This window comes from Dromiciops gliroides, chromosome 3 (assembly GCF_019393635.1).
Source record: "Dromiciops gliroides isolate mDroGli1 chromosome 3, mDroGli1.pri, whole genome shotgun sequence".
Taxonomy (NCBI): Eukaryota; Metazoa; Chordata; class Mammalia; order Microbiotheria; family Microbiotheriidae; genus Dromiciops; species Dromiciops gliroides.
This window is the reverse complement of record NC_057863.1, coordinates 98,848,316-98,920,404: the sequence shown is the minus strand read 5'-3', so window position 1 is coordinate 98,920,404 and position 72,089 is coordinate 98,848,316.

Here is a 72,089-nt window from a genome sequence, read left to right as displayed (position 1 = left end):
AAAAAGGAACCTTTAAAATCATCCTCATCAGACTGCATAGTTCTTTTAAAAGCTTTTTCTCTATCTCAGCTGTTGCTCCTTACTTCTTTCAGGTAGTTCTAACTTACTTAAAGTGTTCCTTTTCATTTGTTGGATCTTGTTAATGTCAAAGACCTCTACTATATGTCTGCCTTTGAACTCCTACAGAACTTCTCTTTGTGTAGTAGCTTGCTGATTGTTATACTAACTTTCCTATTGATCTTTTAAAAACCCTCCTTTTTCTGCTAGTCACTACCTCTGTTTACCCACTCAACTTCTAACTCCCACTCAGATCAAAACTCCTTTTTATTAGGACACATACTGTCTCTGCCGGGCCCTCATGCTGACTCTCGGCAGCTGGCCTCTCAAAGCTTTAGATCACTGATCATCCTAAAAAGGAGAAATTAATCTGAAGTCCCTCTGTCCCACTTCTGGTGGTTTCCCATATATTATTCCTTTACTTTTTTCCCCCTTTTAATTCAAAGTCAGTGGATGACACTAGTTGTTATCATTCAAAATCTTTGATAGAATATGTTTTTAACAGGTTGAAAAAAATAAGCATCATAATCCTTGTGTAGTAGAATGTAAGAGATAGAAAGGGCCTTAGACTTTTTCCACTCCAATATCCTCAGATTTTCAGATGTGAACCCTGGATTTTAGAGGGGTAAATAGGTTTATACTCGGTCACATAGCTAAATAATGGCAGACTGGCAACTAGAAATGAGCTCTTTCAAATACAAGACCAGTTTTAATTTTACTACAGAATTCTCAATGAAGGGCATTCATATGCTCATTCATAATATTTTTTTCAAAATTATAGATGTCCTTTGTTATTTGTAAAGTGTATGATAAAATCATTTTTATTTTAAAAGCAAAACAGAAAAAAGAAAGTAGGAATGTAAAGAAGAATTAACATGTTTAGCAGTAGACTCTGATCAAATGATTAATGTTCTTTTCTGAAACTAGTCTGCACAATGCATTTCAACCCAAGAGAATCACTTAGTCCCATCACTGAATCATCCTTTTCTATGCTACCCCTGACCAGTAGAGACATCTCTGCTTGATGATTTTTAGTAATTGGAAAGTGACAAGCTCATGAAGCAGTTCATTTATTATTCTCCAGCCTTAAAACTGTTGGGAATTTCTCCTCTAAATTGAACTACTATATACATTTATGTAACTTCCAAACTGGTCCTAATTCTTTCCTTTTGAGCTATTAAGAACATGTCTAGAATGATTTGACAAAGTCTGTTTTACTATTTTACTATTTACACACACACACACACACACACACACACACACACACACACACACACTAGCTTTTCCCTGAAAATCAAGCAGAGAATGATAATGGGAAAATATTCTGGATTCCATTTGCCACACATGCCAACACTTTTGCTTGTAACCTCTTTTATTACAATTTTCTTCAGTGGATGATTGCTCTTGATTTCAAGCTAATAGGGCAAATGAACTGATGGGTTGTTGCATAATTCTGACAGCAACTATATATAATGGGGCTTTGGTTATTTAGATTTAAATAGTTGTCTTCTTTTTGACTGTCTTCTTCATAAACTGTTAGGACATTTGGACGAAAATGTAATCTTTTTGAAGGCAGGGCTTGTTTCATTTATATTTTTTATCTCCCCAGCACCTACAACAGCATAGTCCAATACATAGAGGGTTCTTCATATCTGATTTTTGAATTGAATTGTTGAATTGACCGAAAATTGTCAAACTTTTTTGGTAGTTTTTAAAAACTCACTGGTCAATTTAGGCCAAAGCCAGTTCTGCACAATAAAGAAGATTGTGGTTGTGAAACTAGCACAACAATCTCACTTTTCTGAGATTGAAACTTCATGGGAGCACTTGCTGCATGCAGGAGAGTGGGTGATGCTTATTTCCTTTATCTTAAGGAACTATTTGCTATACATTTGAAATCTAAAAGTTTGCTTTTTTGCAGATAGACAAACAATTACAAAGCATGACAAATGGCATTTGTAAGTCACAGTGGCAGTTTCAATTTGAAATTGTTTTCTGGCATGAATCATGAGCTTACAAATGGAAGAAAGGAGACAAACAAGTTCGCTTTTTTTTTCCTTTTTGAAGAATAGAGCTGTTGAATGATGAAGAAGAATTATGGCTGAGGTGAACTGAGTTATGTGACTAAACAAAAGGCCAAATATCACTGAGCAGGTAAACTACTGCAAGGGAATGGCAGGCTCCATCACAACAGAAACATTTAAAGTATCAGAACAGAATCAAAATGAAAACCAAGGTGAAGAAGTGTGGTTTCACCCATTGCAATTTCCTCATATGGCAAATCTCAAAGATATAATTACAAAAGAAAAGCTGCCTCATTTTATAGGCTTCTGCATGAAATGATCTGTTCTATATTCAGACTTTTAACCAATATACTCATACTAACATATAACCATTTATTGCCTGTGTCAAGGAAAAAGATCAGGACGGCAAATAGGCCATACTCATCATAATCATTGGTGTTCATTTTTAGTATTCATATGTAAAAGTACAGGATTCTACAAAACATGAAAATGGAGAGACAGGGGAGAGGGAGAGAGACAGAGAAAGAGAGAGACAAAGAGAGGCAGAGAGAGACAGAGATGAGACACAGAGAGAGAGACTCGGAGCAACAGAGGGAGAGAAAGAGACAAAGAGATAGAGAGACAGAAACATAAACAAAGAGACAGAGAAATTGAGGCAGAGATAAACAGAGATAGAGAAGGAAGAACTTCAATGACTTTTTTTGGGGGCAGGCAATGGGGGTTAAGTGACATGTCCAGGGTCACACAGCTAGTGAGTGTCAAGTGTCTGAGGCCAGATTACAACTCAGGTACTCTTGAATCCAGAGTTGGTGCTTTAACCACTGTGCCCTTTAGCTGTCCCCTACAATGACTTTTTAATGAAAAAATTTTAAAAGGTGATTTGTTTCTATGATTTTTTTCAGCAATTAATATTTTTGTGCTACCCTAATAAATATCCTTTTTCCTAAATATGTATAGAATGATCAATTAAAAGACAAAGAACAAGAGTTATTTATGTTGTAAATAAACAATAATGAACAAATCTGCTGCAATGTGGGTAGTTTGGATTTCTGTTTTCTTTCTTTTTTAAAAAATAAAATTGTAATTATTATGATTTGGATTCACTACCAAGTAGAAATGATATCAATTGTCTTTTCTTGAAATACATTTGGGATGGGGCAGCTAAGTGGTACAGTGGATAGAGCACTGGACCTGGATTCAGAAGGACCTGAGTTCAAATACGGTCTCAGACACTTGACACTTACTAGCTGTGTGACCCTGGGCAAGTCACTTATCCTTCACTGCCCCACAAACAAAAAAACAAAAACAGGAAAAAAAATACAGCACAACATTGTTAATGTTATTATGTTTTTTTCTAACTCAACATGCATCTTACAGAAATCCTCAAGTATAGTTTAGTGACTTTCATTTCTATTTGAGTTTGATACCACTGGACTGAGGCTCTAAACTATTTCTTTTATCTAGTCGGTCCAAAAGTTGTTTAATTAAAGTTCAAGCTTTCATTAACATGACTTGTTACATTTTGGTAACTTTTTCAATGTTGACAAATCCCACCTGATGTAAGAGATTCATGATCCCAATTCCTTTCCTCTTTGTCCAGCAGCCCTTCAATCTGCTTCTATTGCTAATCTTCAGACTAAACAATTGCTCCTGAACAGATGATATAACAAAATGTGAGCCATTGGAAAGTCATTTGAGATAAGAATTAGAGATTATGGATCCTATTCATAAATCTGGCTTTATTTGTGACTTTAGACCTTACACAATGTATAATAAAATGAGAACTGGATGTAGAGAGAGAAAAACTGAATTTAGGCTTCTTCTGGCTTGAAAGCCTTCTCTCTCTATTATAATACATAGCTCATTATCTTCACACTCTGTTAGGATAAATAAATAAAGTTGTAAAAACATAGGTATACTCACATAGCACAAGAGCGAATGTCTAGTTGCATTCTAGAGTAGTCTGATTAAGCTGACTTTCATCTAGTTCATACATGTGTTGTGAGGACAAAATAATATAGGAGTCCTAAAATTTTGGAAGAACTTGAACAGTTAGATGGCACATTAGCTACAGAGCTGGCGCTGGAGTCAGGAAAACCTGAGTTCAAATCTGGCCTCACTTATTAGCTGTGTGACTATTGGCAAATCACTTAACATTCATCTCAGTTTCATCAACTATAAAATAAGGCTAATAACAGCACTTACTCCATCCCTCAGTTATTGTGAGGATCAAATGAGATGGTATTTATGAAACATTTGTACATATAGTACTGGCATATAGTAGGTGCTATATTATTATTAAAGGTCTTGTTATAAAAAAGCCTGAATTTCTATACTTCATTGTCTCACTCTCTCAAACGTACACTGTATATCTAGTGATGGAAAATGATTAAACCTTAGATTATGTTCTGTTTTAACAGACCATGGACAAATGAAACCCCCAGCTAAAACCCCAGATTTAAAAAAATTATTAAGTATTTTTTTTCTTTCTTAACTTTCAAATGAAAACTCAACCAAGTTAAAAAAATACCTCTGACAATATCCACAAAAGCATCACCCATACATTTTCTACTCATGATTCTCCCTATCAGCAATTCAAATAAATTTGACAGAAAACCCATAAAACTCTTCCTGGAGTTTTAAGTTACCATAGAATAGATATTAATTTAATCACAAATGTCATCTAACTGATTTGTATGTGCTCTTGACTGACTCAAATAATCTTTGATTCAGTTTGATTCCTGGATTAAATTCTCTTTTTTCTCAGCAAATTTGAGACTGTCCTTATCCCTTACTATTTTTTTAAATACGGGTATATGAAGGAACTGTAACATATACAGAATAAAAAATGTCTAACAATGATACCACCATATATTTTAGTCTAATCTCAAATGGCTCTTCACTCAACATCCCCTATGTACTTTGCCAACTTTTTTCGTGACTTTTTCATGCAATTCTCTCCTCCCTAAATGTTCAATTTTTGTGTGGTATGAACAGTATGTACAAGAGGTTCCTGCCATATGGGATGGGTATTTTTTTCCATTTAGTAGCATTGAAACCATCATTGAGATTTTATTCATTTGCGAGTCTAAGGGCTTAGCCCATTGACAAAAATTCCTGTTCATTTAAAACAAAAAGCTCCAAGGAATTCCAGCCATTCTCTAATAGCTGACTGGCAGACCATCATAGGAAATACAGAGAGAGTAAACTAGATTGATTGGAACCAACTCATGGTACTTTTACTGCATATCCTTATTTGATATCTTTCTCTTGCTATAGGTAAGTAAATGTCCTTCTGTTACCTATTGAATGAACCATAAGAATCTGATTTTATTCTTATATTATACCTAAACTTTCAGGAGACTGACCTAAGTTAGTTAAAGTCCATAATACCAAAGTTAGTTAAAGTCCATAATACCAGTCTATCACTAAAATGCTGCAAACACCAGAAAACATTCTCCCTAAATCTAAACTGAAGTTTATTTCTTAAACTATGAACTATATTACACATATTCTGTTTTATTTAATTTGTAAAGTTTTTCTTTCTTTGAGTGTCTTCTTTTGTAGTAGACGATAACTTCTATGAAATCTGTTATGAAAAGTGCTATGAATTCTTATTTTGTCTTTGGAATTTCCAAAATGCCTAATATGAAACACAGAAAGGGATTAGGAAATATTTGTTGCAATGAATTGAAGAAATGAATGTCAAATTTCAACTTATATATTTTGTTGTTTACTCATTAAAATAACTTAATTTGAAAGCAAACACAAAACAAAGCAGTAAAATGAACATTATAAGAAATAAAATTATGTATATAATTTTATTTATTTCATAGATATACATACTGTGAGATTTAAAATTGGATACTAGAGCATTAACCTCCCCTTTTAACTGTTTCCCTTATTTTATCTCCCAGATCAGTAAGTTAAAGAAACCTCTGGTCTCTAGTTAGAGCTTTTATTGTTTGGTAATTACAAGGTGATGTTGATTAGAGGAATAGGAAAGTAGAAATACAAAAGAAATAGTCTTAAGTCTAAGCTTAGTCTATATTCCATATAAAACTCACCAAAAGCCAGAGGCCACCTTTGGGCGGGAGAGCCGAGTCAAGCACATGCTGCTAACGGAGCGCCAGATGAGTCCAACTCCTCTCAGCATCTGTCTGTGCCGCACAGCCAGCAAACCAGGAGAGCCAAAAAGATATCCCACTTCTGTTCTCTCCTTCCCTTTTAAGCTCGCACCCTGGAAGTGGAGTGCTTAGCAGCTGGGCTGCTGTGTGTAGCCCATGCCATTGGTCTCCTCCCCAAAAGGGTGGTCCTTTAAAAACTGGCGACTTTCTGTATTCACTAACCGACTGTTAAAAACTTTTTACCACAATACACATAAACATATATGTGTATATGTATATATTTGTGTGTGTGTGTATATATATATATATATATACACACACACACACACACACACACACACACACACACACACACACACAAATAAACTTATATATGTGTGTGTTTATATGAAACCTCTCTCTCCATGGCAACTATTTCTTTATGTCATGGGGATTGGGATAATAGGCAAATTGAAAGCGGTTTCTTGGTAGAGATTATGTCTACACAAATGGTTCTTTTTATGATTTTGCCTGAATTTGATTAAATAATAAAAGAGGCAGATAACTAGAAAATGTATACTCTCAAATAAATTCACCAAATTATTTGATTGAAAGGTACATATATTTAGTAGAATTGTCCATGTGACAAATTAAGAAATTAATAAAATAAGCATTATGTATTATGTGACATGGAGGATCATGCCTGGAAGAGCAAGTGGATACTTGGTCACCAGGGCTGAATGAGTGATGAATAATGCATAATCTTCCCAATATATTGATACTTATATGATGTCAATAACACTGGAGAACCCCATCCTCCCAGCACATTGAATAGACTCCCATTGTGTTCAGAAAAAAATGAGTTCTGATGAGATTAAAGGGATTATATTGGATTTGTGAGACAAAATATCAACAGCAGGCTTCTACACCAATTCCATGGCATATTGAAAAGAAAGGTCTAAGGGAAAAATCTGTTCTCAAATATTCAAATGAATCTGTATTCTAATAATTTAGGAAGCATCTTCTAATGATCCTAATAGAAACTTGTTCACATTTGCCTGTCTTGTGAGACTCTTGTCCATGTCCTCCTAAGAGTTCACCAAAAGATATCTAGCCAACATGATAAAAGCCTTCCTCCAAATATCAGAAGGGTACCTTAAAAGCATTTTGCTTTAATGTCAGCCCTTTCTCTTACTGAAAAAAACAGTTATTAAAATAAACCTGCGTAAATGCCAATTTTACTCCTGTTTTTCTTCAGTATTGCTCATTGGTTATATGAGACCACATCATGTTCACATCTACAAGGTGTGTCTCTGGTGCCATATTCATGAAACTTATCTTTCATTTTTCAGAGGCAGGTCTTCTTCATATTTTCCTTGCTATTTGGTAACACTGGGAAAGGGTATTATTGAAAAGAATGATCTTTGAGAAATGGGCTGTCTCACTTTAGGGAAAATGAAAAGCTCTTTTATTGGCCCCTCCACTCCCAATGTTTATACAACAGAAATGAGTGCATTTTTTTCATCAGAAGAGCTTTCTTTCTTTTTTTTAATTCCCTGGTGGATTTCAAATATTTCTGAGGAGAAAGGAAAATAATCTCAGCTTGTTGATGCACAGATCATTAAGGAGAAAGATTTTTTTTTATCAAGGGTAATGCTATGTATTTAAAGTAATGATTGAAAGAGATTTCTTTCCGGTGATTATAAATTGTTTCACATACTTATTTGCATATTGTCTTATCTATTACACTGTGAGATCTTTGAGAGCAAAGATTATGACTTGCCTTTTTTTATACCTTGATTTTAGGCTCCAAAGATAGAAGTTCAGTTTAATACAATATATGTGTAAGAGTGTATTGGAGTAATTAATCATTAAAGCACATATAATTATGGATATTAGCAACAGAAAAAGTGAGAAGTAGGAGGAAAAACTTGAAAAGCTTAAATCCATAAAAAATAATGTTTGTGATTAAGGATAGAGGAAAGATTTTTTCAAAAAGTGTCTCTATGGATTTTCAAAGTGTAGGCTGGGAGTTATGCCAATGAAGTAAAGGGGATTGTACCAAATATTGGCATTCTAATTAATGTAGCAGAATTTGGAAGGGAAAACATATTAAGAGGAGCTCATAAGTAGATAAAATTAGATGAAAATTTTAAGTGGTCTGTTAATATTTTGCTTAGACAAAATGAACTAAAATACAGGAATACAAATGAAATCTAAGTAGGAAGATGGAATAAAATGTATTTTGCAGGTGACTAAAAACAAACAAACGTCTTGCTTTTCTATATAAGTTGAAGCCAACTTAAAATTTCAACAAATAAAAAAAAATAGGAAACCTAGATCAATCTTAAAGACATCACATAGTCCCATTTATATGGAAACTAAATATTTTAAGGAAAATTTAACTGAAATGTAAAAGCAATAATATCTCAAAACAAACAAAAACAAATCTAATAAACAAAACAAAACAAAAGTTTAAATATTATAGTATTAAATTTTAAGAGGCAGTTAGGTGGCCCAGTGGATAAAGTGCCAGCCCTCGATTCAGGAGGACCTGAATTCAAATCTGGCCTCAAACACTTGAAACTTACTATCTGTGTGACCCTGGGCAAGTCATTTAACCCTCATTGCCCTGCAAAGGAAAAATAAAATTAACTCTTCTTTGTCAGATTGGATAAGCTTTAAAGAAAAATAAAAAAAATATAGAGATAAAAAGTTGAAAAAACTGACCTAAGCACATGAAAATAATTAAGTTAATATAAAATGTTTTGCATTATTTTAATACATATATGATCTTTAAAATAAGCTATTCATTTTCTAATCCATAACAATTTCATAAGTACATTAAAAAAGAAATCTTAATTCCAAAGTAGATCACAAAACAATAAACATAGCAATTAATAAATAAAATACAATTGAATAAACATTACCAGAGACAAACTGGTGTGTGACTCTAAAAATCATAGAGATAATTAAAAATAAAACTTATGCCCAATATTTGGAAATTGCCAGAAAATATACTAAAATATCTGTTCCCATGTCTAATGTAGTCCTCTGAATAGAAAGAGAAAATTCATGAGATTTTGTAGAGGAGAAAGACAAAAAGATAATTTAGAAAGAAAAAGTGAAGAAAAGAAAAAAAAAGAATGAAAGGAAGAAAATTAATGAAATTCCAAATAATTATAAAATATTTTTTAAAATTAAAGATAAAATAAATAAAAGATATTAACAACTAAAGCAAAGTTGTTAGAATGGACAATAAAAATTGTGTCTATTGTAGAGGTTCAGAATTTTAGTTTTTGCTGCTGGCTTGGTTGAGGCTAATGGGAGTTTTGAACTCCAATGGGATAAAGCCAATTTATTGTCCATGCCAAGTCTGGTACCAAAATTTTGACCTCCTCCCCTTCCCATACACACAGAGTTTGGGATTACATAAAATAAAATAAAATGACTAATAAAATCCATAACCCATTAGTAAATTTAATTTAACTGAAGAAAGATAAAATCTAAATTACAAAACCAAAAAACTGAAGAGCATAAGAAAATTTCAATTTTTACAAGTAGAGGAAATCTTTAAAAATATTAACAAAACCAAAAACCCGATGATTAAAAAAAATTTGACTGATCCCAAAACTAAAACCTACAAACCTGATATTTTAAATAGCATGTGAAAATAGCTACAAAAATATCAAATACCAAAACATTTACAAAGTAGAAATTACATAACCTCAAATTTATTCTCAGAATGAGAATTAAACATGCTGTAAGAAAATTGCTATATTTTAATTAAAATAGATAAGGGATTAAATAGAATCCTAAGTGAAAACATTCAATCATTATATGGAAATATATTTCCTATGCTATTTAAACTATTTTGAAAATTATAGAGAGATAGGATTCTATATTATTCTTTTTATGAGATAAATTTAATAAGTTACTGATTCCAAGGAAGTACAAGGTTGATAAGGAAAATATATAGAAACTAATATCACTAATGGATATTGATACAAAATATGTAAAATAATATGATAGTAATTAAGTTAAAATAATTTATCATTTGTACAAAATATTTATAGCATCTCTTCTTGTGATGGCTAAGAATTGGAAATCAAAGCAATACCCATCAATTAAGGCATGGCTAAACAAGTTGTGACATGTGATTGTAATGGAATGATACTGTGCTATAAGAAATGACAAGCACATACATATATAATCTATATCAGATTACTTGCTGTCTTTGGAAGGTGGGGAAGGAGGGGAGGGAAGAAAAATTTGAAACAAGAAATCTTATAAAACCAAATGTAGAAAACTATCTCTACACATAACTGGAAAATAATAAAATATTTATATAGAAAAAAGAAATGACAAACAAGATGATTTCTGAAAGGCCTGGAAATAATTTTATGAATTGATCTATAATGAAGTGAGCAGAAGCAGGAGAATATTGTGCACAATGAAAGCAATATTGTTCAATGAAGAACTTTGAATGACTTAACTATTCTCAGCCATTCAATGATGCAAGAAAATTCCAAAAGGCTAATGATGAAGCACATAATCTACCTCCAAAGAAAGAACTGATATTGGTTGAAAAAAAAACTGAAGCATACTATTTTTCACTTTCTTTATATTTTTCAATTTTTTTCTTTTATTCAAGTCTTATACAAAGTGACAAATATGGAAAGTTTTACATAACTGCACAGATATAGCCTTTATCTGATTGCTTACCAGCTCAGGTAAGAGGGAGGAGAGTGTGAGATAGAATTTGGTACTCAAAATTTTGAATAAAAATGTTTATATATAATTTTATAATTTTGTTATATGTATGACTATAACGAAAGAATTATTTGACAAGATAATAATTTGATTAATAAATGACATTATTAATTTTAAACAAGATTGTATCATTACATATAAGAAATAGCTATATAATGCAACATAATTATGTCAAAACAATAAACAGTAACAAAACATAATTTCTCCAATATTATGATTAAAATAATTTTCTGAAGATAAAGTTCATATTGTTTTTAATGAGTAAGATTTATATATTTTCCTAATAAGAACAGGGGTAAAGTAAGGATGTCCATTTTAACCACAATTTTTTTAGAATACTATAATGTTTTAGCAATAAAAAACAACAAGAACCTAAAAGAAGAAAAATTTGCTAAGAAGCTAAAATATTTGTTTGAAAATTATGTAAATTGTTTACATAGAAAAGAAAATTAGCTATTAAAATTAATCAATATAAATAGGTTAACAGATATATCAGAAAACAATACATATATAAAATTATTAATATTTCTGTGCATGGTTTTAATAGAAATTAGGATAAATTTATAGAAAGAATAATACTCTTAAAATATCAAATTTTGTTAAATTTGTGGGAGTTAATTTACAAAGGTACACAAGAGATAACTATAAGTACAAGCCATTTTTAATAGAAATATACTAAGTTCTAGGGGGCAGCTAGGTGGCACAGTGGATAGAGCACCAGTCCTGGATTCAGGAGTACCTGAGTTCAAATCCAGCTTCAGACACTTAACACTTACTAGCTGTGTGACCCTGGGCAAGTCAATTAACCCCAATTGCTTCACTTAAAAAAAAAAGAAATATAGTAAGTTCTAAATAATTAAAGTGGTGTTTGATATTCATGTTTTAGGTTAATGTAGTAAAGTAGATTATACTCCTTAAAGATATCTATAGTTTTAAAGCAACATGAAGCAAAATACCAGTGGGATACATTATTGCAACTGAAGTAATGATAATATTCATAATGAAAAGCAAAGGGTGAATGGCATCAAGTGATAAATTAAGAAAAGTAGGAAGAAGGGGATTGACATAGATTTCAAATTATATAACAGAGTAATGACTATCAAGGTGAATGATTTTACAATAAAAAAATAGAAAAGGAAATCAGTAGAATAGACCACACAAGGGAGATTTAGATAAAAAATTCTGCAACAGATGTTTTGCTTGATGAACCTAAGAATGCTGATTACAGGAAAAAAACTCAAAATACTACTGGAAACTTGCAATTTGACAAAAACAAAGATGATATTAACCCAAACTCTATTTCCAGTCACTAGCATAAACCCCAAGTATAATAATGATTAAAATATTTAAAAAGTTATAACACAAATATTAAAGGAGAAATGGTATTAAATAATGCACAAGTATTAAAAAGGAAGAGGAAAATGTCAGTCAGGTAGGATATAGAGAAAATAACAAAAATACAAAGTAATTTAGATTTTATTTTTAAAAGCATTTATAAATTATAATACATCCAGATTAAAGCATGAGAGAGGGAAGAAAATAATTTTAGTAACTGTCTTTATAGGGGCTACATAAAATAGGAAAATTGGAGACTTTCCTTGGTGTCAAAATGATATGTTTTCAAGGATTGCTTCTTACTATTGGCATAACTGTAGATATGCCTATTAAGGTCTCAGATCCCTCAGCAAGCCTTATGAATATACAAGACATATATTAAGATAAATTACAGATAAATTATAATTTTGCAGTAGTAGGGTTTCCACTCTGAAGTTTGTCCACACTATGAAATTTAAAGTTCCTTCCCTTACCCTGCCCCCCCCAAATCTGACAAATATCTGGCATTCAAAATACATAGTATCTCAAAAGACCTACTGTGGTTTTAAGCTATTAAATCTTAAAATTGCACTAAACCTGTATATAGTGTAATGATTGGAATGATGCCACCTACTGGAGACTTGCTGTGGGAAAGCTCCACCATGAGGAAAATGCCTCAGAGGTATTGTGGCTTTTCCTTGGCATCAGCAAATGATGTTTGCTCATGGGTGCTGTCTATCAAGGCTACCAGCCAATCAACCTGAGGAGCCTCCTATGGTCTGGGAGGAGACATCAAGGAGGAAAGGGAGCCTGTGCGGAGAGCTCTGGGGCTTTTTGGGTTCCTGACTGGATGGTGGTGGCGGCAGAGGACTTCACAGGAAATTTGAGGAAAGATAGGAATGCCAGGCTGTTGGAATTCTGTTCTCAATCTTTTTCTTTCTATTTTCCAATAAACCCTTAAAAACATAAACTCGTTTTATCAGTGATTTTAGTCAGTTTCCCCCAAAACTGGGGGAACAGATTAGAATCCACATTTAGAATCTTAAATTACACAATAGGAAATTAACATAAATTTATACAAAGACAGATTTTCCACTCAATTATTTTTGAAGATTGTATTGACAATTATTATGATGCTCTTTATGATAATACCAATAACTGCCACATAGTGCTTTAAGCTATCCAAATTACTTGACATACAGTAGTTAACTTGAGCCTCACTACAATCAGATTCTATATATGAATATTTAGCTCTAAAAAGGAAAAGTACAAACTATTATCAAAATTTTATCCCCATTTGTAAAACTACTAAAATCCATTAATGAATGATACCAATCTGAGGTACCACCACTTACTTAACAAATTGGACAAGATGGGGAAAATAGTAAAATTTCAATGTTGTTAGAACTGTAGGGGGAAATTCATAATTATCTGCTTAAATATGGTGATTTGATTCATCTACTTTGTATATTAATAGGCAATTTTAAAATTAGAGTTGCAAAAAGATGCTCATCTATTTTGATACAGTATTCTCACATTTAGGTCCATACTATAAAGATATCTATGAAAGGGAAGCAAGGACCCACTTATAAAAAAAGTATTCATAACAGCACTTTTTTAAATAGATTAAAAAAAAACTAGAAATAAGTTATGTGCCTAGTGCTTCACAAATGGCTACATAAATTGCAGTGCCTGAATATACTGGAGTATTATTGTGTCATAAGGAATATTGAATATGAATAATAAAAAGAAATATGTGGAGACACAAAATGATGCTGAGAGAAAAAATAATCAGCATGACAACAAAAATACAATATACAAGCTCACTTCAACTTTGCAAAGGAAGATATTTAGTGCCAAAACCTCAGACAAATACAAGTGTTAAGCTTTGTGCCATTATTAAATTTAATGGATGCATATGATTATCATTTATTTTATTAATCAGCAAGCAGCAGAAGAATACCAATGTATATGTAATCATTTGTGAATATTTTGTTGTATTTTACTTATTTGCTTAAGTTTTAGGTTATTTTATGTTTGGTTTTATTTACTATTGTGTTTCCTTGGAGTTTTTTTGTCAGTTTTATTACAGAGAAAAGGATAAATAAGTTGAATATTAGGGTAGAAATGACAAGACTTGACAAATGATTGGTCATGGGTTTGTGGGAGATGGAATATTAAATAATATTATAGATCTTTATAAATATTAATTATATATTTTTTATAATTCAAGATTTATAAACCTGGGAACCTGGGAGAGTGATGATAGTCTCAATAAAAATATAGAATTTGGACAATACTGTTTTAGGGGTGAAAAATCATGTGTTCCTATTTATGAGTTTGAGATGGTTATGTCATATCCAGGTGGAAATAATTAGCAACCAGGCTTTCAGTGAATGATTGGAGTCAGGGAAGAGACAACAGAATTTAAAATTTGGAAATCATCTACAGAGATAATAAGTAAATCAATGGAAATAAAACAGCATGAGGTAGAGGCTAGACTATATTTCTAATTCCATGTCTGGTCCTCTAATTATTACAACATGCTGACTCTTTTATTCAGTTGTATAAATAAATACAATATTTATATTCTGTGTAGGCAAAAAAAAGGAAGTGCTCTTTATACCTTGAGAGTACAGAGGGATTCAGAATTCTGTGCCAGGATTATTTGCTATTGGGCTTCTAATTAGTTAAGAAAAAGCTTTTAAAAGAAGATAAAATGTTATTTGTTAGTTTCTTCATTAAAAGTCGAGGAAAACACAAGTGTGTTAGGCCAAGACTAGTTAGCCTTGCATATAAATTGTTTTTGATCTTCTGAAATCTTTTGCATATATATATTTATTACATATCACTCAAAATCTGTTTCTTGGGTTTACTCTTCCTGGACATGCTAAATTCTATTATGACGATAAGCACAGGGAACCCTTCTAGCAACACCTTGCCAAAATGGAAAATTGACAACATAACATGTGAAATCATATAAGCCCCCTGGTGGTAAGGGAGCATATTCAGCAGGAAAAAAATTAGTAATTGCATAGAGTCACAGGATTAGTTAGAAGAGAGTAAAGGAACTTCATTTTTTAAAAAAAGATATTTTATTTTTCATAATAAAAGTATTTTATTATTTTCCAGTTACATGTAAGGATAGTTTTCAACATTTGTTTTCATAGGATTTTTAGTTCCCAATTTTTCTCCCACCCTCCCTTCCCTCCCCCCTCCCCAAGATGGAAAGCAATCTGTTATGGGTAATATATGTACAATCATATTAAACATATTTCTGCATTAGTCATATTGTGAAAGAAGAATCAGAACACAAGGGGAAAACCTCCAAAGAGAAAAAAAAAAGCCAAACAGTAGAAACAATATGGTTCAATCTGCATTCAGAATCCACAGTTTTGTTTTGTTTTGTTTCGTTTCTGGATATGTAGAACATTTTCTATCATCAGTTCTTTGAAATTGTTTTGGATCATTAGACTGCTGAGAAGAGCCAAGTATATTACAATTGGTCATCACATAATGTTGCCATTACTGTGTACAATGTTCCCCTGGTTCTGCTCATCTCACTCTGAGTCAGTTCATGTAAGACCTTCAAGGTTAGGAAAGGAACTTCAAAGGTCTTCTAGAGGGGGCACTAAGTGACTAAGTGATTTAGGCAAGGTGGCATATACAGCAAGGTAATCCTCTGACCCTAGAGAGAGTTCACATTCAACTGCTTCTTAGGTCATTTAAATGAACACGTTTTTATTAAGACAATAATAATGATAACAATTATTCTTAGTAGTAGTATTTAAAACTGTGTTTCCCATAAGAACACATAAAAAATAAGCTCACCTATTTTTAACTATCTGAAAAAACCACTTATTTTGGGTGCTTGCCCAATCTTTTTTAAGTTGAATAAGTTGATCAAATAAAATATTACATTCCAATTGGTTTAGTCTACCAGAGCATTTTAACAATGTGATAATTAAAAATTAATATGAAAATGTGTGGAGGGACAGCTAGGTGGTGCAGTGGATAAAGCACTGGCCTTGAATTCAGGAGGACCTGAGTTCAAATCCAGCCTCAGACACTTGACACATACTAGCTGTGTGACCCTGGGCAAGTCACTTAACCCTAATTGCCCCCCTATTTCCCCCAAAAACAAAAAGACCATGTGTGGAATATATAGATAATTTTTCTGAAATTTAAGATACTTGTACAAGAACACAGTAAAATTGTTATTATTGTGGTTGCTGAGATAATACTGTAGGCCATGCCCAATTTTCATTTGACAGGTATTGCTCTAACTTCCTCTATATATAAAATGTTCTGATTGAATATACTCTATTTCTCCTCTGGGGCCTGTTCTAACTTTGTCTGGGCTTGGAGGTCAGATGAGCCACTCATCCCACTGTTCTTCTGACATAGGCAGCAGGTTGACATGAACACTTCAAACTCATCCCTTGTTTACCAGAGAACACTTTTGTCAGCAAACAAAAGCAGATTTCCTATAATGAAAGATAAGACATAACAACACTACTGAGCTCTTTTCTATTTTCTTCTTTTTGTGATTATTTATTTTAATGAATATTGCATTAAAGCAGTGGTCAAGACTTGTTAGCATGCTGGACTAAACCAACAGATTTGGTTTGAGGAATCACCATTATTTTTCTTCTAATAACATCCCTGTGAATGCAGTGAACAATCTTTACTGGTTATAAACAAAACATGCTGCTTCCAACCTGTATTCAACCACACTAATGTTTATTAAGTTAATATTAACTCTACATTATCCCATAATTTTTCTTAATGACAGAAAAGTGGGACAAGTTTCTCAATATTGGCACAAGAATACCTGAAACAGGAATGGCTGTTGTGCTAAGGTTTGAACCACTGATTTGCTTTAGGATGGGAGGTAACCAGTGTGAAGAGTGCTGTCTAGTGGTAGGCTTTATTGCGCAGGTGGAGAATGATTAAAATGAAAGAGGAGGAGCAGCTAGGCAGCACAGTGGATAGAGCACCGGCCCTGGAGTCTGGAGGACCTGAGTTCAAATATGGCCTCAGACACTTAACACTTACTAGCTGTGTGACCCTGGGCAAGTCACTTAACCCCAATTGCCTCACCCAAAAACGAAAAAGAAATTTTAAAAGCCTAGACATAAAATGAAAGAGGAAAAAAGAGTGGTGACAGGATGTTTGGCAATGAAATTTCCAAAATTCTTTCTCATACTATTCATTCCATATCGCTCCATCTCTTGGGTATCAAGCAATTTATTTATTATAAAAGGTGTTGCCATAACAACACTAATTAATTACAATGGAATTTCATAAACTGTAGCTTGGAGCCAATGCATGGCTCTTTGTCTGCACTTTGTTGTTAAAAAATGAGAAACAGAGAGACTCGCAGAGAGATAGAGAGAAGCTTCTAATGGAGTATGCTGAGATGCAAGGCACCAACATATAAGGCAGCTGTTGGAGAATAATGGCTGAGTCAGCCTGTATTCAGGTTATGTGTTATATGCACATTCATATTTTCATTGCAGACATATGGCATGGCCATCATGGCTAATGAAGCTTAGAGTTTACACACATAGTGGACATACTGTGAATTCAAAGGGAAATTTTGATAAAGGAATAAATTAGTGTAACCTGGGATACCATGAGCAAAGAACTACAGGAACCAGAAAAAAAAGAAAAAAGTTATTATTATCAGGACATTTATATTGCTTAGAATCTGGAATTCCAAAGAAAACAGAATAATAATCATCATCTGATAAAGAAGAATAACCTAATGTAAGCAATAAATGGTAGGGAATATATTAGGAGAATACTCAAAACAATAAATGAAGTTAGAATGTCCAGATGTCTTTGTTTTACCTGAATGTTCCAAAAATGTCCAAATGTCACTTCATTTTCTTTCCTACCTCCTCTCTCGCTGTCTCTGTCTGTCTCTCTGTCTCTCTCTGTGTCTCTCCAAATCTTCTAATATTCTGTGTTTTTCTTTCTTTTTGTATTGTGGTTACTTTGTCAAAACATACCTGAACTTCAGATTTAGTTCTTTGTGTGCAATGCATATTATGTGAGGTAAAAATTTGCATAGATTCTTATCATGAGATCCCAAAAATTGTGGATTGCTAAGAGAACAAAGAGAACATCATGTTAACCTCCTTAAGGAAAAGGCCCTCTACAGAATAGTTGACAAATAATCATCCATCCTTAACTTAAAGACTTCATGTAAAGGGAAATTCATTATTAGAGTGAGCTTGGTTCAATGAAAAGAGAGACAGCTCTGGAGTCAGAGGACCTACATTTAAATACTATAGCTGCTCTTTACTGCTTGTGTAACTTTGGACATACTTAAAACTATCTTTGACTCATCTGTAAAATGAAAACTTTGAACTAGATGTTCTCCACAGTCTCTTTCCACTCTAAATGTATGGCATCTAAGATATCTAATTATTAGGATTCCCCTGCCCCTGTCATGACACATAAATTTGTTTCTTTGTAACTTTTAATCCAAATTCTCATCCTTTATTGATATGGTGCATTCGACTCATAATCAGAAAAGCTGGTTTCAATTCTATCTCACATCCATAATAGTGATTTTTAAAAAATAATAAACATTTTTATTTATAGTTTCGAGTTCCAAGCTTTATCCCTCATTCCCTCCCTGAGGCAGTAAGCAATAAGATATGGGTTATACATATGCAGTTATGTAAAACATTACCATATTAGTGATTGAACATCACCAAGTCATTTTTTCTTCCTTGTTTCCTTCCTTCCCTCTTCTTGCTTTCTCTTTCACAAGACCTGTTATTTCATTACCATATGTAATTCCTAGTGACATTATATGGCACTTAAAGTTTTGTAAAACATTTTACATAGATAATTTCATTAAATTACACAATATCTCGGTATGTTGGGTGATCCCAATTTTATAGATGAGTTACCTGAGGCAAAGTTTAAATATGCCACCCATTTCTTGACAGGAAACTAATGGACCACAGTTATAAAATGAGACACATTTTCAGATATGGCCAATATATTTTAAAAATTTACTTGGTTATATTATTTGTAATTTTGAAGGTTTTTATTGGAAGGGAGGGTGAGTTAGTGTATAGTGCTAGAGATGATAATAATAATTAATAAAAGAAGGAAATAATTCTCAATAAAACATTCAAAACACACACAGAATGGGAATACAACAACAGAATTCAGAAAAAGACAAGGGTAATTTTATCATTACTGTGTTCAATATAATATAAATTTAAAAATACTTAACCACTTCACAGTTTCATGTAAAATCCCCTTTTTGTTCCTCTTTTTACTAACATTCATTTTTGTTTATAATCAAGTTCATAATAAACACATTTTAGAGTTTAAAAGACTCCTACATGTCTGCCTTCTCACCCCTCCCCACCCCATCTTCTTTCCTCCAGGTTGAGTAACTAGTTCCTTCAGCAAATCTTTATACAAAAGAACTTGATATACTTCACCAATTCTCCCCCCCCCGCCCTAGATATTCTCTAATTGGTTACTATCCTTAAAATATGTTCTAAAGAATAGACCATAATATTCCAAATGTAGTCTGAACAACGAAATGGACGATGAGGCTATCACCTCTTTGTTTCACTGCACTGACTCTCAATGCAGACTTTAATTGTACTTGTCTCCTTGGCTGCCACATTACATATTTTTGATACATATTGTGGTATCACTCCAGTAAAAACACTTTTTCAAATGAATCGCCATCTAGCCATATGTCTTCCAATATAACTTGTAATGTTGATTTTTTTGTAAACACAAATATAAAATTGCATTTTTCCTCATAGATTGTTTTATTACTATTGGCCCAATGTTCTATCCTTTCAATAGCTTTTCTGAACCTCAATTTGACATTTTATGGGTTAGATACTTCCTGTAGCTGTCATCTGCATTGATTTTCCATTTTCTGGTTATATAGAATAAGAAAGTGAGCTCCAAAGAAGTTAAATGACTTGTCCAGCATCGTGTAGCTATTAAGTACCAGGTGCAGGAGCGAACTCAGAAGATCACTTGACTGTAAGATCAATATTCATTTTGTTTCATGAAAAAATAGCGAAACGCAAAGTATGGCATGCTCCCCCCCAAAACTGAGAGGGAAAAGATTCATAAGTGATTCCTTTAAGCTGAAGAGAGATCATAAAGCCAATTATGGATATTATTTCAGAAATCTATTCATGAGTAGTTTGACAGTGATAACTGATGAGACCCCCTACAGATTAGTGATATGGAAGCCAAGAGAATAAGGCTTTATCTCTCCTTTTCTTGACATAGGCATACTATTAGATCTAGCTTCAAGTTTCAGTAAAATGAGCTGTCATTTATGCCTTTCTGAATTTGTGCTGATTCTACCCCATCTCCTAACCTGTCCTTCATTCGCCAATTACAGATCAAGAACTAGTGCCTGTCCTTGCTGTTCCTTTTCTCTCCCTGAGAGTAATGATTTGTCTTTTCTAGAGAGTGGAAATCAAATAAGAAGCTCTGTTCTAGAGTATACAAGTCCATTGTTCATTCAGTTCAAGAGACTCCTATGATCTGAATTCCACCCAAATTGCATGTTTCTAAATCAAGCCTCCACTGACCTAGATCCTAAAGTGTAAGCTGGGGTTCTTGTCATAACTCTATGTAAAGAGAAATTTGAATTCCTAGTCCTGATAAATATAACATTTTTTCATCACAGGATACAAACAGAATAATGCAAAAAAGTGAAAGGGGAAAAATCCAACAACATCCAGACATCTGAAAGATAAAGTGGACATTTTCCATTTAGCAATATTGAACCTGATTCCCCATTCCTATATGTGTTGCCAGCTGTGCACAGGGCTGTTTGGCCCTATGAGATTCTCCCTGCAGACATGACAGCAGCTGCAAAGCCACCTGCAAGGGGAAATGAGGTTGAAGAACTAGAGAATTACATAAGCCCCAGGCTAAGTTTTTCTTTATCCAGTTTCAGCATGAGTGCTAGAATTGGGAAGGAAAATCATCACCTGACACACGTCAGATTAGATACTCCCCTCATTTTGCATATATTCAAATGCCAGAGGAAGAACATTGGGTAATAAGGTTGTGTTGCATTTAACATTGGTGGGTGAAAGGACCATATGGTCTCCAGTTACTGGGTTTAAATCTAAATTGAGAAGAGAATAAAGAATATTTTGGGGATAAGGAATGTGATGGCCGTTACCAGAAAGCACCGTGTCTAACATTGTTGATATCATCATCAATTTATGTTAGTCATTCTGTGGCATTTCAGCGAAAAGTTCCCAAGCAAATCTCTTTCTTCTCTTAAGCATAGCTTGAAGAAGTGCTAGTCACTTATATCCTCAATGTAAAGTAGGAAGGTTAATTCAGGAATATGGGAAGTCAGAGAACATAATGAGGTCCCAGAAAGAAGGTGCTATGATCAATTCTACAATCAGTTCTTCCTTGAAGAGAAGGAATGAATAAGAGTATTTGGGGGACAAGATAGAGATGTAGATAGAACAATACAGTAAAAAAGCATTCAAGGTCAGTTAAAAGAGGAATAGGCAGGACATTAGACAAATGGAATGAATCAGTAGCAGGTACTTTTCATGCTATGAGCCTGATTATGCAGTCATTGTCAGAGCCAACTTCCAACTGATTTCAACTGGGGTTTTGGCCAGAGCAAGGAGCCTTTAGGTTAACCTTTCTATGTAGAAGTGAGATTTGTTCTTAAAAACACAGGCACAGAAACACACATATATACACACATGAATATGCACACACACTTTTTAAATCCAGGAAAATATTGCAATAACTAACTGAAGTGTTAGAATACAGCCTTTAATTGTAATTTGCAGAGAGGAGTACATGTTTTAATTTTCAATGTGCTGTCAGTGACTTCTACCAGTTAACCAGAAAGCTCAGCCTAGCAGTACTTTTTATCTATCCATCTTCAATGTGAAACTGGAAACTGGTTTGTTTAAATGATCAGTCTTTTAATTTCCTACTTTTCATCTCCCGTCTGGGAAACCTGTTTATTTTCAGGCAGCTGCATATGTTGGCATGATTGATGAGATCTGCTATAGTCAAGCAAGCAGCCCTGGGTGACCAGTTTACCCTTCCCCGCTAGGGTTCCAGCTGCCAATTGCCCCCATTCTGTGACAGCTTCTCCTTCTCCTCACCTTGTCATCAAGCCAAGATTGTACACTGTCGGAGTACAGGTAAGCATCTGCCTCTGTAATCGCTGCCAACAGCTCTCCATTATCAACTGCCAGGGGTGCTTCAAAGAAATATGCACTTCTTCCTGATGCAGAGACCGAGGGTTTTATGTTTGAAACAAACCCTACCTTTGCTGGCTAGGGGAACTCACCTGTCAGGTCTCTTTTTCAGTGTTGCATCCCAGTTCGCCAAGAGACATAATGCAGGTCACTGCATTATTCTTGCTGTCTAGCATTCCACACTGGACTAAGTAAAGGTTTTTAATTTAGTTTTCAAAAAGAGTTATCTTTTTGACTATTAGAATATTTTGAGTAACTATGACATGTTTTTGTCCTAAGCTAGTCCCAGTTTAAAATACATATAAAGGTGAATCATACTCTAATAACAATTCTTTTATATCTGTGGTGATGGCACACTTTTGTTTGAAAACAGTGAAATGTACTTGCCTTTGTGCTAAGAATCATGGTGAGATATAATGCTTGGGAATCTATGATGCTGTTGATGATTATTCTTTACTGAATACCTATAATTTGCTGGATACTGTAAAATACATATGTGTATATGTGTATGTGCTTATATACATATATGCATACACACACATACACACACACACATATATATACATACATATACATACATATACACACACACAGAGGGAGAGAGAGAGAAAGAGAGAGAGAGAGAGAGAGAGAGAGAGAGAGAGAGAGAGAGAGAGAGAAAGAGAAATAAGACTCTTCTCTAGGAGCTGATATAAAGAGAGAATCACAATTTGATTCATATTCATTTGTGTCTATATTCTATATGAGGCATAAGTACCAGAAAAATTTATGGCTCTGCCTTAATGATAAATGTAGTCAAATGTAGTATTGACTAGAGGACATATAGGAAGTTGAATGCTGAATCACTTTCTAATATAGGTCATTAAACTCTGTCTAATGTTAACCAATAAAAACCTACAACTAAATGTAACTACAGATTGATTGGTCCATTCCCTTTGACCATCTAAATAATTCATGACATAAGCTGTTAGTTTGGGAGGATGAGCTTCCTCAGTAAAAAAAAAATGCATGGAATGAATGGATTGAGCATTCTATTATCTGGTTTACATGCTGAGGTATCCTCTAATTCAATTTGGATTAAAATTTGCCTGGGTAGCCAGGGTATGCAATGAAAGATTGAGATGAGGAATGCTCACATACTCTGCTCAGCAAGTGGGTGATTGCAAACTGCACCATCTCTAAACTTCAGGAAACATGCTGTTATACAAACTGCATTTGTGCAGGTGGTTCAAAATACCCCCATGCCCAAAGGAGCCTTTTTCCCCCTCACTTATTCAATGCAATATTCAATGAATATCTCTTCAGATTAAAGCAGTGATATATCTGAAAAAAGGTAGAATTTGGCCTCATCAACAGTTTTAACTAAACATTAGGTGATATTTTTAGCTTTTTTTCTTCAATGCATCAAAAATACTGACATGTTTGGGGGTGCCTGATCTCATTAATATTGAAGTAGAAAATCAACAAAATTGGGGGAAATTACAATATGAGATATGCCTAATATTGTTAACAGACACATTTTTTAAAATTTGATATTAGTTTGCATATACCTGAAATGCAGGCTGAGGTACAACTGAGGAAGCAGATTTTCTGAGATGAACTGCATCACTGGTAGAGAATTTGGTAAGCAGCTCACAGCATGTTGGGACCAGTAACTGGGGATATGAACAAATGTATGTTACCCACAATTGAAAAGTTAGAAGGGTAGTGATAAGATTAAATCTAGTGAAAGTATTTATCAAGGCAGAGGCAATGAATTAGCAAATGTTCAAGATGGGAAGTACAGTGGGTTCATATTAATAAAAAAGATGTAGATTGCTTTTGCTCACATAGGTTAAAAATTCTGAACATTTTACAGATATGCATATTCAAAAAGAATAGAAAGTTGTACATAGTAAATTTGCAGTTTCATGTGAAATCATCTCTTAAACTATATTTTGGAAGTGCTTGTTTTAGTACATAAAATTACAATTAAAAAATCTTAACAAGAGCAGAACCATTCACATAACAAAGCATCCACTTGGCAGATTCAAAAGACAAAAGAAGGAATACAGAGTTTTGTTTGTCTTTTAAGAAGCTGGTTATTTTCTAGCATTTCCTTTGAGTCCAAGTCAAGTAGCTATCTGAGGGAGAAAAAAATGTGATAGTGATTCGACAAAGGGTAGATCTGATCCTTCATGGCTAATATTCTGGTACACAACTTGATCTCATATAATAATACTATTACAAATAAAATCAGTGTTTAATGTTCATGCCACTAACCAAAATCATCCCAGTTAAGTCATAATGGAAATAATTTACCCTAAATGCTTTCCTGTATTTTCTGAAATATCAAGTACCTGAAATAAAGACTAAACGTCCCAAAACAAAATTAATAGATTGCCCCCAACATCAAAGGAGATTTCTACACATTTTTTTTTGTTTTATATAGCTTGAAAAACATTTTTGAAATTTTAAATACTAAAAAAAACAAATGTAAGGCAAATGGTCCTGCTCAGTATGAATGGCATTGTTATTCTTTCAAACATTGTAAAACCACAATTAAATAAACGCAAACAGCCAAAATATTAATAATAACAACAAAAATCTCATGCATGAAGAATGGTTTGAGAAGAATGCATCTGTTGACCTTGTTATGCCATGCTTACTGAGCACAATTAAAGAAGATAAAATTTGGGGCAGCTAGGTGACGCAGTGGATAGAGCACCGGCCCTGGAGTCAGGAGAACCTGAGTTCAAATCTGGCCTCAGACACTTAACACTTACTAACTGTGTGACTCTGGGCAAGTCACTTAACCCCAACTGCCTCACTAAAAAGAAGAAGAAGAAGAAGAAGAAGAAGAAGAAGAAGAAGAAGAAGAAGAAGAAGAAGAAGAAGAAGAAGAAGAAGAAGAAGAAGAAGAAGAAGAAGAAGAAGAAGAAGAAGAAGAAGAAGATAAAATTTGATGATGAGTTATACAACTCAGTGTTGGAGGATGGGTATTTTTTCTAAATATATATCAAGTTTTCATTTCCAAACCAGGTTATGATCTATAAAATTTAACTGTAATCAAACATTGAAATTGTCATTAGAGCTTGCTGGAGTTAGCTTGAATGGTTTGTAAGAGCCAATTGTTAAATTTTCAGTATGTGTATATACACTTTAAAAATCAGTAAAGGCTACAAATTAGGCTTTGATTTATTGCTTTATTTATTGCCTAGACTGACTAAAGTGATGCATAAAATATTAATAAGTAATATTCAACTTAAAAATGTGTTACAAGTATATTTTCAGGTAACTGGTTATTAGATATTTATGAGCACAACACAATGACTGTAAGCCATTGTCAGAGTCAAATGTTTTTGGGGGTGAAGGAGAACAGAACTGTGATTCCTATGGTGTAGGGAGCTTTAGAGAGGAAATTCCTCTATCAATGAAGGCTGTACCTTATAGCCTTTGAGAGTTGCTTGGAATAGACATAGATAGATAGATAGATAGGTAGATAGATAGATAGATAGATAGATAGATAGATAGATAGATAGATAGATAGATAGATAGATAGATGGATGGATGGATGGAAAGAGAGACAGAGAGAAAATGAGATAGAGTATATATGTATGTGTGTGTGCCAGTACATATCAATGGCAGACTTTGAAATCAGGTCTTTTTTTTGTGAGGCAATTGGGGTTAAGTGACTTGCCCAGGGTAACACAGCTAGTAATTGTTAAGTGTCTGAGGCCAAATTTGAACTCAGGTCCTCCTGAATCCAGGGCCAGTACTTTATCCACTGTGCCACCTAGCTGCCCCTAACAAAATTGTTTCATAGCAATATTAAGCTATATAAATTTGTTTGTAATTCTGGAAATGAGAGAAGCAATATCTTGAAAAAATGGGATAGAATAAGGCGGTACTTCAATATGCATGCCTCTGGATGTCCATTATATTAATCAATATATCTGTTGATAACTAGTAAAAATTTTGATAAGATGAGCTAACAACTTATGGAGCATATTGTGGAGATAGCTGTTTGTCTTTAAAAATGGAATATACCACAGCAGACCTGTAAGTTTTAAGAGACCAGAGTTTAATTCTTAGATCTTGCCTGCGTTTCAGATGAGTTACTTACTCTGTGTGTTCTTCAATTTCCTCAAAGGTAAATAAGACTAGAAATATTTGCCATGGCCTTTCTTTAAAGATATATTGGGAAAATTAATTAGTTACTTTCACAAAAGTGCTTTATAAAATTATACTTAAATGTCAAGTATATCAGCCTGTCAAGTATTCTGAGTGCATATTCCAAAAAACAAAGAAAAAGACAGATCCATTCGAAAACAGGAAAAGAGTGTTTCTTCTCCCAGGAACACTATGAGTTGTTTTCTTCACCTTCTCTGCATTTTTCTACAATATTAACTATACTTCAAATTCTAAAACTAATCTTTTCCTTCATTAATGGAGACACAAGGACAGAATAAGGCTAGAGGATCTATAGGACTGTGTCATAATTTAATATTTCTTTCTCAGAACTGATGAACTCTGAAGACTGAAGTATACATTTTAATTTTCTTAATTTTGTTCTTTTGTGTGTGTTCTCTTTTGAAACATGTTTACTATGGACATGTATTTTGAATGAACTTATATATAATTGACATATTGCATCCCTTCTCAAGGGGTGGACAAGGGGCAGGAAAGAGGGAAAGAATTTGCAACTCAAAATTTAAAAAACAACCAAAATGATATTTTAAATGTAATTTGTATTTACATAATGAAATAAAACATTTTAAAAGTATTTCTGTTTTTTTATTCAGCGCTCTTTGCTTCTATCTTCTGTACAACTTTTTGTAAAACCTAAGCTAGTTATGTTACTTGTGCATTCATGCTAGCTTCTTGATACTGCTGCTCCCTTGCCTCCTTTTATAGCACATATAATTTGTGTCATAAAAATTAGCACTTAATTATTATATGCTATCTTAATTCACTGATGTCCTTGTGTTTTTGTCTTGCCTCCTTTTTTGATTGAAAAAAATTCTCTGAGATACTTTGTATAAGTACATTTTGATGCCCAAATTACACAGAATTGGCAGAGTACATGGAAGGCTTCAAAGTACACTTATGACAATAACCTTGTTAATCTTTCCAACATATAGTTCCAAATTTTACCTTTGTGAAAACTCAAGGACATGGAATTTGAGTGCCTGCCATATTCAAGAATCAAGGCCTGATTCCCTAACTCCTCACACAGGAAATAGGCAACAGTCAGCATCAGTACTAATGCTAAATTATTAGTGCATAGGATGGACCATGCCAGGCCAGGTCAGGCAAGGATTCGTCAGGTAACAAAAAAGAGGTAGATTCAATAGGATGGGACATGAGATAGAGGAAGACCTCATCAATCACAGTAAGAAATTCAGACAAGTAGGCAGTATCAATGAGGCCGGGTACAACACAACAGGTAGCTGCCTTGGTCTATAAGTAGAACATGATGTTAAGGAAATATGGCAGATGTAGATATAAAGAGAAGTATGGAGGAGGTTTTAGGGCATGCATTTGAATCCTATCTTTGCTATCTGCATCCTATATCACATTGGACAGTGTGATAGAGTGGAAAGAGACCAAGACTTGGGATTCTGAAAGACCTGGATTCAAATCCTTTCTCTGATACTAGGTTTATAACCAAGGACAAATCTTTTAAGTGATCAAAGCCTTAATGTTCTCATCTGTAACATGAAAACAATAGTATTTTGTAGTGTTTATCTCATGGGGTTGTTGATAACATACTTGTAATATATTTTGAAAATGTTAAAGTGCTATATAAATTAGGGTAGTGTTTTGATTATGTTTTTCCTTTCTGGGCCTCCATTTCTTAAACCAAATTACTGCTCAAGTTCCTATTAGCAACTGATCTTCTGATCTAGAATTCAGGTTCCTGAAGATGTAAGAGAGTGTGGTCTAAGAACAGAGCTTCAGTGTCATGGAAGACTGTGAGGAGAACAGCACCAGGAAGCAAAGGTCTCAACTAATGGAACTTGTGCTTGAAAATGTTACCGAGACCCAGTTCTTAGGTACAGAGAATGTCAGAGTAAGTCCAGAGGCAAGACTTTTTTTGACGCTGAGCTAGATTCTTGAAGTTTGGATATAATACTTGTTAAATTCCCCTTTCTTAGTGAATGAACACTTCTTGGGACACAGGGAAGAACCGAGTTATCAGACAGGAGTCTTCTCCCCATCTGTAAAAACTGGCAATGTGGAGTGGCAGGAAACCTGGCTAATTAGTGATCTTTAAGGTTCATTCTGGCTTTATAATTTGATAACAAATTTCAGAATGTAAGAATTAGAAGAGCATTTAGAGAACCTCTAATCCAGCCTGTTTATTTTAGAGATGATGAAACTGTCCATGACATCATAGAGACAGGTTATGGCTTATCAAAGGTCACACAGTACTTGATGGAAAGGCTGTGACTAGGACCCAAGGGTGATGACTCTCAGTTCAGTACTATTTGAACAGCTCCATACTTTCTCCCTATAAAGTGCTCTGAGGGCTACAGAAGAAATTCAGGCTCCCCAGTGAGGCATATGTGTCAAATAACAGGAAACTTAGGCTATAGCTGAACCACTCCTCAAGAAGCATTTATTAACTACTGATAAGAAGAAATAATAATTTTATTTAAAACATTAGCTGCCTATATATATTTTCTGAATTTCTTGGTGTGCTGACATAGTACTTCTTCCCACATTTCACGAGCCAACTAATTTTCTATAGAATTTTATCATTTACATTTTTCTATAAATATCTATTTTATACATCTTTCCCCTGGTGACCCTCTACCCTGATTCATAAAAGTATGCATAATGGGAATAATTATCCCTACACTTATGTGCCCTCCATTACACACTGCATTTAAGAGCAAGTCTATAAACAGATCAGGGAAGCTTCGTTTCACCCTGTAATAACTACTGGATACAGTGAGGTGTTGATGGAAGTATTATCTGTTATTACCAATTCCCTTAGCCCCCACATTGTTATGATGGACAGATCATCCTATGAAATAGACAGTAGTGGATGTAATCAGTATTCTTTGTGCTTTGTGCTGATTAGCTACTGTAATAAAATGCCAAAAAAGAGTAGAGGAAAATTCATATTTGGAAGTTTCTTTTTTTTTTTTAACTAGATAATCATTTTTGGCCCAACTCGTTTTTGGATTATATGAAAGGAAAAGCAGTTGGTTCATTCACTCTCTAGGTAATAATTTTCTCTTCCTGACCTTCCCTTTGGAAGTAACTTAGGACTTCCAGAGTTGCAAAGCCATTTTAAGAGAGTAACTTCTAAAATAAATGAACTTTTTCACTTTTTAAAGCCTAGTTTTATGGTCTTTAAAACTCAGCTGAGGTCAGAAGCTGAAATTAGTTGTTAAGAAAAATGTTCAACACATTTTAATGTTTCCTCTACTTCCCTACTCACACAGTCAATGGGGGTTCTAACAGAGAAAGACACAAGCTGGGGGCCCTGCAGGTTTATTTTATTATTTTAATTGAAATCATTCACTCTCTCATTCAAGGGTGTCTCTTGGATCCGAAAGGATGTTTGAAAAGAGCAGATCTATTAGAGCTCAATTAAATCAGCAAGAGCTCTCAAGGCTAGCACTAAAAAAAGAGGGAAGTTGTTCAGATTAGATTGTGCTAAGGGTGAGTTTCATGGAAAAGTATAAATCCACATCATTAATTAGCAAGGTCTATCTTCTCTTCAAAACCCCCTTAGACAGCAATTAAAAATGATAGCCTAGGGTCAGATATTTAGACTGCTTAGTGGCTAACTCTGACAATGGTATCTCAATAAAGACCTTCTTTATCTGCTTGGTCAAAATGAATGGAAAATATGGATGGATTGATTCTTTCATGATCCATGTAGACAAATATTTTAGCCATTGTGAAGTTTGTAGCACAAAAGAATTGGTTCTTTCATTTGTTCAGTATAAAGAATGCATCAGAGTCAAAACCTGAATAGAGATAATTTTATAGCCTAAAGTAGTTTATCTATGTTAGGTGGGTCACGGCATGGCAAAAGAAATCTGATTTTAGTCTGAAATTATAGAATCATACAATGTTAGATCAGGAAAGGACCATGGGGATCAACCACTTCAAGTCCCTCAGTTTAGAGATTTGGAAACTGAGGCCTAAAAAAGTTAAGCAATTGTTCCAGGCCACACAATAAATGACAAAGCTGAGACATACACTTTATGATTCTAACATCAAACCCCATGCTGCTGCTACTATACAAATTTAGAAGCCAAGGCTTGTCTTCCCCTCATCCTCCCCCACCCCAGCGACAACAAATTTCATGACTTTTGCAGGCTAAAAATAAACAAACGGAATGGAATAAAAGCAAAATCTTTCACATTGTAACAATATGAAAAATCTTGTAAACTCCTACAAAAATTAGAGTTTAGACTTAAACAAAGCTAACAAAAAACAAATATTTCAAAAACATAAAGCCAGTGAGGCACAAGGGAAAGGGCACTGACTCTACAAACAGAGGACCTAGATTCAAATTCTAAAACTTTATCTCAGATACTTACTAATTGAGTGACTTTAGTCTCATCAGAATTGTCTCAAAGAGGGAATAACATATACACCTAATTGGGTATAGTGCTACATTTTACCTTGCAGGAAAGTAGGAGAGGAAGGGAAAAAGGGGGGAGGGCTGATAAAAGGGAGGGTAGATGGGGGAGGGAGCAGTCAGAAGGAAAACAAGTTTGAGGAGTGAAAGGAGATAGAGAATAGAGCAAATGACATGGGTAGGTTGTAGGATGGAGGGAAATACAGTTAGCAATAGCAATTGTGAAATGATGAGGAGGATGCTCTTGGAAAAACCTGGAAAGACTTAAATGAGCTGATGCAAAGTGAGAAGTACTGTTTACAAAGTAACAGCAATATTTTAAAATGATCAGCTGTGAATGACTTGGCTATTCTCAGCAATGAAATGATCCAAGACAACTCTGAAGGACATATATAAAATGCGATCAATCTCCAGAGAAGGAACTGATGGCGTCTGAATAAAAACTGAAGCAAATTGTTTTGGTTTCTTTTTCTTAAGTTTTTTTGTCTGTTTTCTTTTACAACCTAAAGTGGAAATGTTTTACATGATTATGCCTGCATAAATTATATTGAACTGCTTGTGTTCTTAAGGGGGGTGGTAAGGAGGGAGGGAGGAAAAGAATTTGGAACACAAAGTTTTAAAAATGGATGTCTAGCAAGATGGCACAGGAAAGACATTACATGCACAGAGCTCTTGATACAATCACCCCAAAAATAGCAATAAAAGAACCCTTGGAGCAGAAAAACACATAAAAATATGGGCTGAGTTTTCTCTAGCTAAAGATAGATTTCAGGGGGCCATGCTGGGCCACGAATAAAGCATAACCCCACAATCAGGCTGACACACCAGACACCCGCCTGAGGAATTTGCCCCAGTGCTTCTGAATTGGCTGCAGCACCAAAGTCTTCTGGAACAGAGCACAGTGTCGGGTTGAATGACTGGCGGAGGAGGGAGGGGTTACTGCAGGGGTACAAGTGGACTGGGGGGAAGGATTCAACTGTCCCACCCCAGCAGGGAACCAGGAAGAAATCCTGAGCAGCAGAAGGCCCAGGTCGGGGAGGAGAGCAGGGGAGCAGTCTCATCAAAGCTAAAAACCCCACCAAAGAAAGCTTTGCTGATTGGTCATTTAGTAAGTAGGCTTGAGGTTATCTCCAGACCAAAGAGCAGGCCAGGTGAGATTAAAACCTGTCCCCCCTCAAACCAAAACACCTGGGACCCACTGAAGTTGGGAACATGAGCAGAGCTGAGAAGCAGCCCCACCCCCACCCCCTCAGTGGAGAGTTTAGAATCAAATAAAAGCAAGGCCAGGCAGGCTGAGCAGAAGCCCACTCATTCCCCGGGCAATGCTGTAGCTCTAACAGTGTTTTCTAGAAACAGTGTCACACTTTAAGAAGGAGTTAAAAGGCAAGAAATAGTAAGCCAGGATGAGTAGGCAGAGAAAGCAGAAGACCATTGAAAACTTCTTTGGGGGTAAGGTAGGTCACAATACAACCTCAGAAGAAGAAGATAATAAAAGGGTCAAAGCTCCAACATCCAAAGCTTCCAAGAAAAATACAAACTGGTCTCAGGCCATGGAAGCTCTCAAAAGGGACTTTGAAGAGAAAGTAGGAAAAATAGAAAGAAGATGTAGTGAAAGGGAGGAAAGATTGGAAAGAGAAATGAGAGCAATGCAGAAGAGTCATGAGAAAAAAGTCAACAGTTTGAAAAGCCAAGTGGAAAAGGAGATTAAAAAATTATCTGATGAAAGTAATTGCCTAAGAATTAGGATTAAACAAATGGAAGCTAGTGACCTTATGAGAAAGCAAGACCCAGTAAAGCAAATCCAATTTAATGAAAAAAATAGAGGGCAATGTGAAATATCTCCTCAGAAAAACAGCTGACCTGGAAAATAAATCTAGGAGAGATAATATGAAAATCATTGAACTACCTGAAAACCATGACCAAAACAAAAGCTTAGACACCATCCTCCAAGAGACTTGTGAGGGACAATTGCCGTTTTATTCTAGAAAGAGAAGCTAAAATAGAAATTGAAGGAATCTACCAATTACCTCCTGAAAGCGATCCCAAAAGGAAAACCTCCAGGAATATTATATCCAAATTCAAGAACTCTCAGGTCAAGGAGAAAATATTGCAAACAGCTAGAAAAAAGGAATTCAAATACTATGGAGCTCCAATAAGAATAAAGCAAGAACTAGCAGCTTCTACATTAAAGGACAGAGGGTCATGGAATATGATATTCCATAGGGCAAAGGAACTGGGACTACAGCCAAAAATCACGTACCCAGCAAAACTGTGTATAATCTTTCAAAGGAAAAAAAATGGGGTCTTAATGAGAAAGAGGTCTTTCAAGCATTTGTGATGAAAAGATCTGAACTGACTAGAAAATTTGACTTTCAAATACAAGATCCTGGAGAAGCATAAAAAGGTAAACAGGAAAAAGACTTCATGAGGGATATTAAAAGATCAAACTGTTTACATTCCTACATGGGAAGATAATACTTCAAACTCATAAGAACTATCTCAGTAAGGAATTCACAGAAGACACAAATCTGAACTGAACATGAAGGGATGATATCTGTAAAGCATTTATGTTTTGTTCTATGTGGGGCAGATAGGGTGGGGTGTCATGTCTGGGACCAGATTTGGGCTTGGGGCCTCCTGGGTCCAGGGCTGGTGCTTTGTCCACTGTGCCATCTAACTAACCCATGATGACATCATTAAAATAGGGTTGAGGTGTAGGAGGAATAGACTGGGGTGGGGGGAGAAGGGGAGAGATGGTCTGGAGAGAGGTAGTTCACATGAATGAAACAAGAAAAAAGGTTATGGAGGGCAGGGGAAGAGGGGGAAGGAGGTGGGGAGTGAGTGAACCTTAATATCATCAGAATTGGCTCAAAGAAGGACTAACCTACATACTCAAGTAGGTATAGTAATATATTTTTGCCCTGAGGGAGGGGAGGGAGATAAGGGGGGCAGGGGAGAAGGGAAGGAGGGAAGCACAGATTGGGGGAGAGAGCAGTAAAATGCAAAATACTTTCAAGGAAGATGAAGATGTTCTGCATTACTGCACCACTATGACATTTTGAATTACTTGATCTCATAGGGAGGGTTGAGGAGGGAGGGAGGAAGAAAAATTTAGAACACAGAATTATCTCAGGGATCTTGATCTCATTGGAGTGGGCTCATAGAGGGAACAGCATTCATACCAAATTGGGAGGATCAATCTATATAACCCTGCAGGAAAGTAGGAGGGGTGGAGGATAAGGAGGGAAGGAAGGGTGAAAAAAGGGAGTGAAGAGTAGGGAAGAGGATAGTCAGAAATAAAACACTTTTGATGAGAAATAGGTAAAAAGAAGATAGAGTAAATGTCATGGGAGGAGAGTGGGATGGAAGGAAATAGTTATGATGATTGATTATAATGGCTTTGCTGGGCTTTTATGAAGAAAATTCAATGTCAAGCATAAGGTACTATATACAGGATATGATGAACAGGATACTATCAGAAAAACCTGGAAAGACCTACATAAACTGAAGCAGAGTGAAATGTACTGTATACAAAATAACAGCAATAGTGGGGGATGATCTGCTGGGAAGCATGTTGTTATTTTCAGCAAGGCAATGATCCAATATAACCCTAATGAACTTATGAAAATTGCAACCCATCTGCAGAGAAATAACTGATAGTATCTGAACACAGATGGAAACACATTTTTATTTATTTTTTTCTTTTCCTCTTTGACAATTCTTTAATCTGAAGTTTGGGGGTTTTTTTGTCTGTTTTCTCTCAGAACTTGCTAATATAGGAATTTTTCATAACTACTCATGTATAACTTATTTTGAATTGCTTGAGTTCTTGTGGGTGGGGGGTGGGAATAGAGGGAGGAAGAGAAGTTGGAACACAAGGTTTTAAAAAAGTTGATGAAAAATAAATAAAGAAAAAAAAAATAATGGTTGTCTGGGGCAGTTAGGTGGCACAGTGGAAAAAGCACCAGCCCTGGATTCAGGAGAACCTGTGTTCAAATTTGGCCTCAGACACTTGACACTAACTAGCTGTGTAAATAAAAATGGACATTAAAATTGTTTTAAAATATAATTGGGGAAAAATAATATTCTAAATAGATTTTTAAAAATATGTGACTTTTGGAAAATCACTGTATAACTATGCCCTCAGCTTCCTCATTTTAAATAGGGCTTTGGACTTATAACCCCAAGTTCTGTTCCAGCTTTTGATTTGTGATCCTATGAACATGTAAAGAAAAGTAGAATGCAACCAAATATTTGTACTTCTCCTTAAACATAAATACTGACTAAAATGCTCATTGAATTTTTAGTACTTCAGTAACTCACTGCTCTCAGATTGGAAGTGAACCAGGCCAAAACTGAAAGGCAGTATGCTGATTCATATATATATATATATATATATATATATATATGTATGTATGTATGTATGTATATACATATATATATGTATATATATATGTATGTATATGTGTGTGTATATATGTATATATTTATACACGCATACATACATACATGTATGTATTTATTTTTTGCAGGGCAATGAGGGTTAAGTGAGTTGCCCAACATCACACAGTTAGCAAGTGTCAAGTGTCTGAGGCCAGATTTGAGCTCAGGTCCTCCTGAATCCAGGGCCGGTGCTTTATCCAATGTGCCATCTAGCTGCCCCTGAAACATATATTTTTAATAAAATTGGAGAGCTATCTCTTCTGAGACTAGAAAGGGAAGACAGAATATGATGATAACCAAAGGGTTAGAGAGGAAAAAACTGAAAGAGACATAAGCCATGGAATTGGAAGAAAGAAAAAAAAGAAAGGGACTTGGGAGGATGGGGAGGATAGCAATGGGGAAAGGGAATGCTTCAGTAAACATAATGTTGAGTATTTTTTTTTTAGTTTTTATTTTTTTATTTTTTTAATGAGATATTTAATTTTTTCCATTACATGTAAAGATAGTTCTCAACTTTTGTTTATACATGCTTTACAATTTCAGATTTTTCTCTCTCCCTCCCCTCCCTCCCCCCTCCCCTAGACAGCAGGTAATCTGATATAGGTTATATCTATATATCTCTATACATATACATATATATATATATACACACACACATATATATACACATAATAACATTAATCCTATTTCTGCATTAATCCTGTTACAAGAGAATCAGAGCAGTGATGCAAAACCTCAAAATAGAAAAAAAAAACAACAGCACCCAAAACAAAAGAAATAATATGGTTCAATCAGCATCTATACTCCACAGTTCTTTCTTTCTTTTTTTTTTTTCTTGGATTTGGAGATCCTCTTCTATCATGAGTTCCCTGGAACTCTTCTGTACCATTGCATTGGTGAGAAGAATATAGTCCATCACAGTAGGTCAACACTCAATGTTGATGATACTGTGTACAATGTTCTTCTGGTTCTGCTCATCTCACTCATCATCAGCTCACGTAAGACCCTCCAGGTTTCTCTGAACTCTTCCTGCTCATCATTTCTTATGGCACAATAGTATTCCATTGTATTCATATACCACAACTTGTCCAGTCATTCCCCAATTGATGGGCACCCCCTCAACTTCCAATTCCTTGCTACCACGTAAAGAGCAGCTATAAATATTTTTGTACATGTGGGTCCCTTTGCCCCTTCCATGATTTCTTTGGGCAAAAGACCTAAAAGTGGGATTGCTGGGTCAAAGGGTATGCACAGCTTTATCACACTTTGGGCATAATTCCAAATTGCTCTCCAGAATGGTTGGATCAGCTCACAGCTCCACCAACAATGCATTAGTGTTCCAATTTTCCCACAGCCTCTCCAACATTTATTATCTTCCTTTTTTGTCATTTTAGCCAATCTGATAGGTGTCAGGTGGTACCTCAGAGTTGTTTTAATTTGCATCTCTCTAATCATTAGAGATTTAGAGCATTTTTTCATATGGGAATAGATAGCTTTGGTTTCTTCATCAGAAAACTGCCTGTTCATATCCTTTGACCATTTCTCAATTGGGGAATGACTTGGATTCTTATAAATTTGATTTAATTCCCTATATATTTTAGAGATGAGGCCTTTATCAGAAGCACTGGCCTCAAAAATTGTTTCCCAGCTTTCTGCCTCCCTTCTAATTTTGGATGCATTGCTTCTGTTTGTACAAAAATTTTTTAATTTAATATAATCAAAATCATCCACTTTGCATTTTATAATATACTCTATCTCATGTTTGGTCAAAAACTGTTCTCCTTTCCAAAGATCTGATAGGTACACTATTCCTTTCTCTCCTAATTTACCTATGGTATCACCTCTTATGTCTAAATCATGTATCCATTTTGACCTTATTTTAGTATAAGGTGTAAGATGTTGGTCTAAGCCTAATTTCTGCCATACTATCTTCCAGTTTTCCCAGCAGTTTTTGTCAAATACTGAGTTCCTATCCCAGAAGCTGGAGTCTTTGGGTTTATCAAACACTACATTACTAGTGTCATTTACTACTGCATTTCCTGAGCCTAGCCTATTCCATTGATCTACCACTCTATTTTTTAGCCAGTACCAGATAGTTTTGATGACTGCCGCTTTATAGTAAAGCTCCAGGTTTGGTACCGCTAACCCAACTTCCTGTGAATTTTTTTTCATTATTTCCCTGGATATTCTTGATTTTTTGTTTTTCCAGATGAATTTTGTTATTAATTTTTCTAGCTGTATAAAATAATTTTTAGGTAGCCTGATTGGTATGGCACTGAATAAGTAAATTAATTTAGGCAGTATTGTCATTTTTACTATATTAGCTCTGCCTATCCATGAGCAATTGATATCTTTCCAATTATTGAGATCTGATTTGATTTGTGTGAAGAGTGTTTGGTAGTTGTGTTCATAGAGTTCCTGGGTTTGTCTTGGCAAGTAGACTCCCAAGTATTTTATATTACCTACCATTACTTTAAATGGAATTTCTCTTTCTATCTCTTGCTGCTGGACTTTGTTGGTCATGTATAGAAATGCTGATGATTTATGTGGATTTATTTTATATCCTGCTACTTTGCTAAAGTTGTTAATTGTTTCAAGTAACTTTTGAGTTGATTCTCTAGGATTCCTTAAGTATACCGTCATATCATCTGCAAAGAGTGATAGTTTTGTTTCCTCCTTGCCTATTCTAATTCCTTTAATTCCTTTCTCTTCTCTGATTGCTAAAGCTAACATTTCTAGGACAATATTAAATAATAGGGGTGATAATGGACATCCCTGTTTCACCCCTGATCTTATTGGGAAGGCCTCTAATTTATCTCCATTGCATATAATACTTGCTGATGGCTTTAGGTAGATACTGTTTATTATTCTAAGGAAAGCTCCCCCTATTCCTAAACTCTCTAGTGTTTTTATTAGGAATGGGTGCTGTACTTTGTCAAAAGCTTTCTCTGCATCTATTGAGATAATCATATGATTTTAGTTGGTTTTCTTATTGATGTGGTTGATTATGTTAATAGTTTTCCTAATGTTGAACCAGCCCTGCATTCCTGGTATAAATCCCACCTGGTCATAGTGTATTATCCTGGTGATCACTTGCTGTAATCTCCTTGCTAATATCTTATTTAAGATTTTAGCATCAATATTCATTAGGGAGATTGGCCTATAATTTTCTTTCTCTGTTTTTGCTTTGCCTGGTTTTGGTATCACCACCATATTTGTGTCATAAAACGAATTTGGTAGAACTCCTTCTTCCCCTATTTTTCCAAATAATTTGTATAATATTGGAATTAATTGTTCTTTAAATATTTGGTAAAATTCACCCATAACCCATCTGGCCCTGGGGATTTTTTCTTAGGGAGTTCATTAATAGCTTATTCAATTTCTTTTTCTAATATGGGTTTATTTAAGGATTTTATTTCCTCTTCAGTTAACCTGGGCAGTTTGTGTCTTTGTAAATATTCATCCATTTCATTTAGATTGTCAAATTTATTGGCATACAGTTGGGCAAAATATTTCCTAATTATTGCTTTAATTTCCACTTCATTGGTGGTAACATCACCCTTTTCATTTTTGATACTGGTAATTTGGTTTTCTTCTTTCTTTTTTTTAATCAAATTAACCAATATTTTATCTATTTTATTGGTTTTTTCATAAAACCTGCTCTTAGGTTTATTGATTAATTCTATAGTTTTTTTGCTTTCAATCTTATTAATTTCTCCTTTAATTTTCAGGATCTCTAATTTAGTGTCTAATTGGGGATTTCTAATTTGTTCTTTTTCTAGCTTTTTAAGTTGCATGCCCAATTCATTAATCTCCTCTTTCTCTTTCTTATTCATGTAAGCATTTAGAGCTATAAATTTTCCCCTAAGCACTGCTTTGGCTGCATCCCATAGATTTTGGTATGTTGTCTCATTATTGTCATTCTCTTGGATAAATTTATTGATTGTTTCTATGATTTCTTGTTTGGCCCATTCATTCTTTAGAATGAAATTATTTAGTTTCCAATTGATTTTCATTCTACTTTTCCCTGGCTCTTTCTTACATGTAATTTTTATTGCATCATGATCTGAGAAGGATGCATTTACTATTTCTGCCTTTCTACATTTGACTAGGATGTTTTTGTGCCCTAATACATGGTCAATTTTTGAAAATGTGCCATGTACTGCTGAGAAAAAGGTATATTCCTTTCTATCCCCATTCAATTTTCTCCAGACATCTATCATGTCTAACTTTTCTAGTAATCTATTCACCTCTTTCACTTCTTTCTTATTTATTTTTTGGCTAGATTTATCTAATTCTGAGAGGGGGAGATTCAGATCCCCCACTAGTATAGTATTACTATCTAATTCCTCTTGTAACTCATTTAACTTCTCCTCTAAGAACTTGGATGCTATACCACTTGGCGCATACATATTCAATATTGATATTACTTCATTATCTATAGTACCTTTAAGTAAGATGTAATTTCCTTCCTTATCTCTTTTAATGAGATCTATTTTTGCCTGCACTTTGTCTGAGATAAGGATTGCTACCCCTGCCTTTTTTACTTTAGCTGAGGCATAATATATTCTGCTCCAGCCTTTTACCTTTACTCTGTGTGTATCTCTCTGCTTCAAATGTGTTTCTTGTAAACAGCATATTGTAGGGTTCTGGTTTTTAATCCACTCTGCAATTCGCTTCCGTTTTATAGCAGAGTTCATCCCATTCACATTCACAGTTATTATTACTGACTGTCTATTCCCCTCCATTCTATTTACCCCCTTTGTACTTTTCCCCCCTTCTTTCACCCTATTCCTCCTCACCGACGTTTTTCTTCTTACCCCTGTCTCCCCCAATCTGCCCTCCCTTTTTATCACCCCCCTCTCTTTTCTTTACCCTTTTCTCCCTTGCTTTTGTCCTCCCTTCTATCAGTCCCCCCTTTCCCTTCCCCTTTTGTTTCCCTAAAGAATGAGTTAAGTTTCTTTATCCCAATGAACGTATATGTTATTCCCTCTTTGAGTCAAATCTAATGAGAATAGGGTTGAAACCATGTTCCCCCCTCCTTTCTTTCCCTCTATTATAATAGGTTTTTTTCCACCTCTTCATATGATATAATTCATCCCATTCCACCTCCCCTTTCCTCTCCTCCCCATAGACTCCCTTTTTATCCCCTTAATTCTTTTGTATCATCACATCAAAGACAATTTATATTTATACCCTCTATATAAAGTCCTTCTCTCTGCCCAAATACATTTACAGTTCTTAAGAGTTATGAGTATTATCTTCCTGTGTAGGGATATAAACAGTTTAACCTAATAGGGTAACTTTTTTTTTCCCCTCTGTTTACCTTTTTAAACTTCTCTTGAGTCTTGTATGTTGAGATCAAATTTTCTATTCAGTTCTGGTCTTTTCACCAGGAAAGATTGAAAGTCCCCAATGTCATTAAATGTCCATCTTTTCCCCTGAAAGAAAATGCACATTTTTGCTGGGTAATAGATTCTTGGCTGCGATCCAAGCTCCTTTGCCTTCCGGAATATCATATTCCAAGCCTTGCGGTTCTTTAATGTTGAAGCAGCCAGGTCCTGAGCAATCCTGACTGTGGCTCCATGATATTTAAATTGCTTCTTTCTGGCTGCTTGGAGTATTTTCTCCTTCACCTGATAATTCTGGAATTTGGCTACAATATTCCTTGGAGTTTTCCTTTTGGGGTCTCTTTCAGGAGGTGATCAGTGGATTCTTTCAATGATGATTTTATCCTCTGATTCTATGATATCAGGGCAGTTCTCCTTAATAATTTCCTGGAATATGGTATCTAGATTCTTTTTCTGGTCATGGCTTTCAGGCAGTCCAATGATTCTCAAATTGTCTCTCCTCGATCTGTTTTCCAGATCAGTTGTCTTTCCAATGAGGTATTTCACATTTTCTTCTATTTTTTCATTTTTTTTATTCTGCTTGACTGATTCTTGGTGTCTCATGGATTCCTTTTCTTCCAACTGTCCCACTTTAATTTTTAAGGCATTGTTTTCTTCAGTGAGATTATGCACCTTTTTTTCCATTTGGCTAAGTGAATTTTTTAAGGTATTGTTTTCTTCAGTGAGATTATGTACCTTTTTTTCCATTTGGCTAAGTGAATTTTTTAAGGTATTGTTTTCTTCAGTGAGATTATGCAGCTTTTTTTCCATTTGGCCAAATGAATTTTTTTAAGGCTTTGTTTTCTTCAGCTTCCTTTTCCAAGCTGCTGATTCTTTTTTCATAGTTTTTTTGTTTTGCTTTCATTTCTCTCCCCATTTTTTCTTCTACCTCTTGCAATTGATTTTTAAAATCCTTTTTGAGCTCTTCCAGGAAGGCTTTTTGTTCTTGCGACCAATTCACCTTCCCTTGTGAGGCTTCAGATGTAGACAATTTGAGGCTATTGTCCTCATCTGAGTTTGTGTTGGCTTCTCTCCTATTGATACAGAAGCTCTCAATGGAGAGGGCTCTTTTTTGCTTCTTACTCATTATTGCAGCTTATTTATTTATTCTTTAAGTTGAGGTCTGCTCTGGGGGCACCAGGGTCCCTGTTTTGGGCTTCTTGTGCAGGTGTATAGGTGCTGTGTGACCGGGCTTTTACTCTGAGGCCTTTATGGTGTGTGGAGATGCCCCGCCCTGCACTTCCTGTATGATTGTGCTCGGCCAGCCAGGCGCCAGACCCCGGCGTCTGATCCCGCCGTTCGTGGCCCTCTCGGCCGGTCCAGGTAGGTTTTTCCACTGTCCTTCTTGGCCACCAGATTTTTGAACCAGGTTCCGGGAGCCTCAGTTGTTCGGCTGTGGCCCGCAGCTCCTGCTGACTTGCCCCGACCCCCTCGGCGCTGGGTTGCTGCCCTGCGCTGGGCCTCCCTTTTGCCCGAGTCAGACCGACCTTTTCCTGAAGTCTTCTAAATTATCTCTGGTTGGAGGACTGTGTCTCTCTGTCTCTTTGCAGGTTCTGTAGTTTCAGAATCTGTCCAGAGGCTTGATTTAATGTTCGTTTTGAGGGAACCCATAATGTTGAGTATTAAGGGAAAAGTAGGTGTATTTGCTTGCCACCCCCCCCCCACACACTTCAAATTTGTTCACTCATAGAAATTAGAAGGAGTTATGGGGTCCCTAAGCCATTTAGATAAACCTATGTTTCCCTGATATTATGCTAAACTCTGTTACAATAATGCAGGAAAAGTCTGGGATTAGCAGAGTGGCTTTGAGGTATGAAGGAGAGGAGATGAAAGATCTTAATATGTGTGGCTTAATCTTCTCAACAAGGAGGTTATGAGGCCATCTTCAAAGATGAAGTTGGGAGAGTTGGGAAAGAAGAAAATATTTTGAAGAGATGTTTTGAGGTAATCTCAGAGGGAATCAATTAAAAATGGCAGAAAAGACCATAGTTTCATAATTGGAAGAGATTTCATAAGGAAATACACATACTCACACACTGAAAGGGTTGGGCTCTACATCCCAAATAGAGGAGGAAATTGAGTCCCAAAGAGTAAGGTACTTCCTCAAGGTTAAACAGGTTAAACTTATTTCCTTTGACTAAATCCTTTTTCCACTGTGCATGCAAGTTCCAGTTCCTTTTTTGATCCACCACCTTGGGAAGCCACTTACTAAAGGGGACAAGAATCCTTTTCCTGTTGTTCTCTTCTTAAGTCTCTACAATATGGCTTCTTACCTCATCATTGAACTGAAACTGCTCAGTGATGAAAGGTGTATAGATGTGTGTGTGTGTGTGTATGTTCCTTCTGAAATCTCTTTCACCTCTAAATCTATGGTCCTTTCAGCAATCTTTTATTGATTCCTGATCACATTACTCCACTACAGCTTTCAGAAAGTTTTCTTCTTTCCTTTACTAGCCTCAGTACTCAAATATCTTGATTTCTCTGAAACCATTGAAAGTGCATCACCCTGGTCTCATTCATATTCTCTTCTTTCTAAGTTTACATGACACTCCTCTCTTCTTGAATCATAAAGGAGGGAAGATAAGGGAACTCACAATGTGTGATCTTAATATTTTGCTTCCCTTCCTACCTTTCTGACTATTCCTTATATGTCTCTTTTGCTACATCTTCATACAAATGACACTTACAAAATCTTGGGGTCCCTTACAGGTCTGTCCTGGTCTGTCTCCTCTTCTTCTTTTAAACCTTTCACTTGAGGATGTCATCAGTTTTCAAGGTTTTAATGATTATTTATAAGTAGGTGTCTCATATCTACTTTTCCAGACCTGAAACTCATTACCAACCTCCAGTCACTCATCTCCAACCACCTTTTCTCTATCCTGAACTGGATGTTCCATAGATATCTTAACTCAATATGTCAAAAATTGAATTCTCCCCAAATTTTTCTGTATTCCTAATTTACCTATTGCTCTCAAATATACGACCATCCTCTTAGTCTTGCAGGTTCCCAATCTGTCTTCCTTGACTCCTCTCTCAAACCTCCCATCCAATATATTTCTAATTCTTATTATTTCTATCTTCTTAACAGCTTTTATATATCCCTTTCTCTCCTCTGACATTACAACCACCATGCTTCAGGCCATTATCACCATATACCTCATGTATTGCAATAGACTGATAGTCTTTCTGACTCAAGTTTCTCCCCCAACTCCAATCCTTTTACATTTCAGCTGTCAAAGCAAATTTTCCAAAATTTGGGTCTGACCAAACCATCCCCCTACTATATTTAATAAATAGCAATGGCTAAGTATTACCACAAGGATCAAATATAAAATCCTGTTTGGCTTTCAAAGTCTCTCATAATCTGCCCTTTCCTCTTCCTTCTATGTTTTCAGTCTTCTTAGATTAGACCTTCCACCCACCACACATGTACTGAAATGCAGTGATAATGACCTCTTTGCTATTCCTTGAACAAAACTCTCCATCTTGTGACTCTGGGAAATTTTTCTGGCTATCCTCCATGTGCGCAATACTCTTCTTCCACATTTCCTCTTCCTAACTTCCCTGGCTTCATGTCTCATGTAAAAATCCACTTTTTATAGGAAGTCTTTCCTATTCCATAATATTAATGCCCTTCCTCCTAGTTTACTTCCAATTTGTACTGCATATGTTTTATTTTGCATAATCATTTACACATTCTCTTCCTCATTAGACTGTGAATTCCCCAAGAGCAGGGATATTTCTTCCTTTAGGATAATGCCTAGTACATAGTAAGCATGTAAAAATAATACTTGACTGACTATTCATGCTGCCATTCAGATAGAAAAGTAAGAGACTCTTTGTTGTTGTTGTTGTTGAATACCTTAACATTCACCATCTCTTACCTTGTCTAGGTTTTATTCTATGGCAATTCTATGAAAATTATCTTCTGTGGGCATAATATTATAGATTTCTCATAGAATAAAAAAAATTACTGTGTAGCAATGAGAACAGGATTCCACTTAGAAGCAGCAGGACATTTTAAAATGTACTATCAATTAATCCAAAATGTGAGATACAGTTAATGCTCCCACTCAAGCGGTCATGGATTTCTAGGAGAATGTCCAGAGACACTTCATTATATAAGCACTTGGTAGAGCTTTATTAATGAATAATTGTACAATCAACCAAGGAAAGGAGTCAGTCTTGGAGCCCCAGTCATCTTTGACAAGCCATGTAGGAAGCTATTGTTGTTATTGTTTGTCCTTATTTTCTGAAGAGGACCAATAGCATCATATGGTGATGTCTAGACTTGTGCAAAAATTAGATTTGAGTAAATCAGAGTTTCAGGTATCAAACACTCTTTTTTTCAGAATCATCAACATCAGTGGAAAGACAAAAGTCAATTCACTGCCAATAGCCTGGTGTAGTAGATGACCTTGGCATCTCTTTTATCAGACCTAGCTCTAAGCATGCCATGATGCCTGCTTGAACTGCCTTCATGACCATTGGAAAAAATTGCCCCATTCCACCAGGGGAAGTATTCAAATCCTTGAGGTACTCATTCCCTTTACGCACTGACTGGTTTGTGATTCATCAGTTACCTTCAACCTGGTTTAACCCATTTTACTGACTGTGTCCACTGCACACACTATAGCTTCTTGAGTCACAGGTGAAAGTTGATTGGCAACCAAAGTTGGACACCAAAGGTAGATAAGGAGCTGTGAAAAGGTCTTGGCAAGCCCTCACATCAGAGGCCCTAATCCTCCTTGAACACTTATATACCCCTTACACACATTGACTTAAACAAACCCATGAACATACTGATGGTTTATGGTCAAATTCCTTCAGAATTATCCTTAAGATTAAGCTTCCTTCTACACTACTGGGGAAAATAATTACAGTATACTGGTTTCCTAGGACTTTTATTCTAATGGAGGAAAACTTTATTGTTGGCTCTTAGTTTCTGGGTTGGAGAGGGTCAGAGGACCAGGATAAGCCCAGGCTTAAGGTAAAGAACCACCTTATACTTGTGTTTCACTCTGAGCTTTAGGAACAGGCCAAGATTGGGAGCTTACCTGCAGGGCAGTCATATGGTCATCCAGATACTTCAGCAGCTTCACCTCCTCCCCCAAGTAGATGACAACAAAGGACGATAGCTTGTCCCAGGTATTTGCAGGTAAAATAGCTGAGCAGGAGGACTGTGGAAAAGTGAAGGTTAAGGATGAAGAACATTCAGGAGAGAGTGGAATGGACTGATCTGTTCTTTCCAAATACTATTGAAACAAGAAATGGAGCCTGATTACTCTGATGGCCTCTATTACTTTTAAATATAAATATATTTCCCTAGGAAAATCCCATGTGCCCATCAAGTGCTCAGGGCTTTGTAATTGTCTCACTGTACTAAGTATACCATTCCCATAAGCATTTTATAGTCTGAAAATTTTCTCATGAATTATATTAACTGACATTAATATAAGTCCTCAATAGGTGTCAAGTTCTTTACATAGAATGTTTCACTTAAACCTCAAAAAATCTTGACATATATTCAGACATTATTATCCCCAGTTATATGTGAGGTACCTAAGACTCAGAAATCAAGTGATTTATCCATAGCACACTCTCCAGTACATATTAGCAGTAGCATTTGAACTCAAATCATTCTGACTCATAGTCCAACACCTTATGCACCATTCCATTCAATCTCCATTACCTCTTCTGAAAGTGTCCATGTTCCCCAGTAATCCTTACTTTGTCCATACTAGGACAATGAAGATCTTATGTGATTTTGGATAAGCAATTTTCCCCCTCTCTCTAGTTCCTTTTTCATAACAACAATAAAAGACTAATTGATTTCTAAATTATCTTCTAACTCTAAGATTCTATGATTATGAGTCAATGTCTTTGAATAAGTTAAAGCAAATTGTTTGATAACCTTTATACACACACAAATGCATTTTCGCACAGTATGGAGATGGACTAACATTGAGATTTCCCCGGTGGAATGGACTATTTTCAGGATAGGAAACTCCCTTTAGAGGTTAAGATAAACTCTCTGTAATTTATAGTCTTATATTACTGCCTAGAATATGGAATACTTAAGTGTCTTACTCATGACAATGCATCCAGGATATAAAATAGGTGGGATTTGAACTGCAATCTGCCATGGCTTTGAGGCCAGCCCATTATCCATTGTACCACTTTTCAAAAGACACACACACACACACACACACACACACACACACTTAATCTTGGACGACAAATGTCACAAGGTATTTTAAACCAGAGCAGAGTATTTTTGTATATAAATTGGCCAGTTAGTTCCTAAGAACAAATAAAGGTGCTTTTAAAAAGCATCCATTTCTAACTTAGAGCTAGTGCTTATTTGAAAGCCATTGGCATGGACCTTAATTGCCATCAAATTACTTTCTAACAGTAGTTGAAAAAAATGACCCAGTCTACATACAGGCAAAAGAGCAGGGAAAGTGGGCCAGAAATGGGGGGTAGGGAGGAGGAGAGAAAAAAAAAGGATATCTCTAACCCAATTGGATTCTTTCATATTGATTTAGTTTTGACCAACTCAGTGTAAGGAGACCAACTGATCACAGAAATCATTATAGGAACAAGATATTTTAAAATCAATTCTAGAATAAGTTGATCTTGGAAATTATACAGCTGATGACAGAAGGCTTGAGATTCACACTGCTTAAAGGCATACATGCTCATCCATTCTGTGTAGCTGCCACCTTTTAATTGAGACATATGGGGAGTTTCTGATTGGGACACTTAATAGCCCTAACAGCTTGCTATTCCAGAGAAATTCAATTACAGTAAATATAGCAATAGTAGATACACTTGCATTGGCATGCTTCTTGAAAGGTTGGCAAAGAACGACTGTATTTTGTAAAATAAAAACCTAATGAATTTCATTTTATATCTATGAAAAAGCACATCTCAACACTGGGAATGTGCATAAAAATAAATACTGTCATTAGGAATGGTTAAGGTAAAATGGAAACTGACATCTTTACTGAAATATTTACACAAACCTTCTTCCCCCACCAGAATTTCTCAGTTTTGTCCATGGGAAGATATGATTGTGATTACACACACAAACATATACAAGCATGTGTGCACACATGCATGCATGTATGTGTATATGCATATGTATTTGTATATACAAATGTTTATTTGTTCATATAAATGTGTAGATAGGTAGATAGATAAAATATTTTCCCATTTCCAATATTGGTTTATACTTTATAATAATTGAACCACCTAGCAATTAATGGTTTGTAAAGCACTTTCCATACATTATCTCATGTAATCTTCACAATAACTCTTTTGTGGGATAATGCTTCACATAATTGAAGACAGCTATCATGTTTTGAGAATGGTCCTTTCCAAAAAACCCAAACATCAACTGTTTGTTTGACAGAAAACTCTAGATGGTGGGAAACAGGGAACTTGAAGCTTTCCTTCCTTTATGAAGACTTTCTCAATCAACTACTCCCTCCCATTCAAGTGTTCTCTCCTTCAAGATAACATTTATTTTCTTATCTGTGTACCAGCTCTGTCTTCCCTACCCCCCAAAAAAATATTATAAGTTTGTCCTTGAGAATGAGGTATCTTCATTTTTGTCTTTGTATATATGGAGCTTAATGAACTATCTAGTGTCCAGTGACAATTTAAAAATATAATTGCTTTGAATTCTTAGGAGTTTATTAAAACGGAATTAGCAACCAGGAAAATGTTGAGAAAAACAGACTATCGACTTGAGCCTGGCCTGACAGTGCCAGGAAAGAAATTGGTTAGTATTATTTGCTGAATTGTTAATACAATTGACTGTGTGATTGTGAATTCAGAATTATTTGTAGTCAAAGACTGGATATTAATGGAGGAGTTAGAACCTGCAAGGAAGTCTTTGGTGCAGCACCATTAGTCTCTTTCATTGACTTTTTACTCTTTAGTTTTTGTTTTTTTCATAAATATTTATCAAATTTATACATGATATGATTTTAGGAGGGAAAACTAATATATTGGATAACAGACTCAGGATCTCAAAAAGGTCTCAATATTTTTAGAATAAAATGGTTAGACTAAAATGGTAACCTGATTGAAATGAAATGAATAACATTATAGATTTAAGTTTATAATAAAAAACCACCCAAGTGTGGGGTTGGGATATGGGGTGGGGTGGTATGAAGTTTATGGACAAACAATAGTTCATATGTAAAATACCTGGGAGTTTTAATTAATTACATGCTCAGTTTGATTCAGCAGGATAACATGGTATCCAGAAAAGTAATTAATAATGTAACTTTATTAATGAAAGTACAGTGTACATGAAAGAGAGCACAATCTAATTATACTCTCCCCTGGTCAGATCACATCTGTAGAACATTGTCACAATGGGAATATTTAACATTACAGAAGACATTGACAAGTTGAAGCATGCTCTGAAGAATGAGATAAGAGAAATAATCTTAGCTATGTGACCATGGGCAGGTCACTTAACCCTCATTGCCCTGCAAAAAATATTAAAAATTAGAGAAATAAACTTATTCAAAACCTTTTTATATGTCTTAATTTACATCATATTATTGTTCTTGTTGTTACTATTGTTGTCATTGCTTTTGCTGTTGTTTTATTTGTTTTTATCATCTGGGCCAGGTAGATGGTGCATCATATAGAGTCATGGAAATGTAGTCAGGAAGATCTGAATTATAATATAGCCTTAGCTGTTTATGAGCAATATTACCCTGGTAAAGTCACTTATTGTTTTGTCTGTCTGAATTTCTTCATCTCCAATTGGGGATAAAAATATCACTTACATTCCAGGGTATTTATGAGGATAGGATGAGATAATATTTATAAAGCTTTTGTCACAGTGCCTGGTACTAATGAATGTTATTTTTTTAAAAAATCACCATTTAACTTCAGGTTAAATGACTTGCCTGTAGGCACACAATAATGACCTTCAGAGTTGGGATTAGAATTCAACTCTATTCTGACTCCAAATCTGGTCCTCTTACTACTATAACACATATGAAGAGCATTTGAAGTATTCAAAACTGTTTATTCTAAGGAACAGAAGAATTGATGGGGACAGGAAAGCTGTCTTCAAGTATATGGAGCATTGTCATCTAAATCAATAATGATTTCATCATTTAATCACCTACTAATCACATGAAGTTTAAGGTAATACAACTGATGATACAATCATAGGGAAATATAAAATAATTTGAGGAAAGAATACTAGCAAATGGGAGAATCACCATAGCCTTAATGGAAGAAGGAGCCAATCCTCTTACCTTCCAGTGTTTTCCTCTACGCCATATGCAATTCAAGAAAGTAAATTTGTTTACCTTGATATTCAAATGTCTACATAGGACTAGTAAATTTAATTCAGGAATATTTCAGTTCATTCCAAGAAAAACAAAACAAAGCAAACAAAAGCCTTCATAACAATTAGATCTCTTCTGAAATAAAACAAGGAGTGGGGAAATGATTAATGGCATTGCTACCATAGAAGGCTTCAAGGAGAAGCTGGGCTTTCTAAAAGTGATCCCTGTTCTAGATGTTGTCTGTAAATTATGTCCTCATGGTTTCTTCCAGTAATAAGCTTCAATGATTTTAGTTAAATATTCATATCTAGGAGTTTTCCATTAATATTTTGCTGTACTAAGGACTTTTGAAATAAACAGCCAGTCGCATTTAAAACATTATTTGAAACAAGCATCATTTGATAACGAAAATCCCCCAGTTCACTCCCATCCTGATAACAACAATCCTCCAAATTGCATTAATTCTTTTCTATAATATTCTTATGCACTCCAGAAATACAGTAACTTTGTAGTATACCATGTATATTTGAATCAATTCAACAAATACTAATTAAGCACATACTATGTATAAAATACTATACTATGCATAGTGCAAGAAGCAAATAAATATGTAACCCTCTTCTGTAAAAGAGCTAATCATTTCATTAAAGAAAGGACATGCATTTTTGGATGTGGTAGAAGTAAAAGACAATAAACAGTTAAGTTCAATCAGCACAATGACAGCAAACTATTATTTATGTTTCTGTGTGTCCATATTATATAGTCTCAGTATAGAAGTCTCACAGAATTTGTGAAAACTAATTTCTTTCAGAATACTTAATTACTGTTGGAAATGCAGATGGGTGGTTAAATTACATTACCCTCCTCCCATATTACTCTATAACATAATTTATTAAAAACAAATACATTCTATTGGATTATCATCTCTCCAGTCCTGTGGGGATTTCAATGAAAATATGAAACATTAATTAAACCTAGACAAATTATTTTATTAGGCTATGCACAACCCAATAGTTAGTATACTGCCTTTAGCTATGGATATATGAAAAACAAAGTGATCTTTATTCTCCTCTTACCAATTGCTCATTAGGTCTCATGAGTAAATAAGGTATGCTAACAAGTCACACAATATATGTATCTAAAATTTATATTGTGAATGTGTCAAATTACACAATAAGAGAAGAAACAGCATAAGGACATGGACAGAGAACTGGCCTCTGAATCAGGAGTATGTGTCCAATCTCTACCCTTAATCTATAGTGCCTATGACCCTGCATGGGTCATTTAACATGTTCAAAGTAGTTCTCCAACCCCACATGTTACAAAGCAGCTGCCATTCCATGTTGGTAGGACATTTCAGGGCTGGAAAAAATAAGAATAATATAAGGCCATGTCTCTCAAATTTAAATAAATTGAAAATGAAAACATGACCAACTTTGTGCTCTGAGTCAGAAATATATTATGTTCAGTTTCAAAACTAAAATGAATGAATCCTTTTTGAATTTGGGGGAGAGGGTGTCTTCGAAAGAAAAACAAAACATTCTACCATGTTAAAATCACAAAATGGTTTTAACACCCTAGACTTTAGGCTACTATATTTGTTATCAAAAAGAACAACTATCAAAGGTATGGAATACTGTATTATATAAACCAAATTAGAGTCTTTAGAAATAAGCACTACACACTGTAAATATTTAGAAGAAAATACAAATCTACACTCTGTGCAATGTTTCACTAGTACTGGCAATGCATAGTGAATTTACTCTGTCCATAATTTCAGCTTCTGTATTTTAGGATATGACCACCCTGTAAGCTTCCTGATATTGTTATCTTAGAGTAATCATTGATCCTCCCCTCTACCTCAACAGCCACATCCAAAGACTTGTCCATTATTTCCCATTATAAGGAGGCTAAGTGAGCTGAAACTCACTGGAAACAGTGGAGAATAAATGAATCAGGAGAGTGAAAGTGATAGCAATGGAAAATAAAGCAGGGAAGCAGTTATGCAAACAGTGAGAAGCATTGTGAAGAGGCAACAGCAAACATCAGGAGCACTGGAATGCCCACATAAAAATTACTACATAAGAGATATTCCCCAAGTGAGTTAGGGTTTTTCATATGTGATCTCACTCTTCTGATTGATATCATGTACATTTTTAGGGGAAAATGCCCCAAGTTTGGGAAAAGTAATATTCCAATGTGAATCCTCTTAATTAGCCATTGCACTAGATTTCTTTACTTTAAGATAAAGGTGTCATTTTGCTGAGTATTAAACAATGAATATATTTATGGGGTTCATGAATTATGGTTGTAGCTGAGTGTACCTACTGAGTACCTAAAATTATAAGTTCTAGCAATGTCTTCTCTAATATTAGAAAGATTGGGAAAAGGCTCCAGTAATGGACCAAATTTTTTTGAGAATGAGATGCACATAGAAATAAAGAAAAAAAAACACCATTAAAATAGTAAACAATTCTCTCTTTTGCATTCTGTCACATCCATGATGGTGAGAGAATGGTAGAAAAAGGAGTAGAACATACTAAAAAATAATGCATTTTAGGAAGGTGATAAGATTTTATCCTACCATTGATATTTTAATTGTAACCTCTCTGTCCAATGATCAATGAGTGGGCATAATGACAGAGAAATTGAATGATGTCAACCTTTACATACTTGCTATAAACCAAACCAGAAGAAACAAGGAGGTCACTGTAAATTGCAGGATAACTCATAGGTATTTCTTGGAAAGGCAAAAAAAAAAGGCTTGACGGATTAGGCTCCAGACAGAACAAGAAACATATTTCACGGCATTATCATGTATTGAAGCACTAATGATAACTCTTTAGATACCTCATAAAGGACACCATGGAAACTGAAATTTTACACCAATAGTAGTTTCTGAGATTAGAAAATGTTAGAAAAAAATCTATAAGGATATTGATATAAAGCTTTAAATGAAATCATAATATATACTGAGACTTCCTGATTTCAAGCTTTATTCACTAATTAAACAAACCTTTACACTTTAACAATTAGCTGTAAAAATGTAGGGCGTAATATTCTCTTTTGTTAATTATAAAAGTATTTTATTAATTTCCAATTACATGTAGAGAGAGTTTTTAACATTTGTTTTTATGATATTTCTATGATATTTTTATGATATTTCTAGTTTCAATTTTGTCTCCTTCACTCCCCTCCCTCCCCCTCTCCAAGACAGCAAATAATCTGATATAGGTTATATATGTACAATCACATTAAACATATTTCTGCATTAGTAATGTTATAGAGAGAAAAATCAGAGCAAAAAGGAAAAAAACTCAAAAAGAAATAGTATGGTTCAATCTGCACCATATTCCACAGTTCTTTTTTTCTGAATTAGGAGAGCCTTTTCCATCATAAGTCCTGTGGAACTATTTTGGACCATTGTATTGCTGGGAAGAATCAAGTCTATTACAGTTGATCAAGACATAGTGTTGATGATACTATGTACAATGTTCTCCTGGTTCTGCTCATCTCACTCATCATCAGTTCATGTAAGTCCTTCCAAGTTTCTCTGAAATCCACCTGCTCATCATTTCTTACAGCACAATAGAATTCCAGTATAATATTCTCTTGATCTCATTGTATATGGGTTACAAAAAAGATCATATAAATGTAAAAAGCTTCCATATAAACTATTTAAAGTAAGATTTCTCCTGTATATATATATATATATATATATATATATATATATATATAATATGTAACAACAGAATTAATCACTTTGATGTCTCTTGATTATAAATATTAGGGGATATATAAAGCAAAGTTTCATACTCATCAAAAATGTTCGTTACCATAATGGAGAAAATGCAGAACTGAGTATAAGTTGAAGAGTTATTTCTTGCTGATAGTGAGGTTCTCCAGATCTTCTTGTTAGTAAATGACACTGTGTTGGATGTCAAGCTCAGAGAAACTGTAGAACCTCCTGTAACAAATATGAAATCAACCAGGAGATTGTTGTCCATAGTGACAACAATATTGTTCAATTAAGAATTATTATCAGCAATACAATAATCCAAGACAGTCTGAAAGGACTAATGATGAATCATACTATCTAACTCCAAAGAAAGAACTGACACTGCTTGAACCCAGAACGAAGCATGTTATTTTTCACTTTCATGTTTTTTTTTCTTTTGTTTTCTTCTACAAAATGACTAATTGCTTACTGCTTCAGGGAGGCAGGAGGGGAGGGAGGGAAAGAGGAATAGAATTTGAAACTCAAAACTTTAAATAAAAATGTGTGTGTGTATATATATGTATATATATACATACATACATGTATATTTAAGTAAGTGTATGTATGTATATTAAATCACTCTAAGGTGTTTGGCTTGACTATCTGCCTGGGAAACTGTAAGTGCATGAATGATATCTATTATATAGATTTCAACATTAATTTGATGGTCATTTCAAAGAGTCTGTCAAATATTTTGTATATCTGGGACATAAAACAGATGTATATATTTGTGTATGCATGTATATGTATACATATATACATGTATACATATATATGGAGGAAGAGACAGAGACAGCAAGATTTGTAATTGGACAGGAATAGGCAATTTCGTTTTGAAATTGCATAAATTTTAATGACTCTAAACCTTTTCTTTTGAAAACCAACATTTAGCCAGTGTTGGGGAATGGAATTGACACAGAATACTTTGGTATATTACAGAAAAAAAAATAGTTTTTCATTATGTGCAGTGGAGAAAAATATATGTGAATTGGATATAATATGTTATGAAAGAAAAAGGAAACATACAAGAGACATCATCAATATATTATGTAATATGAAGACATGATATTGTATGTAAATGGTGATGGATGACAGGTGTATAGAGAGCATGCCACTATTATAATGGCAGAAAAAAAAGTGAAGGTTGCTGGGTCTGGAGCCATAAAAAACCGAGTTCAAATTAAGCCTGAGACATCTACTAGTTATATGTCCCTAGGCAAATTATTTAATCTTCCAAGCCTCAATTTACTCACCTGTAAAATAGTGATAATAATAACACCTCCTCTTAAGGATGTTTTGAGAATCAAATGAGATAATAGTACTTTTTCCAGTTTTGTTCATGTGGGATTTCACCCCATTCTATCTCTCTCCTTCCGCCTCCGTCAGTGCATTCCTCTCAACCCTCAATTTTACCCTAAAGATGTCCTCATGGGGCAGGTAGGTGACACAGTGGACAAAGCACCCACCCTGGACCTAGGAAGACTCATGCTGAAATCCAGCCTCAGATACAAGGCACTCACCCACTGCATGACCCAGGCATGTTACCCAACTCCAACCACTCCACACAAAAAATAAATAAAAAATAAATATTTCATAGATATCTTCTCTTTATAATCAATTCCTACCTGTGCCCTCTGTCTAAATTTATTTTTATTATCTGCCCTTATACTGAGAAAATTCTTATGAGTCAGATGTATCATCTTCCTATGTAGGAATGTAAACAGTTTAACTTTTTAATATCCCTCCTAATTTCTTTGTCTTTATGCTTCTCTAGGGTCTTGTATTTGAAAGTCAAATATTCTATTCAGTTCAAGTCTTTTCATCACAAATACTTGAAAGTCCTCTTTTTTTCATTGAAGTCCCATTTCCCCCTCCTGAAACATTATAATAAGTTTTTCTGGGTGTATGATTCTTGGTTGTAATACCAATTCCTTTGCCCTTGGGAATATCATGTTCCATGCCCTTTGATCCTTTAATGTAGAACCTTCTAGATCTTGTGCTATTCTGACTGTGGCTCCACAGTACTTGAATTATTTCTTCTTGGCTGCTTGCAATATTTCCTCCTTGACCTGGGAGCTCTGTAATTTGGCTATAATAATCCTGGAAATTTTCATTTTGGGATCTCTTTTAGGAGGAGATCAGTGGATTCATTCAATTTCTATTTTACCTTCTGCTTCTAGAATATCAGGGCAATTTTCCCTGACAATTTCATGGAAGATAATGACTAAGCTCTTTCCTTGATCTGGGTTTTCAGGTACTAAAATAATTTTCAAATTATCTCTGCTAGATCTATTTTCCAGTTCAGCTGTTTTTCCAAGGAAATGTTTATGTTGCCCTCTATTTTTCATTCATTTGGATTTGCTTTATTGTGTCTTGGTTTTTCACAATGTCACTAGCTTCCATTTGTTCAATCCTAAATCTTAGGCAATTATTTTCTTCAGAGACCTTTTGTATCTCCTTTTACATTTGGCTTTAAAAGCTGCTGACTTTTTTTCTCATGACTTACCTGTATCACCCTCAATTCTCTTTCTATTTTTTCCTCTATCTCTCTTACTTTTTCTTCTAAGTCCCTTTTTTAATTTTTAATTTTTGTTTTTTGTTTTTGTTTTTGTTTCTTTAGTGAGGCAATTGGGGTTAAGTGACTTGCCTAGGGTCACACAGCTAGTAAGTGTCAAGCATCTGAGGCCGGATTTGAACTCAGGTACTCCTGACTTCAGGGCCGGTGTTCTATACACTGTCCCACCTAGTTTCCCCTTCTAAGTCCCTTTTGAGCATAATCTATGACCTGAAACCAATTCATATTTTTCTTTGAAGCTTTGGATGTATTAGCCCTGATTTTGCTATCCTCTTCTGAGGGAGCACCTCAAACTTCCTTGTTGCTAAAGAAACTTTCTGTGGTTCTGAACTGTCTCTACTTGCTCATCTTGCCCTTTTTTTACTTGACTTTTAACTCCCTCTTACAATGGGACCCTACTTCCAACCTGCACCTGTCCCGAGCTTTAGAGTTTTCCAGGTGTTTTGGTTTAAGGAAGGGTAGGTTTTTCTCACACCTGGTCTGTTCTCTGGTCCTTAGATAAACCCAGGCCAACTTGCACCAGATTGCTAATTAACCAGACAGCAAAACTTTGTGTGCAGTGGTTGTTAGCTACAATGAACCCGTGCCCCTCCCTCAACTGGTGCCACTTCCTGGGTCTTAGCAGGGTGAAACACCCAAGTTCTGCCTCAGCACCAGCAGAGACCCCTGTAATCTGCTCGGCCCTCTCACCAGGCTGTGAGCATAGTTGTAGGCAACACTGTTGCTGCAACTGATTCAGAGACTCTGGGTGTCTCTTTCTGTAGCTTAGCCTACCTGGGACTGGTTCTGTGTTAGAATGACTGTGGTGGTGGGCTCAACTCCTGCCCCAGCACAGCAGCCCCCTCCTGGCAACCTTCTAAGCTGTCTTTGGATGGAAAATGATCTCAGTCCATTCTTTCGTGGGGTTGGGTGCTCCAGGAATTTTCCTATGGAATTATTTGGAGTTTTTTTGGAGTGATCATGTCATGAGTTCCAAGAGCTTACTGCCTTTTCTCTGCTCTCTTGGCTGCATCCCTTCAAATGAGATAATATTTCTAAAGAATTTAGAAGAGTGTCTGCTACAAAGTAGGTACTTATTAAAATGTTTGATTAATTTCTTTCTTCCCTTCCATCAACATCATCATTGTCATCATCATCATTTATACAAAGTGCTTTCCATGCACTGTCTTATTTGATAGCAATAGTCAAACTTAGAAGCTAAAACAGCATGACATTTCAACAATGGGGATTAGAAAGGAGAAATTGTCAAATCCCAAATTGTATCTACTACACCATGCTGCCTTTCAAATTTAGAGGATTTTCCACTCATGCAACCTGAATCAATCAATAGAAATACACTTATTAAGGATTTATTATATTCTAGATACTTTGTTTTATTATGGGGATACCAAAAAATGAAAGAACTCCTAAATTCATAAAGTTTACATTTGAATTGGGATAAATAAAATGTACTTTCATGGGTATGTGGAAAATGGATACCAGGTGGTTGAGGGTGTGGGTAGGGCAATTGCTGCTGGAGCTACCTGGAAAGGCTTCATGTAAAGGGTGATCCCTGAGTCTTGAAGAACACAACAACATTGCAAGAAAAAGAACAAGGGGGCAGCTAGATGGTGCAGTGGATAGAGCACCAGCCCTGGAGTCAGGAGTACCTGAGTTCAAATCCGACCTCAGACACTTAACACTTACTAGCTGTGTGACCCTGGGCAAGTCACTTAACCCCAATTGCCTCACTAAAAAAAAAAAAAGAAAAAGAAAAAAGAACAAGTATGTATTGCATTTTCTAAGTTCTAGGTCAAAAACTTTCTGTATTTTTATTTAATCATTAGAAAAGAAGTGTTTCTATAAGAAGCTATGTGGAGAAAATTTATCATTCAGCAAAAACACACAAAAAATGTAAAGAAATGTACATAAACATCAGCATAAGCAAGTTGGGATTCCCATCATTTTTTATACCTAAACAGTTATGGAACTATAAAAGGAGTCTGTGAAAATGCTAGGATAGAACATGAAAAATCTGAAAGACAAATAGATCTATTCACATACTAAAAAAAATTCTGGCACTTTATTTTCAACTCTGATACACTAGTACTGAACACTTCCTTAATGTGTATATGGCTGAGAATTCAACTGAGCCTAAAAATTGGAAATTATATATCTGTCCCAATAGTTCTATTTGCTGAATACTTATTTGCTAGGTTCTGAACCCATATTCATCACATATGGACAAATATGAAGTATGAAAAATTCCATCAGAGAAATAAAGATTTGTCCTGACGATAATTATTTGGTAGTAGTATTAATCTATTTTGTGTGTTTATTTTTGAGGATGAGAACTTGTGATTTCATTGATGTAGACTCCATATAGGCTTACTAAGGTCAAGCTAAGCAAACACAACTCTATATTGCAGGGCATTTGGGTGGAAAAAATTCCTTTTTACCTCCAACTTGCTAATAATTTCTAGTATCAGAGAATAGTCTGAGAGCACTGAGAACCTAATTGTCTTGCCATTAATCACTCACCCTACATTTGTCTCAGACAAACTTGAATTCAGTTCTTACCGACTCCAAGGTAGGTCTTGTATACACTAAGCCAAGCTACCATTCTTGTTTTATAGTAATATTTTAATTTAGAAGATGTTGGAAATATTTGAATTAATGAATATATATATATATATATATACACACAGACATATAATATTAGAAATTTTTCTTGACAAATTAAAATAAAAGTAGGTACTTTAATAGTATTGATATGACTCAACTTTTTGATCAATTGATACATTTGGGTTGAGAACACTTTATTTCAAGGTGGGTTTTCAATACAAATTATCAAGTTTCATATATTTATTTCATATATTTATGATGGGAGAAAACAGTGGACAAATGACATAATCTACACATGGCCTGAGGAAATATAACTCAGTGCACATTATTCAGTAACATCAATCCTGCCTTCTTTATATAATAGTGAGGACCATGGGGATTTAGTTGTATATATTATTACGATATTTGCTAGGATGCTAGGACATTGCCAAAAGCAGAAGTGAATTATACTCACAAACTATGGACTTATGATGGCTGAACCAGTTAATAAAACAATGTGAACTAACCCTGAGGGGGAAAACCCCATAGGCAAAATTTTAAGGCAAAAATAGTTATGGGACAATTGTTCTAACACATTCTGCTTATACTCATAATTCTATCCTGCTTTTAGAGAGAGAAAATACCGGACTCTAGACTAATCTATAAACTATTTTTTTTCATAGGAAGCATTCACTCTCATTTTCACTTTTAATTTCTATTTCCTTACTTTATGCTATATAACACTTTCTCATAAATATGCTTCTTAGGCATCTGTCATTGTATTGATATATTTTTGGGGATTTACCTAAGAATAAAAAGTAATCTCAGCCACTCATACATAATCCATATGGACTTAGATGACTACTGAAATAATATTAAAATATATTTTCCTTTGCTAGTTCTGGTTCATTGAAACTCAATTGACAAGAAATTTTGTTTCTGTCTTTCTTATTCACTTAGCATGCTCTTATTTTTTTTTAATATTAGTGCTTTTGTTAGGTTTCGCATGAGTCCAAAACAATATCAGCTCTGTGGGTGGAGGAGAAAGAATACAGAAGGTTAATAAAAGATGAATTAAATCAGATTGAAATGAAGAATTTGTAAATAGGACCTTCCTTCACATTTATTTTTCTTTTTGTTTTCCCATGGGAAATGGAAAAATGTTTTAAAAATGAAGTTTATTTTTGAAAAGAATAAAGAAAACTTGGTAGAGGAGGAGGAAGTAGAATAAGTTATACATTTGCCACCTCCTCCTATACTACCACCACAACAGATAAGGACTGCAGGTCTAAAAATTCTCCTTTTCCTTCACCAAAATCAATCCATCTTGCAACTAACCATTAATAATGCTGAATTTACTTATTTTAAAATATAATTTTTATTTATGTTAAAAATCATCATTCAAAACTTATTACCAATCATCAGATAATGATGATTTTTACATGCAATTAAATGCATCTGAAATTAATTTTGTGACTTTTATTAATTTTCAACAGTAAACTCTATTATCAATTATCTACTAGCATGGCTTGGCACAGAATTAAAGAATTTTGGAATTGGAAGGGATGTTAATGGTTATCTAGTCTAAGATGCATAAGTCCTTGCTGATTAGACTGCTAGCTTTCCTAATCACATGGCATTAAGATTCCTCATGATGGAAAATATTAAATCTGGGATCATAGCATTTCTAATGGGACATCAGAATTCATATTAACCATCTTATACTCAATAAGAGTATTATCTGCTTTCCACCTAACAAGTGGTTATCCATCCTTTGTTTACAAAGATCCAGTAAGAAGGAAACCGTTACCTCCTCACACATTATCAATTCATTCTGCTCTAGGATATCTCTAAATGTTAGGAATATTTTTCTTAGTCCAATTATAAATTTACTTAAATGTAGTTTCCACCAATTGTTCGCAGATCTGTCCTCTAATACCAAGCCAAATAAATCTAATATCTCTTCCAATAAACAACCCTTCCATTACTTGAGAAAAGTTATTTTGTACCACTCATAGTTTTCTTTTCTCCATAGTAAAAACCTGCAATTCTCAGAATTTATCTCATATGCCATAAGCTCAAATTTTATCATCACAGTAGTATTACACAGTACAGATATGTGTTACGTTACACATTATATATTACACACATATATACATTCATATGTATATTTGTGTCTAATGGTAGTCATCTCTAGGGTGGGAAGGGAAAGAAAAAGTGAAAAAAGAAATGTACACTATAATTTCACTCTATAAATTCAAAACATCTATTTATCAGTTTTTCCCCCTCTGGCTGTAGATAACAGCTTCCTTCATATACCCTTTGAAGTTAATTTGGGTATTTATAATTATAATTATTATTATTATTATTTTTGGTGAGGCAATTGGGGTTAAGTGACTTGCCTCGGGTCACACAGCTAGTAAGTGTTAAGTGTCTGAGGCTGGATTTGAACTCAGGTCTTCCTGACTTCAGGGCTGGTGCTCTATCCACTGTGCCACCTACCTGCCCCAATTTGGGTATTTATAAAAATCAAAATGACTTATTCAAAGTTGTTCTTAAAACCATACTGCTTTTACTCCCTGCAACATTATCTTTTGTTCCACTCATGTTGCTCTTCAGTATTTCATACAAGTTTATCCATGTTGTTTTTTTTTTCCTATGATCATTGAGCTCATCAATTCTTTTAGTACAGTAGTATTTCATCACAATCCTATTGACAGGTATCCTTGTCACGGACCTTTTAAAATTTAATTTTAAAAATTGTTGGTGGCACAGTGGATAGAGCACCAGCCCTGGATTCAGGAGGACCTGAGTTCAACTCCAGCCTCAGACATTAAACACTTACTAGCTGCGTGACCCTTGGCAAGTCACTTAACCCCAATTGCCTCACAAAAAAAAAATGTGTTTTAACCTTAATTGATGCCATATAAGATTATAATTTCCATATGCAAAAGAGAAAATTAAAAAAGAAAATTGCAAAGGAAGACATAAATCAACATGTGCAGTTTATTATTCTCTTGGACCATAAAATAAATTTGTTATTTTTAAAGCTGTCTTGCTTGACTCTGTTTCCTACTGACCTTCCTTCTGTTTTCTTACCTTCATTTAAAAATATGTCTCAATGACATTCTTTTTATTATTTTTCTTTCTTTCAGTTATTGGTAACCTTAACACTACCCTCTCCCCTCCACCACCAAAAGAATACCAAGATCATTTTATGAAATATACATAGTCAAGCAAAACAAATTCATGTATCTATCTCATCTCATCTTGAACCCAGAGTTCATCACCTCTCTGTCAGAAGTGGGAACCATATTTCATACATGCCACCATAGCCTTTATCAGAGTTCTTAAGTCTTAGTTTTGTTTTCTTTTTCTTCCAATAGATTTTATAATATAAAAATTGTTATCTGGTTTCTGCTCATCTAAATTCATATGTCTTTCTGCATTTGTTTGAAAGTATCCTTGTATTTTTTACAATGCAATATTCCCTTATATCCATATGCCATAATCTGTTCAGCCATTTCCCAACTGCTAAGTACTCCCTGAATTTCTACTTATCTTCCCAAATTAAAAAAGAGTTATTATCACTATTAAAAAATTATGAGTAATTTTCCTCTTCTTTGATCTATTTGGGATAACTACATAATACAGATATCATTGGGCCAAATGGCATGAATGATTTTAATGACTTGACTTTTTGTATACAGTTTCAAATTGCTTTTCAGAATGATTGGTCCAATTTAGAGATCTACCAGGAATACATTTATATGCCTGGTTTCTCACTGCCCTTCCAACTATTATCAATTTTTGCCATTCTGATAAGTAATCAGTGAAACCTTAGAGTTGTTTGAATTTGAATTTATAATTATTTACATGGAACATAGTCATATGTCAGTTGTAGCATATATTTCTTCCTTTGAGAATTGCCTATTCATATCCTTTGATAATTTATCTATTAGGGAACAGCTTCTATTGTGTGACACCTTGTTATAAAAATTAGTTCATTTAAATCAGTGGCCCTAAGGTTCACCTGGTTCTTTGCTCTACAGCTTTAGGGAGTTTAGAAGGAATGTTAAAAGTCAAATCAAAATTGCTCTGAGCCTCTGCTTAGGAAAAATAATAATAATATATAGGCTCTCTGTTCCAATTAGGAATTTTCTATCTCTAGTTAACCCCCAGCCTCTTTGTACATGAGACAAAACTCAGTTTATTGGAAACATTTGGGTAAGGAAGTAGTAGATTTCATTATGTATAGATAGATACTAGGAGGAGAAGTATGAGGAAAACTTGACAACTGAAAATGCTATGGAAAAGTTGCAATACCACATCTCATGGTTCCAAGACATCTAGTAATTGTGCTAGGCCCTAGGTGGATGGATTCTGACCATGCCACCAGACTGAGTGAAAAAAAATGTTAAGTTAAACCAGGTGCATGTGTTGGAGCTTCCATGACACCAGGCCATTTTAGGAGGGAGAGAGGAAGAAACTGGACTATGTCTAGCAATTGTGGTCCACATATTTACCATCATAAGCAAACTATGGACTTCCTGAATATGTTTGGCTGTTCTCTCAGACTTCATCAGGGCATCTTACGTGTACCTTTCTCTCCTCCTGTTGTACATATATTCTCTCCAGGACTTTTCAAGATCATTGTAAGAGCAATTAGTCTCTGAAATGGTAAGTTTCCATAATTCATAAATCTCATATTAATTTCACTAAAGACAATATGATGGTAAAAATGTGTGTTATGCTGTATAACTCTTTGCTCCTATTTTTAGAAGTAGATAATATTAAACATTATTACATAATCTTCTTTGAGCAAGTAAACCACATCACCTTGTACATGTATTCTCTATCTAGCATGACAATAACAGATATGAACCATCTCCATCATAGCTCAGTCCTACCTTTGCTCCTTAAAAAATGTGTTGAAATGACACATTTGGATCAATTTCATGAAGGCACATATAGTAAACCAAACTTATGTAATAATTTACAGCTTTTTGCAGTGTTGGAAAGTTTCTTAAGTCTCTAAGAACATATTTCTAGTGCAAAATCAATACTGTTCAAGAGATATTTTTACACTTTGTTGAAGGTCTGTGAGTAAGTAATTAATTAAGACTTGTTCTAATGGAGTTAAGGTATTAAGACTAGAATGGGGGAGGGAGTGATTGTGAGCATAATCTTAAAATTATGTACTTGAATCAGTTCCTTAAACATTCTGGATACCCAAATTTATCAGGAAATTTTGCTGCAAATTTTATCCTAGTTCACTGTTGTCCTTGTAAAAGTACCTGAATTATTTTTTTCAAAAACTGTTTAAATTTTATCCAATCAGAAGTGTCCATTTTATCTTCTATGAACTGCTTTATTCTGGCTTTATCAGTTCTTTGATGAATATATTGGTCACTAAAGGATATGTTCAATGTCTGTACAGTTCTGATTTTTTTGGTGAGTTTCTGATGCCCTAATGCATGGTCAATTTTGTACCAAATGTGAACCAAATTAATCTCTTACTAATAGATTTACTATTTTTCCTTTAAATAATTTATTTCCAATAAAGTACTGAGATACTGTCTTTAAGTGTATGTACATATTTTAAGTACATTTATATCAGGGTATTTATTAAAACTATATGTACACATTGCAATGTCTTTAAGCATGGTATATTTTCCCTGTTTATCCTTTTAATCAAGTCTATTTTTAGTATTTCCTTATCTGTGGCCATGCTTTCTATTCCTTCTTTTTTTTAAATTAACTTTAAATAAAGATTTGTTTCTGTCCATTTTCTTAACTATGTGTGAATCTTTATATGTCACACATATTACTTGTTGTTGGATTCCCTGTTTGAATACATGCAGATACCCTTTTTCACTTTATAGGGAATTTCAAAACATTCATGTAGAAGATTGTAATAATTCATTATTTCCCTCATAAACATTTTTTTCTTTGTCCCTTACCTTTTTTGGGTTTTTTTGGGCGGGGCAATTAGGGCTAAGTGACTTGTCCAGAGTCACACAGGTAGTAAGTGTCAAGTGTCTGAGGCTGGATTTGAACTCAGGTACTCCTGAATCCAGGGTCAGTATTTTATCCATTGTAGTACCTAGATGTCCCCCTTACCCGCCTTTTTTTAAAAGAACTAAGTAGTGAAAGAAGAGAGTACTCAGTCCATTGATTTATGAGGTGGTCAAATTCTATTTTCATGTTCTTTGATCTTTCTCTTTTCTGAAGAATGATCACAGGTTTTTACTCTTTCTTTCCTTTTACCCTAATCTTCTTCATATTTCACTCTCTGAGTTTGGAGTTTATTTTGATTATGATTATTCTGTTCTTGATTTTACCCTAACTTTATTCATCCTATCCCCTTTCCTAATTGCAGTTGTCTTATGTTTCTTGGTTGCTTTATATGTATTTTAAATTAAAACCTTGTGTGTGGTATGTTTGTATATATGTATGCATGTATGTCATTCATGCATGTGTTCCATACTCCTTTATCTATTTTAGATAAAAGTAATATAGAAATGATACTTTCAAATTCCATGTTTGTATAACCTTCTTCATGAACACCCTGATTATATGATAAAATAAGGTACAGCTTCTTCCTCATCCATTCTCCTCTAAGTTAAAGTATTTTTCATTTTTTTAAAATACTCACATTATAACAAATAAATTATCACATGCTTGAATAACCTAATGGTATCTATAATACCTTGATGGGTTGTTAAGGAATATTTCTCTTCCATTAGAAAGAAAACACTTTATTTTTGGATAATTCATTTCAGACGAATTAATCTTTTTTTGTTTTTCTTTTGTTTGTTTTGTTCCTATAAGTTCATTTTAAATTTTCTATTCATTTTTTTCATTAATAATACTTGGAAGTAATTTTTATAATAATGATCCATTATTTTCCCTCTCAAAATATCCAATTTTCCTCAAGATGTCATCATTTGTTGTAAATCTATCATGTTTTAGGGGATATCATATTATAGGCTCAACTCTTCATTAAGGTAGCTGTCAAGTATTTTGTGTTCCTGCTTATCGTTTTTTAGCACATGAAGACTTTATGGTTAATTTCATTATTTTTTCCTTTCACTAAGAAGTTTAGTAAGGGCATTGGCAATTTGAAACCAATCCAGAGGTGGACAAAAGGAAGATGAAGGGATTGATGACCATGGCTTCTGTGAATCGGTTGAAGAAATTAAACTGTATCACATGAAGAAAAAAGCTACGGAAGGTATTCAAGTATATGAATGGCTGTCATAGAGAAAAAAGAATTAAGATGGTTCTGTCTTGCCTGAGAAGGCAGAACTAGGAGCAGTAAGTAGATATTGTGGAAAGGCATGTCAAGATGTAACGTAGAGAAAATCTTCCTAACAATTAAAGCTATCAAAGAGAAGAATGCACTACTTTAGAAAGTAGTAAGTTTTGAAAACCTCATTAGAGGTTATCGGCAAAGGCTAGATATTATTATGAGATGATAACTTATCATCATATGTGGACTTCTTGTTCAGGAATGTGTTGGACTTAATGACCATTTGAATAACATTTCAAATAATTAAATGTTGGACACTGATATATCTGAAGAGGTCAGAGTTTACTTAAAAATAGAAGTTGATGACTATATGGTAGAAAGAGGTTGTAAAAGGGATTCTGTTTCTATTTCTTATAGGAATAATTGATTTATGTTTACAATCATTTTGAAATATGATATTCTATGACAGTGTAGGAAAAATCCTGTCAAGAATCAACCAAATTGACCTCCAGGAGACTTTCTCATCCATAGATTCAGTTTGGGACAATCACCTACTTCATCTCTATTTACCAACATTTACCAAATAGTGCCTAGTGAATTCCTTACATTGGTTTTCATCAACTATTAATGATAATGACAAAAATCCAACTCAATTATTCTAACAAATGTTTTTCATCTGCCTGATATATGCAAGCATAATAATGATTGCAATGAAGTATTTACAAGATTCATTTCCCTTCATTCACCATGCTTCATCTAATGAAACCCAGGTTTTGCCATATCAGAATACATACATACATACATGCATATATATATATATATGCATATATATGTATACACACACTTATATGGTTATTTCACATTAAATTATATATCTGTCATAGCTAAGGACAACTTATTACCTGTTTCTTTGAATTTCAATACTGGCTTGGTTTGACATTAGTTTTGCAAAATGAGCTGAAGTTCTTATTTTCTTGCCAAGCATTTATTAGTTATTTCTAATTCTTCTGCTTGCTTTCAAAAAGTACCAATTTGGATTCTTTGAAGAAAATTTCATTGAATTCTTTCTGATTAAAACCAGTAATTAGAAAATGCCAGGTTCATTTGAAAGTTCCCCCACAAGAACTAAATACATACTTTTAAAATTAAGAAAACATCTTAATTTTTTTTTCATTATCAAATAATTAGCACATGGTGCCCTGGTGTTCCTATGAATTATAAAGAGGATTAGGACAGGAATGGGTAAATAGTACATTTTCTCCGGAAACCACAAAATGTACTTTCATCTCGAACAATATAATCTTATAAAGGAAATGTCTTTTTTATTACTCATTAATAATTTCATAATATTGTGTGGCATCCTGGCTTTTTAGGTTATACAGTACAAACAGGAAAAAGGAAATTGATGGAACTCTGGCCACAAAATGTAGTTGAGTGTTCATTAATACAATGAATCCTATCAAAATAGGTCAATGATACATCCATTCTTCAAAGATCTATTATTTTATTGGCTCTACTGTAGCATATTCCCTTTCTGCTTTAGGAGATTACCTTCATGGGTTTTGATAGCAGAAAAAAAAATAGTTACCTTATCATTGACTCTCCTAGTGCTGAGTGTCTCTGATCATCAGATGACAAACATACAATTTTTTACCATACTTAATAAAACAAAAAAGATCCTGCACTCACTCCAGAAATATAATATTAGTAATTCACCTTAAGATTTGAATAATATTTTGTTACATACTGAGATTTTCAATTCCTAGAGAGATAATGCATTCTGAATTATAATACCTATGCATTGACCAAATGTAATATGACACATTTATTATTTTTTATCACTGTGGAATAGTGTTTTGAAGTAGAAATCAGCTTCCATTTCCTTGTATGTGGGAGGAATAACCTGGAACTTTATGGGAACTTATGGCATTTTTAGCCTTCATCCAGGTAAATAAGCAAAGATTCAAAATCCCAGAAGTTATGAGAGACAAACAATTCTTCCCTCATAAAGGGGAGCAGAATTTGTCTCATCTTTTTGAGAGGGTTGTTATATTGGAGCATTCGTGTATTTTACATCTTCTCATTCATTTTCATTTTTCACCAGTGGAACTGGGAGTTGGGGGGAGGGGAGTAAGGTTGTACAGATATTGTGATGTTTAAGATCCAAAGCTGACTGGTCATTGTACTACTGCATTAAATTAAATATTAATTGTATAACAATAAATAGTTTTGAAGATCAGATAGTTATTAAATGTATGTACTCAAGGTCCTATGCCATAAAACCCTTAGATCAATTTTATTTTTTAAATAATATAATTCTTGTCATATACTAAAATTTTTGATTGTATGGTGCAAAGAGTGCTGAACAGAGAATCAGAGGACAAAGATCTGAGTCCTAGCTCTGCCACTTCTTAGCTACTTGACTTCTAGGGCAAGTAATTTCATCTTTCTGTGCCTCAGCTTAACTCATTGATAAAGTACAGGCATTCAGATATATGATATGACGATTCTTACTATTGTTAGATTCTATAATCTGTAACTTATTGAAAGTAGTATTTTATCTGAAGGTATAATTTTAAAAGAAATGATTTATTGATCTCAGATTGTGTGGTAAGAAAAATATTATATAGTAAAACTCATATAGGTTTTTTCTTTCTATGATTTATATAGTTACTTATTTCAATAAAATTATAAAGAAAATGTTTTATTTAATAAAAATAATCACTCCCATTTTTCATCTCTTTCTAATTTTGTAGTCCTTTTCTTAAATTGATCCATATTTAAGTAAATGATCTTTCCTCTATAAAAAATAGAATTTTATATAAGAATCTCCCCCTTTCAAATATATTAAACCATAGTCCATTGATATTCCTTGGAGAGACAAAATGGTATTTGATAGAATAAGCATTATTATTTATCAAAAATCAATAAAAACATTGATTCATTGGATAATTTTTGTAATATTTGCAGTACTGATGATAAATATTTATAAAAGGACTGGTACTGAAATGATTGCAACTCATGTATCAAAATTGGCTGTTAAGGAAGAAGTAAAGAAGTTCTATTAAAAGCTCAATTATACTCTCCAAATTAAATCAACATAGATTCTAATATTCAGTGACTTCAGTGATAATGTGGGAAAATATGAGAAGAAGGAGGAATATATAGAAAATCATGATTTAGTGGGAAAAAAAATACCAAAGGCTTCTACTCAAGATGGAAGGCTTAAAGTGATGATCAGTTTCTTCAAGAAAAGTATAACATACAAAATGAAATTCTTCATTTTAATGAAAAGAAGATGACTATTGGAATCAGAGTTATTTTTACATTAAAGTTATGTAGGTACTCAACCACTGTCTTGTCAAGGCCAAAAACAGAATGAATAAGTGGGGGGAAAAGTCACATAATCGAAACAACTCAGTCTTTTGCTATTTAAAGTAGCAATGAGGGAAAAAGAAGGAAAATTACAAAACATGACAGCTCTGGCAGCTAGGCAGTAGGTGGATAGACCAATAACCCTAGAATTAGAAACACATGGGTCCAAATTCAGACTCAGACATTCACTAGGTATATGACTCTGAAAAATATCACTTAAACTCTATTTCTTCATCTTTAAAATGAAAATGATCATAGCATCATATAACATGATATTCGTAAAGCACAGTACTTGGCACATAGCAGGCAATTTTTTATTACCATATTAATATGCTATCAAAACCAATTACAATAATTGTATGCAAACATTTAAACATTGTAATTCTCTTGCCAGAAAAAAGAATCCCCAAAGAGTATAAACACTGAAATGCTTTCTCATTGATAGATTAGTTGATTGACATATAGTAAGAGATGAGAATCAAAGGTAATTCCATGTTAGAATATAAATTATTTTGGAAAATCTTAAAACAAAAAGTAAAATGTATGAGTATGAGTAGGGTCATTTCATTTCGGAGGGAAAGCCAACTGATCATAGAACTAGTTTATGGAAAACTTGGAAAAAGACTGAACTAAGAAAGTAAAGTGAGGGAGAAAATGGAAACACAACCAATAAAACAATCAAAAATGATCTAAAAAGATAAATATAGCAAAATGTATATACTATCAAAGATATTAGAACCACCATACTCTGAACCTGACATCACAGTTCTGCTCTTGCATTTATAGTATATAGAACAGCACAAAAGAGATTAAGATGGAGGAAAACAGATAGGGGAAAATGTATGCAGAGGAAATTTATGTTGTAGGTAATACAAGTGTTAGGAAACTGAGCAATAATAAACAAGATATGAAAGGAGGGGAAGATACTAAAGGCATAGAAAAATAACAGACTTTATTAATAAGAATAAAAGGATGGGCAAAAGTGAGATTATCAATAACCACCACCCTCCCTTAATGTCTTGTCATATTTATGAGAGTCACCTATACATGAATTGAGGAATTTTCACATATGAAAATACATAACATTTTAACCTTTTTTAAATTTACTAAGTTATGGTGAACAAAAGATCACATTGTGCTTATTGTTAATTGATTATAAAAATCATTTCATTTGGTAAACATTTCATCTTATAGGTTTTTTTTTTGTTTTTATTAAGCAAGTGTCCCTTATCCATACATTAAAACAATCGGTGAATTCCTTGGAAAATATAACAACAGAAATAACTTTGATCAATAATTCTTTAATGGCAAATACAACATGAATCATAAAACAAGGGAATCTACTCTTGAAAATTATGTTTGTATCTGTCATAGAGGAGATCTAGCACCAAGTCCAGGTTGAAGAGTGATTCCTGCTGGATAAGGAGAGACTCTGGATGCTACCCTTTTCAGATGACATTATAATGATTGTATCAAGCCTTAGGAATATTGACATTCCCTCTAGAAATGATCTGAAATGTCCCTGAAAGGTGTTTAGCTTGAGTTATTTATTTGGCTTGAATATCTAAAAAGAAATCTGAATGAGAAATGTCTATTGCCCAGGTTTCAACATATGTATTAATTGACACTCTGTATAGCTTTTTCAGCTCTTTTTTATACTATATCATATATGGTAATAGAGTATATATGTATATATGTCATAAACTATGTTTGTCAAGAGCAAGATATAACAAATTTAATAGCCAGAATGTTCCATTGTACTCTCCCAATGTCAAGAGAAAATGAGGAAGGCGTCCAGTATATTTGGCAGAACCATTGTTGCTAACTTTTAGGAAGGTATGGACAGGCATTCTATAGTTTGGAAATTAATGAATGTATTGCTATCTATAGCACTGTGAGGAATCTTCCAAACAATGAGATAATATTTCTTTTTGAGTATTTGGACATATTATTTCATTTGATCCTCAAAAGAAATGTTGAAATATATGGAGAGGAAGTGTTATCACCATTTTATAGATTTGGAAAGCAAGCCTCAGTTGACTTATCTTCAGTTTCACAACCAGTGAATGGCAAAGCCAAAGTTCAAGCCTAAGTCATATGCCTTGCAATTCAATGTCATTTCTGTATCATGCATTACCCAATTATTGATATGTATACAATGCTAATATCATAATAGAAACAAGCATGTGGATGATTATTCAATTTCTTCATTGCTTCTAATTATGCACTGATTTATAT